We start from the raw sequence: 72,089 nt of genomic DNA, 5'->3' as shown, positions 1-72,089 counted from the left end.
GCGTGCCCGGACGCTCTGGGCGAGCCCTGGAAAGGCGATAGCGGGCATGCCTGGACGCTCTGGGCGAGCCCTGGAAAGGCGATAGCGGGCATGCCCGGACGCTCTGGGCGAGCCCTGGAAAGGCGAGAGCGGGCATGCCCGGGAAAGACGAGACCGGGCGTGCCCGGGAGGTTCGGGCGTGCCCGGGAACAGTGAGTCCGGGCATGCCCGGGAGAGGCGCGTCTGGCCATGTTCTGGCTGGTGCAAGGCGATTGTGTGCATCCAGCGGTAACCGCTACACACGCCCCTCCAGAATCGACCTGCACCGGCAGGGTCAATTTAAGGGGGGTCCGGATGACCCGGCCGAAGCGACCCCTGGAGGGTCGTGGGGAGGGGTCCGACGTGGTGGTGGGTGGTCGAGCGGGGGGAACTGTGGACGGGGGGCGGCCTCGCCGCGGAGGAAGGGCCAACCGTGGTGGTCGGTCGACGTCCATGTGCGCCGGTTTGAGGCGGTCCACAGAGATCCGGTCCGACCGGCCGCCAACGTCGACGACAAAGGACTTGTCGCCCCGTCGCAGGACCCGGAAGGGCCCGTCGTACGGCGGCCGGAGTGGCCCCCGGTGCGCGTCATGACACACAAAGACGTACTCCGCTGTGCGAAGCGTCGGGGGGACGTAGGACTGGGGGCCACCGTGGCGGGACGTTGGCACGGGGGCAAATCGGCGGGCGGCCTCCTGGAGGTCCGAGCGCTGGCGTGCGGCGGACCAGGGACTGGTAGCGTCGGGCACGAACTCGCCCGGGACGCGGAGCGGCTGGCCATAGACGAGCTCGGCAGCGGACGCCCGGAGGTCCTCCTTGGGGGCCGTGCGGAGGCCCAAAAGGACCCACGGCAGCCGGTCGGTCCAACCGTCGTCCTGAAGGCCGGCCATGAGTGCGGCCTTCATGGAGCGGTGAAACCGCTCGCACAACCCGTTGGCTTGGGGGTGGTAGGCCGTGGTGCGGTGCAGCGTGACCCCCAACGAGCGGGCGACCGCGCCCCAAAGTTCGGACGTGAACTGTGGGCCGCGGTCGGACGAGATGTCCGCCGGTGCGCCGAAGCGCGCGACCCAGGTGGCGATGAACGCCTGCGCCACGTCGGCGGTGGTGGTGGAGGTGAGGGGCACGGCCTCCGGCCACCTGGTGGTCCTGTCCACCATGGTGAGCAGGTGGGTGAACCCCCGCGATGGGGGCAGGGGACCCACCAGGTCCACGTGGACGTGGTCGAAACGCCGTGCAGGCACGGTGAAAGGTGCCAGCGGGGCCTGGGTGTGGCGGTGGACCTTGGCCCGCTGGCAGGCCGTGCAGGCGTTGGCCCAGTCGCGGACGTTCCGTCGAAGGCCGTGCCAGACGAAACGCGCCGACACCAGCTTCTGAGAAGCTTTCCGGCCCGGGTGAGAAAGGCCGTGGATGGAGGCGAAGATGCGGCGCTGCCAGGAAACGGGCACGATGGGGCGAGGCTGGCCCTGGGAGACGTCGCAGAGCAGGACGGTGCCCGCGAAGGGGATGTCGGCCAGGCGGAGGCCCGTGTCTGCCGCCCGGAGGGCCTGCACCGAGGTGTCGGTGGTCTGGTCGGCCGCCATGAGCGCAAAGTCCACGCCGAGGTGGACCGCGTTCGCGCTGGCCCGAGAAAGACAGTCGGCCACAGCGTTGTCTTTGCCGGCGACGTGCCGGATGTCCGTGGTGAATTCCGACACGGCGGAGAGGTGGCGCTGCTGGCGGGCCGACCACGGCTCCGTGACTTTGGCCATTGCGTAGACCAACGGCTTGTGGTCGACGAAAGCCGTGAACGGGCGGCCCTCCAGGAGGTGTCGGAAATGGCGAACGGCCAGGAATAGACCGAGCAGCTCGCGGTCGAACGTGCTGTATTTTAACTCGTTCGGCCGGAGCTGCCGGCTGAAAAAAGCGAGTGGCTGCCAAACCCCGTCCACCCATTGTTCATGGACGGCGCCCACCGCATAGTTGGAGGCGTCCGTAGTGAGGGCGATGGGCGCGTTGAGCACCGGGTGAGCCAGCAGCGTTGCGTCGGCGAGGGCCCGTTTTGCGCTCGCGAAGGCCGCGTCCATGGCCGCGGACCAAACGATGTCATGCTTGGCCGGCTTGCCCCGGAGGGCCTCGTAAAGGGGCCGCATGAGCTGAGCAGCGCGGGGCACGAATCGGTGATAAAAATTCACCATGCCGAGGAACTCTTGTAGGGCCTTGATGGAACGGGGACGCGGGAACGTGGTGATGGTCTCGACCTTGGTCGGCAGCGGCACGGCCCCGGTCTTGGTGATGCGGTGGCCCAAAATGTCAACGGTCGTCATGCCGAAGTGGCATTTGGCCGGGTTGACAATTAAGCCGTGCTCGCTGAGGCGACCGAACAGTGTTCGGAGGTGGAGGAGGTGCTCGGCGCGGGACGTGCTGGCGACGAGGATGTCGTCCAGATAGACGAAAAGAAATGGCAGGTCGCGCAGCACGCCTTCCATTAAGCGCTGGAACGCCTGGGCCGCGTTCTTGAGGCCAAACGGCATCCTCAAAAATTCGAACAGGCCGAACGGCGTGATGACGGCCGTCATCGGGACGTCGGCCGCCCGGACAGGTACCTGGTGGTATCCCCGTATCAGGTCAATTTTGGAAAATATGACCCAAAATATGACCCACAGCCAAATGTGCGGAAAAGTCCTGGATGTGCGGGATCGGGTACCTGTCGGGGGTGGTAGCGTCGTTGAGGCGGCGGTAGTCGCCACACGGGCGCCATCCGCCCCCCGGCTTTGGCACGATGTGCAGTGGTGAGGCCCACGCGCTATTGGAGCGCCGCACGATGCCGAGGTGCTCCAACGCGTCGAACTCGGCCTTTGCCACGGCGAGCTTGGCCGGGTCGAGGCGGCGGGCCCTGGCGTAGACCGGCGGGCCCGTAGTGGGTATGTGGTGCTCGATCCCATGCCGCACTGCGACCGCCGAAAACGTCGGCCGTGTGAGGGCCGGGAATTCCGCGAGCAGGCGAGCGAACTCGTTCGCCGTCGGGAGGGCGCACGCCAGTTCGGTCGGCGCGGAGCTGCTCATCGTGCACGCCAGGGAGCTGAAGGTCTCGGCGTTGACAAGGCGACGACGTTTGACGTCGACCAGCAGCCCGTGCGCGCAGAGGAAGTCGGCGCCCAGCAAAGCCATGGGGACGCAGGCGGTCACAAAGGTCCACTGAAAGCGCTGGCTGCCGAAGCAGAGGGTGACGTTGCGCGGGCCGAAAGTGCGTATGGCCGAGCCATTAGCAGCGACCAAAGAGGGGCCGCAAACGGCGTCCCGCCTGTCCTGCTCGGAGGCGGGTATGACGCTCAGTTGGGTGCCGGTGTCACAAAGGAAACGCCTCCAGGACGCTTTGTCCCGAATAAAAAGCAAGTTGCCCGAGTGGCCGGCGCTCATGGCTGGGAATGAACGCCGGCCCGGCCGTTTCCCGACTTGCCGAAAGTGCACGGGGGTCGGCACGTCCGAGCCTTGTGTCCGAACCTGGCGTGGTAATAACACCACGCCTGGTCAGGTGGAGGCCCCGGCCGTCGTGTCGGAAGCGGTCGGTGCGGCCGCCAGTTTCACCGGCAGTTCGGCCTCCAACCGCGCAGGGCGCTTGGGCGTCGTGGGCATCGCCTCGGACGGCGGCAGGCTCCAGATAGCCGCGCCGATGTGTTGGCCCGCCGAGGAGATCTTATCGGCTTCCCTGGCGAGGGCGCGGGGATCGGTGATCGACGTGCCAGCCAGGGCGAGGCGTACCGGGTGAGGCAGCTGGCGAAGGAACAACTCTCGGAACAGAAAATCCGGAGAGTGCTCACCGAGCAACGAGAGCATATAGTCCATGCGCTCGGACGGGCGCGTGTCGCCGAGCTCGGGCAGGTCGAGCAGGCGCCGTGCGCGTGCCGCCGGTGAGAGGGCGAAAGCGTCGAGGAGGAGCGTCTTCAGCGCGTCATACTTGTCGGCAGCCGGCGGGTGCTCGAGGAGGCTCAGGGCGCGGGCCGCGGTGGCGGAACCGAGCGCTGCCACGACGTGGTGGAAGCGGGTGTCGTCCGCGGTGATGCCTCGCAGGGTGAACTGGGAGTCCGCCTGGGCGAACCAAACAGCCGCGTGAGCCTCCCAGAAGGTAGGCAGTTTAAGAGTCACTGCCGTGTCCATGTCGGTAGGTCACCAGTGAAGGAGCTGCGCTCCAACGCGTGTCGAAAGAAGTGACGCGACCAAAGACGGAATTCGTCCGAGTTGCTTTATTGAAACAAAACAGCTCAGGTATTCTGACAAAAGCCCGTTTATCGGGCAGCAATATATATACACATTTATGTCGGGAAGTTTGCCCGGCAAAAGCTATACCGGGCATGCCCGGGTGTCAAGGGCGAGCCTTGGAAAGGCGAGTCTGGACCTGCCCGGGCGTGTTTGGCTGCGGCCTGGCAAGTCGAGGCTGGGCGTGCCCGGACGCTCTGGGCGAGCCCTGGAAAGGCGATAGCGGGCATGCCTGGACGCTCTGGGCGAGCCCTGGAAAGGCGATAGCGGGCATGCCCGGACGCTCTGGGCGAGCCCTGGAAAGGCGAGAGCGGGCATGCCCGGGAAAGACGAGACCGGGCGTGCCCGGGAGGTTCGGGCGTGCCCGGGAACAGTGAGTCCGGGCATGCCCGGGAGAGGCGCGTCTGGCCGTGTTCTGGCCGGTGCAAGGCGATTGTGTGCATCCAGCGGTAACCGCTACAGTGGATGAGTTAGTTATGTGATGAAAATAAGCCAATTCGATTTTATTTCAGATCCGGATCCGGCTTATCGGTGGGATGTATACAAAACGTAAACTGTTCAGCCTGGCAGAGATGTTCCCTCTACCAAGTGCTGTTCTAGTTTAGTTTGTTGTCACATTTCAATTACTAAATTTCCGACGGGACTCGTACTTTTACACCCCACTGTATATTAATGCAAAAATGTCATACTAGCATTGCCATTGGTCATGAAGTCCTAGACTGAAAACATGTGATGGACTGATGTTGATGATTCTGTGCAGCCTTTAAGGTACCGGTGATGAAGGGTGACATGGGCCGAGGCCCGTGTGTAGCCACGCTGAACGCCTGCGTTGGATATTGCAACTCCATTGCCTTCCCCTCCAAATACTCAGTGCTTGTCGCTTCTGACTTCAAGCACAACATCACATCTATGTCGGAGTGTTGTGTCATCAGCGAAGTTGAGAAGGTGTGTGTGGTTTCGTTTGTGGCTGTTCTTGTGCACTAATTGCTTGTACTGACTCTAAAAAAAACCCCCAGAACTGCAACTGCCACGTTCAGGTGCAGTTACGGCCCTCGTAAACTTTGGCACCGTCTTTGTAGGTGGCATGTCCCTCTCATTAGCCATCTGCTTCTGTGGGCATGCCATCTTCTAGGCCATCCCGCCCCATGGGGTGGTCCCAATAAAAAGTCTTCCACCCCTCTCCAAGGCTCCACAGTCGACCTTGCCACCATGGCCTGTTGTGCAGCAGCCAAACAGTCCATGCTGTTTTCCCCAAAGTGCAATGTGCTTTCCATTTGTGCCTTTGTGCACAATTCCTCTTCCTCTTTTACCACAATCTAGCTATGGACCCCCTCCCACACCTCACCACTCCTTCCAAATAATAATATATACATGCAATAAAATGTAAAGCAGCATGCATATCTGGACGTGTGAAGGCAATTTAACTGATGGAGGAGAGAGTAATTTGTTGATAAATGAGTCACTGTCACTGTCTATGTGCAGGAATTGAGAAATGGGGAGTAGCCAGTAGAACAATGCATGTATGACTAGCCAGTAGAACAATAGAAAAAAGTTTTTAATGGTGGAATGCAGGTCAGACCAATCTGCTTACTTAACCTGACAGACACAGTGGCATCCATAAAGACCACCAGGAAAACAGACACTTTCAAAAATACAGGATCTGAGGAGCTAAGTAAAGGAGAGAAAGAACAGGGAATCCTTTTGAAAAGAGTAGATTATTGTGTGCTGGTAATATATTATCTATTGTATTATAAAATGAGCCGTGTCTGTCTATCTGTTTGTTTGTCTGTTTAGTTTGTCATGTTATAACTTGAGAACGGATTAACGGATTTCAATAAATCCAACTATGGTGGATTCGGGTAACTCCCGGGAATGTTTGTGATCCCCCCAAAAAAAATTATATATTTTTAATGGTACAATTTAAAAAAAAACAACTTATGGTACAATAATTTAAAATTTTTATTTTTGACACGCGTGTCAAAACTGCAAATGCCAACACCATGCTGTTTGTTATCCCTGCATGTTGGTTATCCCTGCATGGAGAGCAGGATCTCCCAGGAATCTTTTTTTTTTCCCCCATAGATTAGCCAAGCCTGGTGTTGGCTTAGCGTTTAGGGTGCCGGCTTGGGATCCTAGGATCCTGGGTTAGAATCCCGGTTGATCGCTGAATTAACACCAGGGGGGTTGACTCAGCCTGTCATCCTTCCGAGGTCGGCAAATTGAGTACCAGTTCACTGGTAATTCCCTGTGTGTCGTAAGAGGCGACTCACAGGGTTGGCGGCAGCCAAGGCATCCGGCCATAAAACATTGCTTCAAAAAGGGGACCACGGTGCCCGAAAAAGGCCAACCCCTGCTCTGCGGGGGGGGGGGGGAAATGGCCTCCAAAGGTGGTTCTTTCATAGATTAGCCATCACAGAAAAGATTGGTATTTCTACGGGTCTTATATTCTAGTAATAATAATAACTAGATGGTATTCATAGAATACTTACTTGCGAAACTAATGCAGTCTTGAGAAGGAATTGATGGGAGCGAACTCCTTTGTATATTACGTTTTTTTTTCTTTGATCCAATATGGCTGCCAGATCACGTGACTGATGACTTCACTTTATCAAACTATATTTCCCTTGGCTAGTCAATCAATTAGTTAAAGTTTCGCATTGATCGGTTAAGCGGTTTCAGAGAAGAAGATTTTCAAGAGATTTTTGCTTTGATCCCATAAATGGCCATGTAACGTGGTAAAGTTTCAATTTCCTCTGTTGAACGGTTTTCTATGTATGCTCGATATGCACCATATCAAATGGTCATGTAGCACGTCGTAAAGTTTCAGTTTCCTCCATTGAACGGTTTTCGATGAACGCTCTTAACAAAATGCAGACACGTACCAATATGTGACCAATTGCTTAGCCCTGCTTTTCACTTTGCGTGTGCGGTGTAATAACCATTCCTTTCATGCCATAAGGGGCCTAGGAGTTGTTGAGGCAGTTTAATTGGCTAAGGAGTAAAATCCTGAACAGGTTGCCATTCCAGTGCAGGATACTCGAATGGCTTATTAGTTATTACCCCAGTAAGCTGGTAGTCATTTTGCTGACCTCGGAAGGATGACAGGCTGAGACAACCCACCTGATGTTATTTCAACAGCACGACAGGGGCTCATACTGTGCTGGTGTCCTCCCTAAATCCCTTTACACCAATGTGTCATCAGATATGGCTTGGGCATGATGGGCCAAGTGTCCTTTCTGTTGTTCCCAACAAAACCTGCAATGTAGTCCAATTTGTAGTACACTACAGCATCAATACGTGAGATATTAACTTGTTGTTTTACTCCTGTGGAGTGTAATAATACTGGACTACATTTTACTTTGCAGGTTCCAGTTCGGCTGTCGTGTGGGGTCCACGAGGACGAGGCGGAGGTTTACACGGCGAAGAGATGTCGCTGTGACATGTGTCGTTTCTCCAACAATTAAATCTCAATGTGCTATATATATATATATATATATGAGTGTATTTAGGTAGATGTCACAGACAAAGCAAAGCCATTGTTTAGGTTAAAACCGTTTTGGTAAATGTAGAGATAGCTCCCATAGTTTTGCAATGAGTGTGCATGTCGAGTGCAGAGTTGGGCACAAAGCAAAAGCAATTAATGGGCTTGGCTAATACACGAGTTTCAAATGATGTAATCCGCCCCAGAATTCTTGGCGCGCATTTGCAGAACGCGCCAGGGTTCACCGGGGCAGCTGATTGGATAATGTGCGTGCCAGTTAAGGATTAAGTAAAATGGCTCACAAAACTTCTAAAATAAGCCAAAACTACTTGGAAACGTACCTGCGAGAAAGGAATGTACCTCTGCACAAGAAAATATTTTGAGAACTTTCGGAACTCGCAAAAAAAGCTGAATGCTTGCATCTAGCTCCCCGTGCTTGCAGCTAACTCTCGAGGACGTGGCCTGAAGGACCGAAGGTTCGTTGACGGGTGTGTTCTACCCAAAACTTTGACCATCGCTGCCAATGAGCGGACTTTGAACCTTGTGGGATTACCTCATGTGAACCTGGCAGGCTAGGTGATTTATTTAATTGATGTCTGTGATTGGAAAGCTGATGCCATCATTCCCAACATTCAGGGGGACTTCCCAGAGGGAGATACCATATCTGGTTTGGCTGCTTCTTAACACCAATGGGAAGGTCATATCTGGGGCTTGTCAATGCACAAGATATGTTTTAAATGATGATAATTACTATTAATAATGTTTGGGTAGAGAGTGGTGGGGGAGGAGTGGGATTGGGCGTGGGGGTTATAAGGGTTGTGAGGGCATTATAAATGTATATTTTTTGTTTGGTTCTGGGGCCACAATATATATTGTACTAGATTTTTACATATATTGGTAAAAGGAAGTGTGTGTGTTTGTGTGTTTCTCTCGTTGGTTGTTATCTCCATAATTTGGGTTTTAAAAGGTGGAACGGAGTTTCCCAGGATGTGAAGTATCCAGCCCCGCTTCGGTGAAGGATTGCTATTCATGGGCTACGTTGTAAAGTTTTGTTGTACTCAAAGTTTTGTTTTGAGGGCTCTTTTGATGATCGCTCCTGGGGTTCAGACAGCTAGCAAATACAGTTCCTTAGGTGTAATGTTTCCAGGATGGTTTTTAAGATCTCTGTAAGGTTCTTTTTTTTTTATCATTCCCATTCCTCCAATAATCACAGGTACAATTTCAGCATTCTTCAGCTTCTAGGATTTTTTCACTTCAGTTTTGAGACCATGGTATTTAGTCATTTTCTTGATTTCTACATTGTTTCGGCCAAAATTGCTGAGGACTGACACCTCAATTAGCAATGCCTTTTTTCTTTTTTGTACCTAAGTACGCTTGATGGGATGATTCGGTCATACATGAGCATTACTTCCTTCTTTTCAGTGATTGCTTTTGGTTCATGTTTTCACGAGCTTTCTGGAACGAGGATATTGAGACTTTTTCAGATGTGCCAGTGGATTACTCTACATACCTTGTTGTGCCTTTGGGTGTACAGCTGTTCTGACATGAGTTTTTTTTACATCCTGATAGGAGGTGGCTTGTACTCTCTGTTAGTCCCTTGCTGAATTCTCTCTGCTCGCCAAACTTGTCGAATTGACTCAGTCCTGCCATCTTCTTAAAGCCATTGGGGTAGTGTCCTTGTTCTTGGGCATTTTTAATGATTTGTTCTCTATCCCAGTTGAGCTGACCTCCTCTTAGGCATTCGTGTGTGTGTGTGTGTGTGTGTGTGTGTGTGTGTGTGTGTGTGTGTGTGTGTGTGTGTGTGTGTGTGTTGTTACGGACCAGTGTAACAATTGCGCTTTGGCAAAGGTTATATTGTCTGGTAAATTTCCTGTAAAGTCACAACAACAATGATGACAACAACACCAATAACAGTTTTGAGGCAGTTTTGAGAACGGAAGGAGAAGGAATGAAGGAGACGAGGAGGAGAAGGCAATGACACTTCTGAGCTGTCACACTCATTTTCAAGCGGTGCACATCATTTTAAAACCATCATACCCAGTAAAGGAGGAGTCGAGGGTATTCCGTATGTGAACCTGGGAAGGTTCACTGACTCACCTATTCTATGAGCACGACACGCTGTGCAACTTCAACCTGCTGTGCATTGGTCTGTGGAGATTCAGCTCGCTTCTTTCATCATACCCGGTGAGGTATTATTTGCTGAATTCCCTCTACTCGCCGAATCTACCTGTCCGACATTGCACTGCTGTTGTCTCTGCCACAATTTCAGAGCTTCTGTACCCTCATTGGTGCCATTCCGGGTGATTTGCACACCATTTTCGAGAAGGCACTTGGCTGATTGACTGCTACATATTCACCAAGTTTATTCGTTCCTCCCATCTCTCCACTTTTTCAAGTAACACATTGTCCAAAACAGCTTGGAGTTCCCTTCTTCATCATCTGTGATAGTTTTACCTGTGGACTCAGTTTTTTTTTCCCATGCTTCTGTGATACGAGGATTTCACCTTCTGAGGACTTGTAAGATGTGACTCTCCAGTCGGCTTCATCCTGTGCACACCCCCTGGACGAGATTCTTTCGACCATGGTCACCATCAACATTTCATCCACTTATCACCCGCTGGGGTTTACTGTATGAAGTTGTGGAGGGAAATCAGGGTTTTGTTCCCCAAAGACCACCGGCACAACAGTGCATGATTTCTACCTTGAGTCGGTGAGAAATAAAATAATTTGGTCAGGGTGCCAGCAATAACTCGCCTACTATCTCCGCTGCTCAGAAAACACCGTAGAATAATTATTTGGCATAGAATTCTCCCACAAAGTCCTTGTTTGAGCTAAGCTGCCACATCAAGAGTCATGAGATAGCTTTTAGCAGCATTATTGCCTGTGATGGTTGTACTTATTTAATTTGGGGATTCTTAGGAAAGTCGTTAAGTGTTACATTTAATTAGTATTATTGTGCTTTCGGTTGAGAGTATGGATTAATAAATATTCCTTACAAAGTTACCCTTCTGTCTCGATCCTGTGGCAAGTTGGTTTCACCCGTAAAACAACACGAGGCAACATCAGTGTCTTTATTTATTTTCTTCCATAACATCCTTGAGGTTATCAATGCACTCGCTGCGGTCCCTCGAGGTTGACACGAAACAGTTATATCCACAGCCACCGCTCGATAATTGTATTAACAGGAAAAGGTCGACGCCTCTCAAGTCTCATCCATGGATATTTCTTGTATTTTCGTGAGTCTGATTTGCGTTCAGGAGCAAAACAATTATGCTTAACCATCCTGAAATTGCCACTCTTTCACCATCTAAATGCAGAAAATTATGTTAAAAAGACATTTTGAATTACAAATTTTCCACTAGCAACGGCAGGTTAAAAGTGCCCGGTGAGCAGAACTGAATCAGTGTAAACACACACAGTGGATGCTCGAAAGGCCTTGTTAGCATTAATATGTCATTTCGAATGTCTCGTGTTGATGTCACACTTTTACTTGCTCATTTATACCTGATTCGACCTAAATATTGCTATAGGTGTGATTAAGGCTACAGGGGATAGTTAGCATGGTCCGAATACCATCTTTTACTGATCTTTTAAAACTAACTGCACTTGCTATAATATTAACCACATTTATTTCCACACTGGTCAATAAATGTTCATAAAAAATGTATTTTGTGAAGTAGAGAAAAGTTGGTGTGCCATCGACACAATGAGCGAGCACCTTCAGGAAACGAGGACACAATGTCACCATGAAGTTGCATTGTGGGTTTTTTGAATGATGTCCACAAGAGAAGGCTAACTTATGGAACTGTTGTCGTAACAATGCTCTGAAAAGATGGCGTTTTCTTCGACATACTATTCTGCTGGCAAAGCACCAGGATAATTTGGCATATACCAAACCCCCCCACCCCCCCCCCCCCCCGAAAATTTTGGAAGCAAAGCTGCTGTCAATGAGGTCTTGTCTCTAATAGCCATGCCAGAATTGAGTCAGCCAATGATGTCACCCCACAGCATTGTGCTGCATATGAACGAGGAAGAAGACTGGATGTTAAGCCTCCATTACAGCTTGATAATAATCGAATGTATGCAGTTTATCTGCAGGTGGCATCATCATCGTCATCAATTTTGTGTGGCTACGCTCAACAGTTTGCCCTTGCTTGATGAATGCGATCTGGATTTGAACCTGTAATCATCAGATCACATCCAGTCGACGTTCAGCCAGTTAACCCCGAAGACTGCTTAATAACGATTAAAAAAATAGAAACAATGTGGTCAATGCAGAAAAGGGGCTTGAACTGTTGTTCATGGTGCCCCATGACTCAACTGCTGTGAGGATGACACACAGCGAATGGCACAAAGCGAATGAACCTTTCTCTCTCACTGTGCAGCCAATCCGTTACAGCACAGAGCAAATGATGCTGTTGCAGCTCTCCCCTCTCTCGCTCCCTCCCTCCCTCCCTCCCTCTCTCTCTCTCTCTCTCTCTCTCTCTGTGTGTCTCGCTGTGTGTCTGTGTGTGTCTCTCTCTCTCTGTCTCTCTCTCTCTCTCTGGCGCCATCTGCTGGCTGTCAGTGCGTTGGGTGCGGTGTCATGGCGTCTGCTCGCTTCGTGTCGTGAGTGATCTGTGTTGGCTGTTTCCTATTTCCCTTATTCACTCCATTGTGTCCCTGTTTCTGATTGTAAAGTTTTCCCCTTGTTTCCTGTGTGTGTTGAGACTTGAGAGAGAGCGGGAGAGTGCACGGTAAGTGTTTTCGCAGGTTGTTGTTGAAACCTTCGGTTTCTGGGCCTGCGTTTCATTTGCCTTGTTTTTCTGGTCGAACTGCTCGTCGGTGGTTTCGATTCCTCATTTATATATTGTTTTTCCTTATCTTTTTCCTTTACCTTCACTTGCTGGTTGCTTGTGACAGGTTTCTTTTTGTTTAAACTTAAACTTCCCTTATTTGTTTTTTCAGCTATGGCAAACGGACGTTTGTCCAATAGTGTGTACGAGTCGCTCACTCGTAAGGAGGGAGTGATAATTACTCCACCTGATGGAGTTAGTGTTGAGAATGTGGTGATTGGTTTAGGAGACCTTGTTGGAATCGAGAATGTTCTTGCAGCTTCAAAAATGAATCATCGCATCGTGGTTTTCCTGTCGGACGAGCGGCACGTGGCCCAGGCGGTTGAAATCGGTTTAACCGTCCCGCCGGATATTTTTGTTAACGTCAATCCTTTGGACACAATGGCCGTTCGGTTAACTCTGTCCAATATTCCTCCTTTTTTCACTTGTGAAGAGATAGTCTCTGCACTTAGTGTCTTTGGCACAGTTGTGTCGCGGGTCTTGATGGTTCCGCTTCGTCTTCGCACTGACGCCTCGGTTCGGCATGTTATGTCGTTCCGACGTCATTGTTATATCATTTTAAAAGACTAGGGCATGCCCGTACTATATATATATCTAAAATTATATCCCCCCCCTCTATTTACATGAAATGGTTTGGTCCAAAGCGAACGGCTTGCGAGTGGTGACAATCCCCCCCCTCTATTTACATGAAATGGTTCGGTCCAAAGCGAACGGCTTCCGGAGTTTGGTAAAGAAATCGCCATCGCGTACACAAACGCGCAGGAAAGCGAATGAATCGCAAATTCGTTTTTATTAGTTGTAAAACATAGTTTAACGCCAACATAGTTTGCAAACGTGAAATAAATGAATACGCTCTCAAATGTGCCATCCGAGGCAGAGTGTGCCCGCCACGTTCGGCACACGCGATCGTTCGCTGCTCTCTGATTGGTTGAATCGTTTTTTGGACATAGCTCGGTAAGTAATTGTCCGATTAATATGAAACCTTGAAAAGGCACATCCTCGGGTCCCCAGCAATATACCTGGCAAGTTTCAAGTATATCGGACCCGTGGTTGTCGAGAAACAGCGGTCACAGACAAACAAACAAACGTACAGACGTACAGACAGACAGACAGAGATTACTGGAATTATAGATAGATAACGCTCAATCACTCAATGCAGTTATGACGTTAAAATATAAAAACCGCAATTATCAAATCTATATTGCAACGGAAACTATAACTTGCTTTAATTGTGGTGAATCGGGGCATTTGAAAAACGTTTGCCCCAAGAATACCGCCGGTGATGCATCGATACCGGTGAAGACCATTAACACAAAAAGTGGTCCATCTAGAGTCGGGGACCCTCGTGATGCCTCAAACACGAGTAATTTACCTGAGCCGTCGGCGGCGGGGGTGGCTCAACCCCAGGCAGATGGTGAGGGTTTTACCGTTGTTCCTTATAAAAGGAAACATAAATTAAAACATTTAACCGATAACAGTCAGGATGTGGCAGCGAGCTGTCCAAAAAAGATGGCACCGGCTGACGAACATGACGAGTCCCGTTTGGAAGCAGCAATATCTGAGGTTTTTAAAACCAAAAATCGGTTCGACGTTCTTGCTCTGGAGGATGATAATGCTTCTGCTTGTGGAGTTGGTGAACTCGAACAGGAAGTTGGTGTGGTGCAGCAGGAAGCGCATGTGACCACTCCCGTGGTCACAGGCACCGTGTATGTGAACGCCGAGTCCACTCTTGTCCCTCTTCCTGCTGGGGGTGAGGTGTGTGACGTTCCTGAGTTGCAGACAACCTCGAGCCCAGGTGAATCAGAGTGTAAGGCATCAGCTGATGACGTGCCGGGTTTGCCCCCAGCAGAATGTGAAACTTCTCCTGATAGTACATCTCTTCCTCTCCCTCTTCCTCCTCCCACTCCTCCTCCTCTTCCCACCCCCCCCTCCTCCTCCCACTCTCCTTCCTCCTCCCACTCCTCTTCCTCCTCCCATCCCCCTTCTTTCTCCTCCCGCCCCCCCCTCCTCATCCTCCCGCCCCCCCCTCCTCCTCCTCCCCCACATACTCCTCTTCCTTCTGCTTTGGGTGTGGAATGTGACGTTTCCCTTGTGAAGCCACCAGCTCCATATCAGGAGCATGAAATTGATGTCATGGACATGGACCGACACTCGGAATGTGATTCGGACGGGACCTCGTCGCTCGCCTCTGCCGGGAGTGTCGAAGCCTGGAATGACCCGGGTTTTCCCCAAGATTTGGAGGGTGAGACCAGTGTTCCACCCTCCGAGATCATAAAATTTCTCCAGGACACTTTTCGGAAGAAACGGGTAAAAATTAAAGATTTTTTCCCTGACCTAATCGGCTTTGTGGTCTCTGCGAAGCGACTGCTTGTTAAAGCCGGACAGCATGGCGTGACCGAATCACAGGTCTATCGTCTCCGGAAATGTATCCTGAAAGCGAAGAAGGAGCTGCAGATGTAGCCCAGCCAAGCTGTTTGACACGTTTATATACACCCTTATATCATGGCTTTCTCCTTCGCCAGTTTGAATATTAATGGGGGACGTTCTTCCCTAAGGAAAATTGAAGTTAAACAGTTTGTTAAGGAAAATCGCATCGATATTCTACTTCTACAAGAGACAAGATGTAGTTCCTCTTGTATGGGGGAGTGGCAAAGGATAATGAAAGGAAAATGGTTTTTTAGTAGTCTGGAACACCCAAGGGCTGGGGTAGCTGTCTATTACAGCCTTCCTTCTGTAGCTCTCATATAGTTTTTAATGATATAATCAAAGGGTATTTAATTTCAGTCACTTTTACACACAATGGTTTTAAACACACGGTACTGAACATTTACTCACCTAGTGATAGCACAGAAAGACTTGCCTTTTATACTAAGTTGGAAACATCTCTCATGCACATTGATTTTAATGGACTTGTCTGTTTGGGTGGAGATTTTAACTGTACCGTGGACCCTGCCCTTGATCGTAATGGAGAGGAGCCTCACCCAGCAAGCGCAGTGCCTCTGTTAAGGTCCTTGTCCAAGTTCTCCCTTGTTGACGTGTGGAGAATCCGCAATCTTTCTGTCCGCCAATATACATGGTGTCGGTGCTCAAAGAGTCGCCTCTCGCTCGCAAGATTGGACCGGTTCTATATTAACAGTATTTTTCTGAATATCGTGAGTGGCGCGGACATTGTCCCGAGTGGCTTCTCAGATCATCACATGGTTACGCTTTGTGCTTGCCTACCAGTTCGGAATCGTGGTGCTGCCTACTGGACCTTTAATGTGAGCCTTTTGGAAGAAAAAATGTTTGTTGATGCATTTCATGCATTCTGGAGGGCCTTGCTCCAACGTAAACCATCCTTCCCCCGCCTTGGGCAGTGGTGGGACAATGCCAAAGTACAGATGAGATTGTTTTGCCAACAATATGGAGCTTATCGTACTCAACACAACTCTGCCCTTCAATCCCTGATTGCCAAGGAAATATTATCCTTGCAATCCAACCTCTTGGCTTCTAGTACTGAGAGAACGAACTCTCTGCTGGCGAAGAAAAAAGCTCTTCTTGCTGATCTATGTGCAAAGCAAGCTAGAGGAGCGCTGATTCGTCTCCGAATGGAGAACCTGTGTCATTTGGATACCTCCTCCAAGTTCTTTTTTGCACTGGAAGTCCGAACTAAGAGAGGTCAGCAGATAACTTCAGTAAGGACGAAGGAAGGAAGAATAACGCACGATCAAAAAGACATCAGGTATTCCCTCAAGAACTACTTCTCTGACCTGTATCGCGCTAAGGGAATCGATAACGAGATCATAGGATCCTTGACTTCCTCCTTACCCACCTTGTCGGAGTCTGCGTGCCTGCAACTGAACAAGGAGCTAACCATGGAAGAACTCCATGCTGCTTTACAAACCTTACCTTCAGGTAAGGCCTCTGGGTTGGATGGGATACCTGCAGAATTTTACAAAGCTTTCTGGGACCTCCTGGGACCAGAGTTACTCGAAGTTTTGGTTGACAGCCTACGATTAGGCTTACTGCCGCTAAGCTGTCGTAGGGCGGTACTCGCCCTGGTCCCAAAGAAAGGAGACCTCCAGCAACCGCAAAATTGGCGTCCCATCTCACTGCTTTGTACGGATTACAAAGTTTTCTCCAAGGCTCTTACCAACCGGCTCAGGCCCATGATTGGCGACATCATACACCCCGATCAATGCTACTGTGTTCCGGAAAGGACAATACATGACAGTATTTTTATCGTGCGTGATTTAATTGATATCTGTGATCTTAAACAAAGAAATGTTGGTTTGGTTTTTTTAGACCAAGAAAAGGCCTTTGACACCATTGATCACTTTTATCTTTTTTCGGTTTTACGTGGGTTTGGGTTTCCAGAAAATTTTATCTCTCACGTACAGTTACTGTATAATAATATCTTTAGTCTACTCAAGGTTAACAATATTTTATGTCCACCTTTCCCGGCCAGTAGAGGCATTCGCCAAGGATGTCCTTTGTCTGGCCTCCTGTACTCACTCGCACTTGAACCTTTGCTTGTTCGCTTGCGTGCACGTCTTCTCGGTTTCCTTCCGCAACCAACGGCGCACCCAGTTAAGGTGATCGCTTATGCGGACGATCTTTGCGTAATCGTTCATTCGGATGAAGATGTCTCCGCCTTGGTCCAATGTGTCCATGAATTTAGTTTGGCAAGCTCTGCAAAGGTCAATTGGAAGAAGAGCAGTGCTCTTTACCTTGGTCCACAAAATGGAGCCATTCCTCCAACTCTGCCCGAACAACTTGAATGGACAAGGGATGGAATCCTTTATCTCGGTGTTTTTCTTGGCCCTGGAAACTTCATTTAAAAAAACTGGGAGTCTCTTATAATCAAAACTGAGAGACAGTTGCTGAAATGGAGGGGTTACTTTGTCAACTTTCTTATCGAGGCCGAACCCTTGTTATAAATAATCTTGCGGCATCAATGCTTTGGCATGTTTTAATGGCACTGCAGCCCCCAGATTTCATTCTCAAAAAGCTACAAGCTACTTTTATCGACTTTTTTTGGGGAGGTAAGCACTGGCTTCGACCTGGTGTGCTCAGCCTGCCTGCTGCTCAAGGAGGACATGGACTGATTGCTGTTTCTAGCAAAGTGATGGCTTTTCGCCTCCTTTCACTTCGTAGGCTGCTGTACACCGACGTCTCGTGGAAAGCGTCGGCTCACTGCCTGCTTCAGCAAGCAGGGAAACTCAACTACGACCAAGAACTGTTCCTTATAGACACCACAAAAGTTGATGTAACACCAGTTCCTCTATTCTATAGGAGTATGCTGGAGGCATGGCAAGCGGTTCCTGTTCGCCGTGACAACAGGAACTATTCTCTTGAGCTGTTTTTAAACGAGCCCATCTTTCTAAACCCCATATTTGAAGGGGTCTGCAGTAACCGTGCTTTTATGCAAAAGTTTATCGACGTCGGATGCATCAAGGTTAAACATCTCAGAACCCCTTTTCCTTACAAGTGGAAGCCAGCTGCTGACATTGTTGTAGCCACCGGAGTTCGATCCATTCGAGTCATAGGAAGGATCTTTTCTGTGATCCTGCGTTTTTTCAAGGGAACCGGGCTAAAATGGGCCCCACAGGCGGACTAGCCCTTCTTTATCCGAATTTCTCTTTCCTAGACTTCTACTTCATTTTCAGGGCTTCACCCCTTTTCATTTGATGGAGAAATCTTGTGTTTATGCTTTGTGTGTTTTAACCCTTGTTCACGATAGACCCGCAGAACCGCAAGCGCACTGGGGGAGAATGTTCCGGACCACTCCTTCCACCACCATCAATTGGCTTACTATGTACAAGGCCCCCATCGCCAAGCGCTCCGGAGACTTACAATGGCGGCTGGCGCACTACATTTTACCATCACATGTTTTATTGCATCGCATATCTTCCGATAACACGGAATTATGTCCGTTTTGCGGTGCGACGGAAACCATTTCTCACATTTTTGTTGATTGTCCTCGTTTGGCACCCCTTTTTACAGTTTTATCGCGTGTGGTCCCGGGGACTTGGCCTAATTTTTACGCATTGTGTTTTTATCTTCGGTTTCACCACTTCCCGCCTGTGTAAAGATGAGTGCCTTTTAGCCAACTATTTGTCTTCTGAAGCAAAACTTGCCATATACTTGTCGAGAAAACACAGGATGCAAAATGCCTGTAATTCTGTTGATGATGCTGTTCACCTCTTTAAAGCCTTCATCACATCGCATGTAAATCTTGAGTTTCAATCGAATGATTGCACAGTGTTCTCACAACGGTGGTGTGTCAAGGCATCCTTATGTCAACTGGCTGATGGTTCTCTTACAATGAATTTATGATTTATCTTGTCTCCCATTTTAAACTTGTACAGCCATCGCCTTGAATTGTTTTTTGGGTTTTCACTGTGAACAATGTTTTCCTGGCAACAAACGGGGACAAATGTCGAATGTTTCTCTCTCCCTCTCTCTCCCCCTCTCTCTCTCTCTCTCTCTCTCTCTCTCCAAATTTGTGGGGGGGGGGGGGGGGGGGGGGGGGGGTTACAGCTCGACCCGGGGGTAAATGAGTGAACGTATCACCGCTGTAGCCCCAGAAAGCATGCAACTCCAAAGCGTCATACAGATGGAGCATCTGTAAGATGGAGAACCTACAAGATGGGGCACCTGCAAGATGGATGACCTGCAAGATGGATAACCTGCAACATTGCGTGCCTGCAAGATGGCGTACCTCCAAGATGGAGCACCTCCAAGATGGAGCACCTGCCCATTACGATCGGCCTTTTTCCAACACCTCTGGAGTGGCTCACAAGTCCCCAAGTTCATCAAGGAAAACATATCGGAAAAGTGTTATGATGTAATGCGTTCACAAACATTCCTCCAGCAGTGAACATGGTGACGTGTTACATGGTGCATTCAGAAAGGAACACGGTTGGGAAGGACACAGATGCTCTGTCGCTCCCGGCTACTGGTTGTGCGAGGTTTGTCTCCTGGTCTGTCCATTTGGATCGCATTGGGATCACCAATAAAAAAAAAGAAAAAGAAAAAAAAGAAAAAAGTCTCTCTCTCTCTCTCTCTCTCTCTCCCTCTCTCTCTCTCTCTCCCCCTCCCTCTCTCCCCCTCTCTCTCTCCCCTTCTCTCTCTCCCCCCCCCCTCTCTTTCCCTTTCTCAATTTTTCACTTAATTTAATCAAACGCTTAATTTGCTCTTGATGTGTTCATAGCTCTTGCGTGAGCATTTCCTTTAAAATTGTTTGTGGTTTCTGTTTGTGTCCTCACCTTTGGTTGGTAAAATTTTTATACTTGCTGATTTCTTTTGAATATCCTTTGTTCTTTTTTGGTGTGTTTATGATCCTTATACAATGTTTCTTTGAACTCGTTGCTTGGTTTAACACTGCTTTGTGGAATGGTTTTATACTTTTATAATAAAAGGATACAAAAGTCAAAAAAAAAAAAAAAAAAAAGTCTCTCTCTCTCTCGCCCCCTGCTGGCTGTCGGTGTGTTTGGGCGCGGCAAGATGGTGGCTGTGCATGTGTGGTGAGGTACGAGCTGCTCTGCTGTTCTACTCTGTTGTCCCTTTCCACGTCTATTTCACCTTCTCCTTCCCCCTGTTCATTTATCTTCACATCCTTACTCTGCATTTGTGCCCCAACCCCTCCCCTTTGATCAGACCCAACACTTCGGGGCTTCGGCCTCCCCACCCTCCCCCACCCCCCTCTGCCTCCCTTTTCCCTCCTCGATTCCCTTTTTCTTATCTCGTTTGTATTTATATTCACTCTGTGTCCTTTGTTTCCTTTCCTTTTCTGAGAGAGAGAAAGAGAGCCCGCAGCTGTTTGTGGATAACTTTTGCATTAATCGGCCGCCCATCCCGTCCTCCGGCTGATCGTTTTTTTCTCCACCAGCTGTGTTTGTTTTCGCCTTTGAAAATCTGTCTCGGCTCGTAATTAATTAATCACTGTTCGAGAGCGATATTCACCCTCCTCCCACCCCTCCCTCGTCCCTTCTCCCCTCGTCCCCCTTCCCCCGTCCCTCGTCCCCCGTCCATCGTCCCCCGTCCCCCGTCCCTCGTCCCCCGTCCCTCGTCCCCCGTCCCTCGTCCCCCGTCCCTCGTTCCCCATCCCACCCCCACCCTCGTCCCCTGTCCCACCCCCCCCCCCTCGTCCCCTGTCCCACCCCCCCCCCCCTCGTCCCCTGTAAATTATGACTTCGTTTTCACGTTACGCGGCATACGAAGCGTTAACTCGTAGACATGGCGTCGTTTGTGTCCCGCCGAACGAGGTCAGCGTCGAGGACCTCGTTATTGCTGTGGGCAACATAATCGGTATTGATAAAGTTCGTGCGGCCTCGCGAATGAACAAACGTGTCGTTATTTTCGTATCCGAGGCTGAACTGGTTCACGAGATTGTATGTACAGGATTATCGACAGATGATGGACATTTCGTACTCGTGTCCCTCCCGACACCCCGGCCGTTAAGGTCATCATCTCGAACTGTCCTCCATTCCTGAAGAACGAGAGACTGGTCTCCGAACTATCTCGTTATGGTACTGTGGTTTCGCATGTCACTAGGTTACCTTTACGTTGCCAGGACGACCGGGCTAAACATGTGATGTCTTTCAGGAGAACAAGCTTATCTTGTACTTTCTCCTTATAACGTCGAAAGAACGCTGAACATTGTTTTAAAATTCAAAATTGATAATCATGATTACCAATTATACGTAACCACTGACACCTTGAAATGTTTTGAATGTGGTAAATTCGGACACCTGAAACGCTCTTGCCCAAAAACGGCTTCATCGAACGATGGGACAAACCACGTAAACAACAAGGATTCTTCTTCTTCATCCTTTGCTTCGGCTGTGAAGGGAACATCTTCCATGTCCGGCAATGACGCTCAGCCTTCCCATCCCGATGATCCAAACAGCACAACGAACGTCGGGGATGGTTTCACCATTGTTCCGTCAAGGAAGAGAAAGACCTTTCCCGAGGGTCATTTAACTCAGAAAAAGGTAGCATTTAACAATAAGCAACCTGTCAGTAACACCCCCCCCCAGTCGTGACCGATGCCACTCTACAAGGCTTACCTGGGACAAACCCTGTACCTACAGCTAACAAGTTCGGCCCCCTTTCATGTGAGGACATAGACGTTCCACATGCAGGGACTGGTTTACCTGTTAACAAATCAAATGGAATTGTCTCACCCGTTACGGACTCGGCTATTGGAAAGTCCTCTGATGATTTTGCTGAGACCACTGGTGATGAACCTGCTGAGACCACTGGTGATGAACCTGCCGAGACCATTGGTGATGAACCTGCCGAGACCACTGGTGATGAACCTGCCGAGACCACTGGTGATGAACCTGCCGAGGCCACTGGTGATGAACCTGCTGTCACTTTGGAAAATGTTAATCCTGAGCATGATGATGCTGAATTCCCGTCAGCAGAAAATAGCGAAACTGGCCCAGTTACTGCTCTCACTTCATCACCGGGTGAAGCTGGAATCGCAGGAATCAATATTTTGCAAGAGACTCCTATTCTGCTAGATACTGCCACACCATCGGAGGTTGTTGCAGTCGGGGGAAGCAACATCGCTGCATCTGCTGATGCTGTTTCTGTTTCACCAAATCCACAGATTATTGCTGTTATTCCTCAAAGCAATGTTCCCACGGTGGGAGAGCACACAGATGTTACAACTAGTGCAGGTCCGTGTGCCAATATTGATGACAGTAGTGACATGCAGGATTATACAAGCTTGTGTGATTCGGAAATTAAAACTGACTCTGACGAATCTGACCTGGAGGAAGCAAACAGCCAGGTGGAAGCAATGGAGAAGCTTACCAGTCTAGGTCCTACTTCCCCTGAACAAATACGACTTTTCTTGCAAAATACGTACAGGAAACGCAGTATAAACCTAACAGAATACTTTCCCGATTTACCGTCCTTCCTTGAGTGTGCTCAGGCTATTATACGCAGGCCTGACTCATTCAACTTTCGTCAGACACATTGTCACCGTTTAAGAAAATTGATCGCCAAGACGAAAAAGACTCTAAGTTAATTAATGGTGAGTTTCAAGATTGGAACAGTAAATGTCAATGATGGTGGAAGTTCACTCCGCCAGATCCAGATCAAGCAGCTGATAAACGCAAACGGTCTCGACATAGCTTTGTTGCAGGAGACCCATGCCGTCAGATCTGTTCAGGCCCAGTGGCGACTCATTATGGATAAGGAGTGTTTCTTTAGTAACAGCTCCTCGTCTAAGGCAGGAATCATGTTTGTCTTAGGGAAACATTTCCAACCATCCTCGCTTCAATTTGCGAATATCATTGATGGCCATCTTGCCTCTGTGACCTTCTATCTCAATCAGGTCAAGTTTACAATCCTTAATGTGTATGCTCCAAGCAAAAATGGTGAGCGGATCTCCTTCTTTGCTGAACTGAGAAGGTTCCTCCAAACACTGGATCTGCAGACTTGTCTAATTATTGGTGGCGACTTTAACTGTACTGTTAATGCCTCATGCGACCGAAACGGGCCGGAACCTCAACCATGTACCGCAAAACTTTTTGCAAATATCATCGCAAAATATAATCTCCATGATGTCTGGCGCTTGCAACACCATAACGAAAAATCCTACACATGGTGTCGTTGTTCCAACAACCACATCTCACTTGCGAGGCTTGATCGCATTTATGTAAATTCTCACCTGTTACATGGAGTTTGCAAATCTGACATCGTGCCTTCTGGTTTCTCCGATCACTCCCTAGCTCGAGCATTCGTTCAACTCTCGAAACCATGTCCAGGGAGTTCTCACTGGAAATTCAACAATAGTTTAATAGAAGACTTCAATTTTATTCAGGCTTTTGAATCTTTCTGGACAGATCTCTTGGAACGGAAGTTAAGCTGTTCTGTTAACCCACTGGTGTGGTGGGATCTAGTAAAAACCCAAATCAAAGGTTTCTGCCAACAATACCAGAGCTTCTCAAAAAGGGCTGATTATGAAGCAAGGAAATTATTGCAATCAGAGGTTTTACATCTTCAGAGGGTCACAGGACAAAATAATAATGTGCAAAGAGCCTTAACCGAAAAACAGTCTTTATTGAAAGAAATAACTGAGAGGAATGCACGTGGTGCCCTAGTTCGGATGAGGGTGCAGCACCTTAATGAGACAGACATACCAACTAAGTATTTTTTTTCCTTAGAGAAACGCCTCCCGAACAAACAGCTCTCTCAACTGCGTTTGGCAGACTCATCCATCACTTTCAACCAATCAGTTATCAAACTTTTCACAAAGGAATATTTCTCTAAAATATACTCGATGGAGCAAATAAATCCTGTCAGTGTCGCCTCTATCTCCGTAGGGCTGCCAGTGTTGTGTGAGGGTGGACGTTCCTACCTGGAGGGGCCCATTACCTTGGACGAACTTGGTGCCGCTCTGCACAGCCTTGCTGTTGGGAAAGCGCCTGGATTGGACGGACTTACAACTGAATTTTATAAGAAATTCTGGCATCTACTGGGTCCCGAACTCCTCAACACCTTGAACGCAAGCTGCCAGCTTGGAGAGCTCTCTCAGAGTTGCCGACGGGCTATTCTCACCCTCATTCCAAAGAAAGGAGACTTGCTCTATATTAAAAACTGGCGCCCAATCTCTTTGCTATGCACAGACTATAAAGTATTCTCAAAAGCCCTAGCATCGCGACTTACTCCTCATCTCTCCTCATTGTTGAAAGAAGACCAATGCTATTGTGTACCCAAGTGCTCCATCTATGACAACATCTCCCTCGTAAGAGACATGATTGAACTGTGCAAAGAAAACCCCACAGATTTGGGACTTCTTCTCCTTGATCAGGAGAAGGCCTTTGACCGCGTCGATCATCGGTACCTCTTCAAAGTGCTTGAACGGTTTGGACTTGGTCCGACCTTCATTTCTTCCATTAAGATACTGTATAACAATATCTCTAGTGTGCTTAAGATAAACAATGGACTTGTTACACCCTTGCCTGTCAACAGGGGAATTCGACAAGGTTGCCCCCTCTCTGGCTTGCTCTATGCTCTCTCCATCGAACCCTTACTGGGTTATTTGCGTGCTAGACTAACCGGGGTTGGGTTTTCTCATCTTGAACGGCCCATTGAGGTGCTGGCATATGCTGATGATGTGTGTGTCTTTGTGCGGAACCTCAATGACATTAACGTTGTCCGTTATTGTCTATCCGTGTTTGAAAAGGCTTCTTCAGCCAAAGTGAATTGGGAGAAAACGAGCGCCATTTGGCTTGGTCCGTCATGTCACTTGGCACCCAAACTTCCTGCTCCTCTTGCTTGGGCCACTGATGGCGTGAAATACCTTGGAGTGTTCTTGGGTAATGACGCCACAGTAGCAAAGAATTGGGCTGGTCTGTTGGATCTTGTTGAAGGAAAACTGCAAAAATGGAGAAATCTGATAACACAACTGTCTTATCGTGGAAGGGTCTTGGTGATCAACAGTTTGGTGGCCTCTACCCTATGGCACAGGTTCTTTGTGCTGCACCCTCCGGTAGTGTTGCTTCAACAGCTCCAGAAGTGCTTTGTGTCTTTCTTCTGGGATGGAAAGCACTGGTTGCGACCCGAGGTCCTCAGCTTGCCACTGACCGATGGAGGCCAAGGCCTGGTTGACATAAAGAGCCGGTTAATGGCCTTTCGACTTTCGGTTGGTCTACGCATGCTGTACATGCACCCCTCTCCACCTTGGGTCGACGTCGCTCGTCGCCTTTTGCAGCAGGCGGGGAGACTAGGCTATGACCACGCTATATTCTTGATGGATCTCTCGCATCTTGATATGTCTCCCCTCTCCAGATTTTATCAGAGTGTACTAAACGCATGGCGAATTCTAACGACAACAAGAGCTACGCATTCGTACACAAAGCAAATGTTCTTGATGGAACCTTTGTTTTACAATTCAATTTTCCATGATATGCCTGCTGATAGGTGTCTCGTTCAATGCTTTGTCGCGAAGAACATAAAATCGGTCGCCGATCTTTTAAGCCCAAATGGCAGTTGGATTGGAGCTGATGCATTGGCAAGCCTGGTTGGCGTGCGATCCTCCAGAGTTGTGGCACGTATGCTACGCTGTGTGCTTCATACCTATGTACAGCTTGCACCTAACTGGGAGCAAGTCCAAGCAGACAATGAACAAGGTGCTTCTCCTGCTACCTTTCCTGAACTTATTTGCAAGTTTTCTCTTGCCAACTCTCCTCCGTGTACCCCCTTTAGCATAGGATTCAATGGGTTTCCTAAACAAAAAGACCTCTATTTGGGTTGCGTAAGTTTTCTTTTGCAAGGGCAAATGACACAGCGGAGGGTTCGATGGAGAGACCTCTTACCTTGTTCCCCCCCATATTTTCCTAATTGGAAAGGATTCTATCATCCTCCTGTGCCGCCACGATATGGTGACCTCCAATGGAGACTTGCACACTGGATCCTCCCCTCTAACCACTTGCTGCACCGCTTCTCAAGTCTCCTAGCAGATGAATGTCCCTTTTGTAAAAGGCCTGAAAACCTCTTTCATATTTATGTTGAATGTCAACGGTTGGCTCCTTTATTTATCTTTCTTAAGAATTGTTTTGGCAGGATTGGTTTGGTTTTCAACACTTGTGTTTTCATTTATGGCTTAGACATCTCACACAAGAATTTGAATGATGTGTTAGGTAATTTCCTGCTTGCACAGGCAAAAATGGCAGTGTATAAATCAAGAAAAAGAAAAGTTGATGATCTTGGAGCTAATGAGGAAAATGCCTTGTTCTTGTTTTAAAATCTTGTGATGAGCCGTGTAAAGTTAGACTTTGCCTTTTTTTCCATAACAGGAAGGCTGCCACAGTTTGAGACCAAATGGTGCGTGAAAGAAGTCATTTGTAAAATCCTGGAGAAACGTTTATTGTTTTGTGAAATGTTTTGTGCATAATTTTACTGTATTAATATTTTTTTTGTTTGTTTCTCTCCTTGAAATGAGAATGTGACCCCTATTTGGGGGTTTTCTTTTCTATTTTTATAATAAAAAGATACAAAAGTCTCTCTCTCTCTCTCTCTCTCTCTCTCTCTCTCTCTCTCTCTTTCTCACTCTCTCTCTTTCTCTCTCTTTCTCACTCTCTCACTCTCTCACTCTCTCTCACTCTCTCTCACTCTCTCACTCACTATCTGTCTCTATGTCTCTGTGTGTCCCTGTCTCTGTCTCTGTCTCTCTCTCTCTCTGTCTCTGCCTCTCTCTCTCTCTCTCTGTGTGTGTCTCTGTGTGTGTCTCTTTGTGTCTCTGTCTCTGTCTCTCGCTCTCTCGCTCTCTCTCTCTCTCTCTCTCTCTCTCTCTCTCGCCCCTGCTGGTCGTGTGTGGGTGTGGCATCATGGTGGCTATGCATGTTGAGCTGTGAGTTCTTTGTGGTCTTGGTTGTTTTTCCCATCCCCCATTTCGCTCCCTTGTGTCCTTGCTTATGCTCGTAAAGTTTCCCCTGTGGGTCCTTTCATTGTTGAGACAAGAGAGAGGGAGAGAGCGCACACGGTAGGTGGTGTTCGGTTGCCTTTTTCGAACCTCTGAGTTTGAGGCCTGGCCTCCATTTTGCCATGTTTTCCTAGTCCAGACAGCAGTGTTTCGCTGCTCTAAACGGTTCTTGGACCTAGTCCATTAGTTTTGGTTTTACCTCCACTTGCCGGTGGTGCTTGTGGTTGGTATCGTTTTGTTGATTTCTCACCTTTTATTTATTTAATTTACGTTCGCTATGGCAAACGATTGTTTGAGGAATAGCATGTACGAGTCGCTCACTCGCAAGCATGGGCTGGTGTGCGACCCTCCGAGTGAGGTAAGGATGGAGCAAGTGCTTCTAGCAATCGGAAAAAGCGTCGGCTCGCATAATATCCGTGCAGCCTCTCGAATGAACAAGAAGGTGGTTGTGTTTGTATCGGAGGTGCACACGGTGAACTCCGTTGTGGAGCAAGGCCTTCTCATAGAACCCGACCTGTTTCTAGTGGGTTCCCCATTGGATACACCTGCGGTGAGGGTCAATGTGTCTAATGTCCCTCCCTTTGTTAAAGGTGAGGACTTGTGTGCTCAATTGAGCAAGTTCGGTACGATCGTATCAAAAGTGACAATGGTGCCGATACACTCGGCAAGGGGTGAATTTCGACACGTGATGACTTTTAAAAGGGTCGTTTACATGATATTGCCCGAAAATGTGAAAAGGCTAAATGTAGTTTTGCATGCAAAGATTAATGGCCATACTTATAGAATGTATGCCTCCACGGACGTCATGACATGCTATGGGTGTGGAGCTTATGGACACGTAAAGAGTTCCTGTCCCGGTTTGGTGAGATCATTAGAAATCGAGACCAGGTGATTGCAGATTCTCCTCCCTCCCCACCTAATGGGGCGGATGATATTGTAGACTCCTCCCCACGACCTAATGGTGATCGGGAAACAGTTGACTCCTCCTCCCCACCTACTGAGATACGTGGAATGGTAGACCCCTCCCCACAACCAATGGGTGAACAGGAAACAGTAGACCACTCCTCCCTACCTGCTGGTGTGACAAAAGTGGTTGATCCCTCTCCTACTGTACAGGACTGTACGGATGACAATATGGAAGGGTTTGTAACAGTGGCTTGTAAAAAAGGACATAAACGTTCATGTCCCATCATGAAGGATGCAAGCACAGTACAAAGTAAGGTACTGGTTGTGTCAAATGTGTCGCCGAGCTTGCAAGATGGAGCTTGTGTCGAGAATCCCTGTGTGGGATTGCAAACTGAACTGGAGCCGGTTTTAAATCTGAGCAATTCGTTTGCACCACTTGCCGAACTGTTTGAGGGTTCTGAGTGTGATATAGACATCGAGAATCCTCGCGCATCTCAGGAGGACACAAGTGGGGATATTGATAACCCTGATGTCTTACATGACATTAATGTAATGGTCACAGAGGTGGGCGCAGGGATGACCAGGTGTAATGATAAAACAGATAAGGCAGACAGCCCCTCAGAAGAAACCTGTAAGCCGACACGTTTCGTACAAAATAAAAGGGATCATAAGAAGGAAGCTGCATGTGACGATGAGCAGCTAAACAGGAATGAAAACGATATCCATGTTTCTGATCCTGGGGAGTTTTGTGCCTCAGAAATAAGTTTGCATCAGGAAGAGAATGACAAAGATGATGCGTTTGATTTTGATGAACCCTACTCTACCCCATCAGGTAGTCGGTTTTGTGCCCAAGAGGATGAGGATGGGGACACTGTAGTTACAGAAGATGAAGTTTAAAAATTCCTCAATGAATCCTTCAGGAAAAGGAATGTCAGAATTCAGGATTATTTCCCAAACCTACATGCTTTTCTAAAAACAACTAGAAATACGATTTGTGAACCCCAGCAAGTTGGGATCTCAGAACCTCAATTTCAGCGGTTGAGGAAGTGTGCCACTAAGGCAGAAAAAGAACCCCAAGAGGAGGAAAATTAATAAAGAATAAATGAAGGTAACGTCTCAATATAAGCGGAGGCCGCAGCTGTATGTGGCGTCTGGAGGTGTTACAACTATTTGAGAAAGAAAAGATTGATATTTTCATGTTACAAGAGACACACATCAACCAATCTTGTGAAGACGAGTGGCGCAGAATGTTTAAAGGGTGCCATGTTTTCTCCAATGCGGTTGAAGAAGCTATAGCGGGGGTGGCAATAATCTTGCATCCTCGCCTTCAACCATCTGAGATTCACTATGGAGAGATTTGTAAGGGTTTCTTGATGGTGGTGGATTTTATTAGCAGCAATCCAAAGGTTAGCATTATTAATGTGTATTGCCCCAGTGACAGCACTGAAAGGGCTCAATTTCTTCCAAAATTAGCGGATTGTTTAAGCACTGTTGATTTGACTTGTTTAATTTGTATGGGGGGAGACTATAATTGCACACTCAACCCTCGACTGGACAGGAACACTCCTGAGCCACATCCACCCAGTGCAAAGTCCTTGGCACAACTTGTGAAAAAATACAAACTTAGAGATGTATGGCGATTACAAAATCCAAACACCCGTCAATATACATGGGTGTGCTGTGCAAAAAACCAGTTAACCATGGGTCGACTGGACAGATTGTACGTGAACCAAGGAATGGTGAATCTGGTTAAGAGAACATGTATAACTCCATCTGGCTTTTCTGATCACCATATGATTGTAATGGAATGTATGTTACCCTATCATTGCTGCAAGAGTGTACACTGGAATTTCTATGTGAAATTGTTACAAGATGAACATTTTTAAAATGCCTTCAGACTGGTATGGGAAGGATTAGAAAAGAAAAAGTGTTCCTATGTCAATATGCGACAGTGGTGGGACTGTACCAAGTCACAAATTCGGATTTTCTGCTAACAATATTGCTCGTATGCCACAAGTAATACGTCTGGGTTGATAAGTACTCTAAAAGCAGATGTACTTAAATATGAACAAGAAGCTGGAACATCTTGGGGAAGTGACCAATATCAGCAGCTGATAGAAAAAAAGACTCTGCTGGCCGAACTGGTCAAAGAGCGTGCGGCGGGAGCAATGATTCACCTGCGGATGAGCATAATACACCTCGAGACTCCAAACAAAGATTTCTTCAAAATGCAGAAGGCTGCCAACACTTCTCGGCAGATTCAGAGTCTATGCTCTTCCGACGGTGTTCTGACTTTCCAGAGTGACATTAAACATTCACTGCAAGAGTTTTACTCAAACTTGTTTACTCCAAGAACGGTGGATAAAACGACGGCAAATGAGATGATTGAACTTCTCCCATCTTTCTGAAGAGCAGCAGCTCCAACTGGAATGTGGCATTTCTCTGGAGGAGCTCACAACAGCAGTGAAACAACTCGAAGACAGCAAGGCCCCCGGAATTGACGGACTTCCTGCTGAATTTTACAAAGTGTTTTGGAATGTTCTGGGTCCTGCTTTAATTGAGATTTTTCATGAGAGCCTAAATCAGGGGGAATTGCCCCTGAGCTGCAGAAGAGCTGTCTTATGTCTTCTTCCCAAGAAAGTGGATTTGCAGCAGATTACAAACTGGCGGCCTGTGTCATTGTTAAATACTGACTATAAGAATTTGTCAAAAATGCTTGCAATGCGTCTTTAAAAGGTCATCTCGTCTTTAGTTGGGAATGATCAAACGTATTGCATACCTGAACGATCCATGTATGACAGTATTTTCTTGGTTCGAGACTTGATTACTATCGGTCAAGCTGCGTCGCACGCTTTTGGGTTATTACTCCTTGATCAGGAGAAAGCTTTTGACAGTGTGGATCACTCATTTTTGTTTGCAGTTCTTACTAAAGCAGGATTTGGAGAAAAATTCATTTCTTGCATAAAACTTTTATACAACAATGTATCATGCCTGCTAAAAGTAAATAACAGTCTGTGTCGTCCTTTCCCCTTTCAGCGTGGCATCCGTCAGGGCTGTTCACTGTCAGGCATGTTGTACACACTGTCCATCGAACCCTTACTGGCTCTTCTTCATACCACCTTATCTGGTTTGTCCTTGTCAAACAATTCCAAAATTGTTACATCAGCATATGCAGACGACCTGTGTGTTGTGGTTAAAAACCAGGAAGATGTTTTTGAGCTATCCCGGTGTTTTGCCAAATTTGAACTTGCTTCATCAGCAAGAGTAAATTGGAACAAAAGTGTAGCTCTTTCTCTGTACCCAGTTACCCTATCTGGGTCACAGGCTTCACATATGGTTCCCCCAACTCTTCCAGGAGGAATGTTATGGAAAACGGATGGGTTTAAATACTTAGGCATCCATTTGGGAACTACAAGCTATATGAAGAAAAACTGGGATGGTTTCCTAGATAACATTAAGCAGAAACTATCAAAATGGAAAGGGATGCTCCATATCTTGTCACTTAAGGCACGGGTAACGATAATAAACAACCTGGTGCTTCCAATCGTATGGCATAAGATCATAGCACTCCAGCCTCCTCAAGCTCTGATCACCAACATTCAGAGGGGTCGAGTTGACTTCTTCTGGGGAGGCCACCACTGGCTTAAGCCAGATGTGTTGTGCAGACCACGTAATTCAGGTGGTCAAAACCTAGTGCATATCCATAGTCGAATAATAGCTTTTCGGCTAATGACAATAAAACGTCTGCTGTACACTGTACAGCGAGGTTGTGCCCTGGCGTCCTCTCACGAATACCTTGCTCAGGCAAGTAAGTGGAATGGACTAAGACCGGGAACTTTTCCTTATGGACTTGAAACAGGTCGACAGAGCTCGGCTCCCTGCATTTCATCGGTCTCTCCTGAATGCCTGGCAAGCTCTAGGAGTGTAGCGGTTGGAGATCTCTTATGATCCCAGGAGGTTTGTGCATGAGCCATTGTTCCAAAACTCACTATTCGCTGAAGTATCTACCAGCCGAGCTTTTATGGAACATTTTACGAACAATGGGATTAATAAAGTGCGAGATCTTATGGAGCTATCCTTGAAGCGATGGTTGTCTGCCAGCGCTGTTTCTGGAAAAATTGGCTTGCGTTCAATTAGAATAGTGAGCGGGGTCATAAAGATTGTATCCCAGACTTTTTTAGATTTAAATATTGGGTGGAATGGGGTAAATGAAGAAGTAGATTTCCGTTTAACCTTCCCTGAACTCTCAGTCACTGCCCAGGAACAACATGGTGTGTTTTCCTCTAACAGCGAAGAATCCGGTGTGTTCCACATCATGGGGAAAAAGGCAATGTATATAATTTGTCTAGAGGTGTGCTTACCGGGCTGTGCAGCACCCTTAAGGAACAAGTGGAAAGAGTCTTTACCTGCAGGAGCATTTCTCACTCCAAATTGGGATGAAATGTACAGGTGTCCTACTGTCGGACGTACAGGAGACCTAAATTGGAGACAGGTCCATCACGCCCTGGCCACACAGGTGTTAGTTCAGAAGTTTAACCCTGCTGTGTCTAATTTATGTCCTTTTTGTGGTAATGTTGAACATTTGTATCATGCGTTTATTGAGTGCAAGAGATTGTCATCTCTGTTTCTGTATCTGAGCCGAATCTTTTGTAAATTCAAAATTGTTTTTTCTGTAACAATCTTTGTTTACGGACTTGCATGTAACACTAGGAAAAACTCTGTGATTTTGCTTTTGAATTTTTTGCTTGGAATTGCTAAGCTTGCAATTTATAAAACCAGAAAAGCCAGATTAGGTAGTGGAAAAAATGAAAATGCACTTTTTTGTTTCATCGGGATGGTGTCTGCACGTATAAAGCTCGAACATGCTTATCATGTAAACATGGGGAACCTTCTTGTGTTTGAAGAGTTATGGGGCATGGGGGGTGTTTTGTGCAAATGCATTGGAAATGAGGTTGTGATTTGTATGTAAAGTGGAGTTGGAATACTTTGGTTTTATAGTCTCTCTCTATAGTCAAAAAGTCAAAAGTCTCTCTCTCTCTCTCTCTCTCTCTCTGTCTCTCTCTATCTGTCTCTATGTCTCTATGTCTCTGTGTGTGTCTGTCTGTCTGCCTCTCTCTCTCTCTCTCTCTCTCTCTCTCTGTCTCTCTGTCTCTATGTCTCTGTCTCTCTCTGTCTCTGTCTGTGTCTCTTTCTCTGTCTCTCTCTCTCTCTCTCTCACTCTCCCCCCCCCCCCTCTCTCGTCCCAACCAATTGTTCTCTTCCACCTGCTCCAATCCATTCGGGCCACACACGTGCGAACCAACCAATTAGCACACAATAGTCTGAGTGACATTATGCAAACCGCTTCATGCACAACAAGTCGATCAATGGATTTACAGACAAACCTCAAAGTTAAAATCCAATTGACCAAAATGCTCCACTGGCCACGTGACGTCCCATACATATCCACAGTGTCAGGCGGAACAAGTCCGGTCAACCACAACTCTGCACTGGCGTGATGCCTTAAAGGGGAGTAATTAAAGGGAAAGATAGCACTTTATTCGTGAAACATCACAGAGGGATGAAAGGATGATCTGTTGCTATCTAAGGACTCCGTCTCTGGCAAATGATAATTATGGTAATTGACGGGATAGCTAAATCTAAACCCATACACTAGGAAATAACTATAACTAGTCTAATTAAATTATTCCTTCTCTTAGGTCAAGGCTCGAGGAGCAAGATCTCCGATTCTTAGTGACCGCAAAAAATGTCACATGTACACTGCGCTTGGTGAAAGAGCATAAGTTGAAGGAAACCAGGAATAAACTCCTGCTACGGAAGCTTTCCACAAATTATGGCCTTTGAAAACTCCAAGAACATATATAATGGAGTTGAAAACACAATTGTGATGACCAAGAATGACGTCATGGCGAACAACACGTCAGGGAAATTTAGTTCCTCGTTTAGGAAACTTTAGCGTTGTTCCAGAAAAGGTGGTTAATCTGTGGACACAGAACGTACCTGCTCGTGGGAAGTAAACCTGAGACATCTTGTCAGTCCAAAACCACAAGGAAGTATGAAGATTGTACAATTTGCAAGTTTTCATAAATGGGGCAAATGTAATTGAAGATCATTTTTGGCTGTCCAGGAAACAAGTATGGCAAAGCTTTTAATCCCTCCATCCCTCCTCCATTCGCCATTGCTTATTTGCTTCCCTCCCAAGCTATGCCATAACCGCACGTACATTTTTGGGTCGGCCTCAAAAAATGTTAGGTTGGCCAATTGGATAGTTTCAAAGGCTTAAAAAGCAAGGAATGTGCAAAATATGTTTCTGAATAAATATCTCATTACGTTAAGCATATAATTAGACTAGATATAGATTTTATTGGAAACGCAAAGCACAAAGCAAATATATTCATTTGTCGGCTCTTAAATTTCAGGTAGGCCTCCGAAAATGCCTGGCCTACAGAGAGTTATGGCTTCACTCCCAAAGCTGTTTGCCTTCTTTCTTTCATTCCTTCGTCAATATTCCTCTACCCTAATTTCTCAACCTATAATCCTATCGATTTTTATTCTCTCAATTTAGCCCCACAGCATGTATAAAATGAAAACATGCCCCTTTGACCATTTTCCCAGCACCCTCTGGAGTGTGATTGAGTTCAGGTCAGACAAGTTGAAAAATTAAAGGGAAAAATGAAGCAAGGGAAGATAAAAATTACGTCGTGATGATTCCGTCACGACGATGTCATGACTGCAACTCCAGAAGGGCCTCCAGAAGTGCACAGATGTCAAGGTCAAATACTGTCACCAAGCAGATGAAAAGCGAGGCTACCGACAAGTTTCGCCCTTATTGGGGCTCGTCAGGGCAACACATCGCTGTTCCATCCACTTAGTGACTTTTAAGCCTTTCGGCTTGTATACTGGTTAATAATACACTTCTAACTGTGATTGATGAGGAGGCCACATCGTATCTGGAACCAACAAGTGCCACTGCCACCTGGTCACATTGTCTTTTGCCCCACCAATCACAACCAGGAGGCATCACTGTTGTTTTCAGCAGTCGGGAGTTCTACGAATACAATTATTTTTTGGTTTCAAATTAAAACAGAACAGGTTTGGGCAGAAAGAAATATACTGTACTATTGTTGCAGTATATACTGCTCGGCCATGGCAGATGTACAGCACGAGATTTGATTCCACATTCTATCATCTTCCATGGCCTTACTGAATATCGTCACATTTCATATATCAGTGTGATAAAATTTTGCCAAATGCTTTGAAATTCCAGATTAACCTTTTGTATGCAAACAATGTTTAAATGACTTCTGTTATATTCGATTTGAGATGCAATAAGAAAACAGAAAACAGTTTTAAGGAAACATTGTTATAAAAGGTGTTTATTTCCTTGTCAAAGTTTTTTTTATTACAATAAAAACACAACTGCAGCTCTCCCTCTAACGCTATAAAACAACGAATATGAATGATTAATTTATATTGCAGAACATGCTTGGATGCCAGAAAAGAAAATCTATAAAAAGTACAACAAAACAAAACAAAAAAAACAAGAAATATGTCATGCATAGCACGATACTTGCGAAATCCCTAAAATAAGTTGTTGGCCTATGATGACCTCAAAAATAATTGGTGGTTGAATTAATGACCAGATATGCAAATCCTCTTTAACTTCAAGTCAATCGGATGAAAATTGAGGATTTTAGAAACTTGGCCTATTTTGACCTTTTGGCCTATGTTGACCTAAAATATAATTAGTGGTTGAATTCAGTGACCAGATATGTAAATCGTCTTCAAATTTCAAGTCAATCGGATGAAAATTGAGGATTTTAGAAACTTGGCCTATTTTGACCTTTTGGCCTATGTTGACCTAAAATATAATTAGTGGTTGAATTCAGTGACCAGATATGCAAATCGTCTTCAAATTTCAAGTCAATCGGATGAAAATTGAGGATTTTAGAAATTTGACAAAGTTGGTGACCTTTGGCCTATGTTGACCTTTTGATCCCCAAAACAATAGGCTTCTTGATTATGACCAACTCTACCATTTGGTGAAGGTTCGTGAAGATCGGTTGAAAATTGTGACCTGCAGGCGACTGACATACAGATACAGACAGACAGACAGACAGACAGACAGAATAACGCACTAGACCAACAATATACTTGAAAAATCTTCAGTTTTCGCAATACAAGTAGTAAATGGCAACATTGACACAATGGTAAAATATCCAGTAATATACAAGCACAATGTTAAAGTTTCTCAATAAATTGTCGAGTGGAAAAGTCGATTTTTGTTTTCTCCTTTCGGGGAAATTACCCTGTGTCCGTTAAAGTACATTGTTCGTTTGTTTGTCGTGTAAACCCACATTGTTCTTCACATGTATTTGAAAGTAGGCGATACAGTACAAAACTTGGAATACAAGAAAGTATACAATAACATACAAACCAGGAACCCCCCCCCCAAAAAAATTCAAACATCATGATGAACTCGATGTACAACTTTTGTACCATGTGGTCTGCACTCAGCACGACCTCACTTCCAACACCAGGCAAAGTGAAAATAAAACCTACATTCACTTGAGAATTTGATAACTCCACCTCAAGGCAGTGGAGTTCCATTACCCATTGTTTATAAACACAATTTTACCTGATGCTAGGTCCAAATAAAAGCACAGCTTGTTGTGGTGACGACTCATTGTGAGTTGTGATGCATTTCCTAGATGATACCTCAAAGTTGAAACATGACAACTTGTTCACTCTTGATTTAGTCAATGGTTTACCCAAACAGAGACCCTGTACTCCAGCTAATGTTTTTTTGCCAAAAAAGTTCATAGAGATTGTTAAACAAAACTTTAATACAACTCAGGTTTTGATAAACTAGCAACGGTACCTGCCCTACGGGCGGGGCTTCAATTGGGAGGCCCACATGAAAAGGCAAAATATCAGAAATTGAAGGTTTTTTTTAAATTTTAAACGATTTATATAAACATCCGTTGAATCATATCACACGCAAATCATCAAAATCTAAACAGTATCTTTAGAATTTCAATAAAAGCCACATCACTTCATATCGGTAAATATTATTCCATCATGTTTCAAATCGTGATATCAACCGTACGCTTTTCTTTAGGGAGTTAAAAAAAAAAAGATTTTGTACCTCTTCTTCACCTTAGAACTTCAGGACAGACGACATTGCTGATAAAAGTTCCTTTTGACCTAAAGTTTTGACATATCATTCCATTTTATTTCCTAAAGAAACGCGATCGGTTCAGTAGTTTTTGCGGTACCTTCGAACGGACAGACATACAGACGGACGGACATTTGGCGAATTATAGTAAGATAGCGAATTTGCTCTCCTTCCGGCCTCTCATGATGTTTTCGAGCTTGATGTGGCGGTCCAACAAAGCAAAAAACGAAGCCTTTGTTGCGCTGGATTTTCCTTCCTGGATCAAAAACCCAACCAAGCTGAACCAAGTATGGATCTTTACTAAATATGGATTATTTGAAACAATTCAAAGCGTTCAGAATCATTGGAATCTCCTGTGATGAAGCTAACTCCGAGGGCTTTTCACTTACTCACCACAGGCAGGTTGGTGGTCTTTCCGTCTTCTACCGACTCCTCTCCGGCCTTGCCCCCCCCCCCCCCCCAGCTCTCTCTGGGCTCTGTCCCCCAAATATTCCTACAGGTCGCACAAGATCTGCCTGCAACCCTCTTATGGTTAAACTGCCAAAATCAAGACTCTCTGCTCACCTTCACTCCTTCATTCCTCTTTTCTCCCGCCTCTGGAACAAACTCCCTCACTCTCTTCAATCTCACTCCTCCCTCCAGGTCTTTAAACAGCTGTTCACCACCATCTCTTATCTTCCCCCAACCAAAACCTTGATCTTTTCTACCCCCGCTAATTTCACCCCAGATCCACTTTTTTGAAATTCCGACTTCTTTCCTGGAAGTTCTAGCTGTGTCCATGTGTTTTTTTTTCTACCTCTCCCACCCCTTCCCCCCTTCCCATACCTACACCCCCCAAGCCCTCTCCCTCCCACAGATCTCCAGATGTCCCTGCTCTGCATCTTGTCTCCCGCTCCCTTTATCATATGTTTTATGTGTCAGTTTGTCTTTTTGTGATCAATGTTAGCTCTTACACGAGCCTCGATCTTGTATACAAAAAAAAAATTCAAATTAATCTTAAAAAGCGATCCAAAACAAACGTGTAGTAGCTCTGCCTGATATAGACATTGGAGTGTCAGTGGAAGTCATCCAATAAACATGGCACAAGTTTAAGATTTCTTGAATGTCTTACAAACAAAAACATATGAACAATTCAGTGTAACATGATCTTAGCAGAAGATGACCTCACATCAGAAGTCAAGAAATTCTGTCCAACAAGGCCCATTATGTGCACCTTCGTGCGAAACTGCTCATTTGAAGATTTGCGGGATTGAAACTGTTGGGCTAGAGATGTAAATCTCCTTCCGTTTCAGAAGGTCTCACATGCCATGTAGTCCAGGGAACACAGGCTACAGTCGCAGCTCAAGGCCACAGGAAACGAGTAGTTTGGGTTCACTCCGGGCCTGCAGTTTGGGAGTTGGATGGTCTCGTAGCGGGTCTCGTAGTACGTGCAAACCGTTTGGCTGGCCAGCATATATGGAAGTTCTTCTATTGGTTTCTGCCAAGAGACAAACATTTCATTGTGTTACTATCTGGTAAACGACAGAAAGAATTTTCTGAGCAGGAAAAATATTTCGAAATACCTGCTCATATCATGAGACATTTCACAGGTAACAAGGAAACGGAACTTGGAGGAGTTGTTCATTTACAATAGATCAAATATCAAGCAATCTGCTTTTCATTGAGTTCGTTCTTTTGTTTAGCTCATTTGTTGATCAGGTGGTATCCTCATCAAGCTGAGTAGGTTATGATCTACAGCTTAACATAATGAAGGGTATAGACAAAATAAGTGCGGAAGAGTTCTTCAGCACAATAGACAGTGATAGGACCAGGAGTTGTAGGCCGAGAGTCACTCAGGGAGTAGTTAATGCATGGAATGGTCTCCCTGGAAAGGTAGGAGCAGCAGAAACAGCAGAAAAGTTCAAATTGGAATTAGATAGTTACCTAGATACATTGGAGATAGAGGTTACAGGGATTTTGGCAGGACTTGTAGGTAGCTCGAGTATGGATGGGTAATAGTGTACATCCTTGTGGCGTGTCATGTATGTGGGGGTCTCGGCAAGGGCTATGTGATCGGGATTGTATATTTCTCATCCAAGAACCGTCTTCTCCCATTCCCTTTCTCCCACAACTAAAAATAAAAAAGAATATAATTAAAATAATTAAAATAAATATATTTCCCCATTTTTATTTTTGCACCAATGGGACATCCTTGAGCGTGCCACAATCCACATTGTCTCATCCCGACTCTATTTGGTCCTCCTCCTGCATCATTTAGTCCTCCTCCTGCATCATTTGGTCCTCCTCCTGCATCATTTGGTCCTCCTCCTGCATCATTTGGTCCTCCTCTTGCATCATTTGGTCCTCCTCTTGCATCATTTGGTCCTCCTCCTGCATCATTTGGTCCTCCTCCTGCATCATTTGGTCCTCCTCCTGCATCATTTGGTCCTCCTCCTGCATGATGGACCAAATGACCTCCTCCTGCATCTAGCTTCCTTGTGTTCCAACAACCTCTTCTCAGATCACAAATTGGTTTCAGATCAGGTCACTCCACCTTGGACATGCTGCTTCTACTCTCCCAATAATGGATGGAGGCCCTCAATCTCAGACATGAGATCAGGGCCGTCTCTCTGGACATATCTCGTGCTTTTGATATGGTCTATCATCCTGCCTTGCTCTCCACAAACTCTGTGCCTATGGAATCCAAGGGAAATTCCACACACGGCTTGCTGACTACTCTCGTAGCCAACATGTGGCTCTTAACGGAATCCTTTCACCTCCTCTCCTTGTTAAGGTTGGTGGGACCCAAGGCAGTGTTCTGGACCCAGTCCTATTACTGATCTTCATCAATGATCCTTTGATCCTGTGGAAAATCCCCTTTATCTACTCTTTAGGGATTTTTGGTATTAAAAATAATCATTAAATTGTTGTTGGTGAAATTTTTTTTTTCCTCATTTTCTAGCTGTACAAACATGCAAAACACTTTATACTGTATGTGTTTTCATTCCCCATTGAAATGGGAGTCAACATGGAAAAGGAAAAAACCCTCTTGAAGGAGACCATCATGGAAACAAAAATTCAGAAATCAGTGAATGGGGAAAAGATTGGCACATCTCAATAAAGAATGAAACACAAGTCAAGAATGAAACACAAGCAAAGCAGAGCAATGGATGGAATGAACATGACGTCGATGAAGGTATGCCAACCACCGTGGGAAACAAGGAGAAGCTGACGTTTTGGGCGGTAACCCTTTGTTGGAGCAAAAGAGAGGGAATTGTCACTTAGTGTTGACACGTTGTTCCGACAAAGAGTTGTAACGCCTGAAGAGTCAGCTTCTCCTTGCTTCCCACGACAGGATACCCCGATCAACATTCGGTTAGTTCATTCCATGATACATGTCAATGTTGAACGGCTCGTGTTGACCTCTCATGTTCTGGTGAAGATCAAGCTGTGCACATGTACACACACTTAATGTGCTGGTGGGAGTGGCCAGGGACTTTTCTTGATATCTTGTATAAACATAGGTCGAGGCTCATGGAAGAGCGAAGTGACAGAGGAGTCATGAAACCAAGTCGGTACAGGTCACCATTGAAATGAACCCTTTCTTTGTACAACTATCCGGGACGCCTCTTCGTGGTGGTTGTTCCCCACAATGCAAGTCGGTGGCAAAATCTTCCCCATTCTTCCTTGCTGCCCGGATTTGTCAGCGGTCAGTCAGAGTGCCGATAGGTCCCCATGGGCCGGCCCTTTCCCTCTTGTCTGTGTGCGTCTCTGTCTGTCTCTGTCTGTCTCTGTCTCTGTCTGTCTCTGTCTGTCTCTGTCTCTATCTCTGTCTCTCTGTCTCTCTGTCTCTCTCTGTCTCTCTCTGTCTCTCTCTGTCTCTCTCTCTCTCTCTCTCTCTCTCTCTCTCTCGGTCTCTCGCTCTCTCTCTCTCTCTCTCTCTCTCTCTCTCTCTCTCTCTCTCTCTCTCTCTCTCTCTCTAACTGTCATTGCCCTGACTTCATGAAGGTGGAGGTACACCATTCTGGATGTGGGGGATCTCTGGGTCGCTCCTGGGAAATCAATCAGCTGTCTCCGTGCCACCGGCTAATTCGAGAGAACTTTCTGGGGCTATACAACAACAATAATAACAACAACAACGACAACCCTTTCTTAGTGGGTCATATATTTTGAAATAAATGAACCAACGGTTGATCAAGTTTAGGTTTGCTTTCAGGTCCTTTCTGATCCTTTCCATATTGCCCATTGTTTCTGAACTTCTCTTGCTTCTTGCAGAGATTTTTTTTGTTGTTGTTCTTTTGTATACAAGATCGAGGCTCATGTAAGAGCGAACATTAATCACAAAAAGACAAACTGACACATAAAACATATGATAAAGGGAGCGGGAGACAATATGGAGAGAGAGAAAGGGAAGCAAACAAGTACAACATTCGAGAGCAGGGGCATCGGGAGATCTGTGGAAGGGAGAGGGCTTGGGGGGAGGAGGCACGGGAAAGGGGGTGGGGTGAGAGAGCTAAAAAAAACCACATTGACATTGCTAGGACTTCCAGGACAGAAGTTGGTATTTCAAAAAAGTGGATCTGGGGTGAATTAGCGGGGGTAGAAAAGATCAAGGTTTTGGATGGGGGAAGATAAGAGATTGTGGTGAACAGCTGTTTTAAAGACCTGGAGGGAGGAGAGGGATTAAAGGTGTCCTTTCTTGAAAAGAAGGAATATGATTCCAGCAATGATCAATAATAATACAATCACCACGATAGGGATTACAATGTTCCAAATGTTGCTTGGCAGTGGTTTGGGAATCACAGACAACTTGATGGTCTTCGTTAAAGGTATCTGTCCCGATACATCGTAATCAAACGTGTATGGTTGATTTACCTTCATCGACCCAATGTCCCATCTGTGCACAGGGTCAATGATTATGGACTCTTAAACTACTTGCCCATATCTGCTCTTGATTTCACTGCCACCAGGAAACCGCACTATTGGTATTTGCTCGAAATTGGTGGATTTTTTTTCCCACACTCGATCGCATGGAAAAACGTTTTATATAAATATATAAATCTGGCTAGAATGTAACTTCAAATTTAGCTGCAGTCTGTGAAAGCCACAGAACCACCCACTGCGATATACAATATCATTCAGCCGACAAATGTTTTCGAAACTTTTTTGGCAAAGGCAGCTCTCCTTGGGAAGGTAATCAATCCATGGATGCATTTCTAGCTCAATGGTTGTCTCGGGTGTAGCACTGAAAAAGCAGAGGGTGCAAGACCAGAATGAAGACGGTAGCAGACAGATAACACCGACCTGTCTGCTATGGTGAAGTGATAGACACATAAACTCAGCTTCATCATGGGAGATTACGATGATCTTGAAGGTCTCGGTTTCCATGGCGTCAAGCTGAGCAAGATGTGAGGCAGGGCAGCCAGCCCAAAGGGGAGAGTAGTACTCCATCAAGCTGAGGATGAAGGCCTTGAGGGTTTGGAGAGTTTGCCAGACGGTTCTTTGAGATAAAAAAAAATAGTGAGTGACATTTGTCAGGATTGAAAGACATATTCTAAATGTTTGCCCAGCTTGTGACTTTTTACCAAGGTATGGAGAGAGGGAAGAGGCTGTGGCCTGTTTGTCTGAAGGATGAGGGATGTCACGGCCAAGGGTGGAGTCATCAACAAAAGTAAAGAGGATTTCCAAAGAGTCAGAGACATAATTGATGAAAATCAGGAATAGGACTGGGCCCAGAACACTGCCTTGGGGCACTCCAGCTTTGACAAGGAAAGGAGATAGAAGGATTCCGTTGCAGCCATACATTGGCTTGGAGAGTAGAGGAAGTCAGTTAGCCATGTGTGGAGTTGGCTTTGAACGCCATAGGCAGAGAGCTTGGAGAGTAGAGGAAGTCAGTTAGCCATGTGTGGAGTTGGCTTTGAACGCCATAGGCAGAGAGCTTGGAGAGTAGAGGAAGTCAGTTAGCCATGTGTGGAGTTGGCTTTGAACGCCATAGGCAGAGAGCTTGGAGAGTAGAGGAAGTCAGTTAGCCATGTGTGGAGTTGGCTTTGAACGCCATAGGCAGAGAGCTTGGAGAGTAGAGGAAGTCAGTTAGCCATGTGTGGAGTTGGCTTTGAACGCCATAGGCAGAGAGCTTGGAGAGTAGAGGAAGTCAGTTAGCCATGTGTGGAGTTGGCTTTGAACGCCATAGGCAGAGAGCTTGGAGAGTAGAGGAAGTCAGTTAGCCATGTGTGGAGTTGGCTTTGAATGCCATAGGCAGAGAGCTTGGAGAGTAGAGGAAGTCAGTTAGCCATGTGTGGAGTTGGCTTTGAACGCCATAGGCAGAGAGCTTGGAGAGTAGAGGAAGTCAGTTAGCCATGTGTGGAGTTGGCTTTGAACGCCATAGGCAGAGAGCTTGGAGAGTAGAGGAAGTCAGTTAGCCATGTGTGGAGTTGGCTTTGAACGCCATAGGCAGAGAGCTTGGAGAGTAGAGGAAGTCAGTTAGCCATGTGTGGAGTTGGCTTTGAACGCCATAGGCAGAGAGCTTGGAGAGTAGAGGAAGTCAGTTAGCCATGTGTGGAGTTGGCTTTGAACGCCATAGGCAGAGAGCTTGGAGAGTAGAGGAAGTCAGTTAGCCATGTGTGGAGTTGGCTTTGAACGCCATAGGCAGAGAGCTTGGAGAGTAAGGCAGGATGCGAGACTATATCAAAAGCTCAAGATATGTCCAGAGAGATGGTCCTGACTTCATGTCTGACATTGAGGACCTCCATACATTTTTGGGTGAGTGGAAGCAGCATGTTCAAGTTGGAGTGACCTGGTATGAAACAAAATTGATGATCTGAGATGAGGTTGTTGAAGAAAAGAAAGGATTTCATATCAACTGCGATGATTGATTCCATGACCTTGCTGATGCACACGAACATACTGTGCATTTCTCTCCCTTTTACTGGGTGGTTGCTGGCGGTGCCTGTTCCTTCTGCTGCTCAGTGATTTGTGTTATTTCTCCGGTCTGGTCACATCCTTAGATTTGTCCTGGATCCTTCATTGTGGAGCTGGTGTGCAGAGAACATGGCTGGTACCGGCACGCATGGCACAGGGTGGACAAGTCCCACGCCGGTCTGCTGAACCCGAACCAAGACTGACACACGTGCACGAGCATCGAACATGGAGCAGGTTCTCTCACTCTCTCTCTCTAGGGATTTATGTTATTATCCAGATTTATGTTATTATCCTTATTGAAATGTGTAAATTCAAAATATGAGTACCTCTCCCAAATGCTTCTTGCTATGCAATTCAAAACACCTCAATGCACTGTACAATGTGGGGACAGGAATACTGTACTGTTTAGGGTGGGGCCCTCTCCCACCTGAAGGTGGCGCTACACGATACACGTTTACATAGAGAATTTGCATCCCTCCCCTCTGCCTCCCTCTGCCCCCCCCTACACCTCCACCACCCTCCCCCCCTCCCCTCCCCTCACCCGATAAAACCACCAGCAAAGATATAAACATCCTTATGCACCAATTGGGATCATGCTGATCATATGTAGCATGGCTGGATGTAATCAACCCAGAACTGAAGGAGGAGTAGTGTGACAAATAAACACACAAACACACACACTGGTGCGTGAATTATAGTAAGGATTCCAGTTTTGATGAAGCCATGTGTGGTTGTCGGAAGAGGACTCCATAGCGTTTAGCAGAATTGGCATATTAATCCATTAGACGGGCAGATTAGGGTCGCGCCAAAGCACAAGGGCTGATTGATGACAGGTCAGGTTCGCTCAGTCAATCTTGTCTGCATATTCGTCTTGGTCATCCAGAATCTTTTCTTTTTAAATTTATTGAAATAGAATTACAGAAATATCTAATTTACATAAGTATTCAACCCCGAGTCAGTACTTCATAGAAGCTCCTTTGGCAGCAATTACAGCTTTGAGTCTTTTTGGGTTTGTCTGTATCAGCTTTGCACCTCTGGATTTGGGGAGTTTCTCCCATTCTTCCTTGCAGATTTGCTCAAGCTCTGTCAAGTTGGATGAGGAGCGTCGGTGAACAGCAATCTTCAAGTCTTCCCACAGATTCTCAATGGGATTCAAGTCTGGGCTTTGGCTGGGCCACTCAAGGACTTTCACGTTTTTGTACTGAAGCCATTTCAGTGTTTCATTGGTTGTATGCCTGAGGTCATGTCCTTTTGGAACATAAATCTTCTCCGCAATCTAAGGTCTTTTGCACTGTTAAGCAGGTTCTCCTCAAGGATTTGCCTGTATTTGCCTCCATTCATTTTTCCCTCTATCCTTACAAGTCTTACAGTCCCTGCTGCTGAAAAGCATCCCCATAGCATGATGCTGTCACCACCATGCTTCTTGATTCTTGATTATAGTAGACATGGTGTTAGATGGGTAATGAGCTGTGCTCGGTTTCCACCAGACGTAGCACTTTGCAATCAGGCCAGAAAGTTTGATTTTCATCTCATCAGACCACATAATCTTCTGCCTCATGCTCTGAGTCTTTCACATGCTTTTTTGCAAACTCCAGGCGTGCTGTCTTGTACATTTTCTCAGGAGTGGCTTCCGTCTGGCCACTCTCCCATAAAGCCTAGATTTGTGAACGGCTGCAAAGACTGTTGTCCTTCCGGCAGGTTCTCCCATCTCAGCCAAGGAACTCTGTAGTTCTGTCAGAGTTGTCATTGGGTTCCTGGTCACCTCCCTGACCAAGGTCCTTCTTGCCCGGTTACTCAGTTTGGTCGGACGGGCAGCTCTAGGAAGAGTCTGGTTAGTTCCATATTCTTTCCATTTCCTCATGATAGAGCTCATTGTGCTCTTGGGAACTTTCAACACTCTAGAAATTGTTTTATACTCTTTGCCAAATCAATGCCTCCTCACAATTCTATCTCGGAGTTCTTTGGACAGTTCCTTGAACTTCATGGTAGAGTTGCTGCTCTGACATGAACTGTCAACTGTATGACCTTATATATAAAGGTGTGTTTCTTTCTACATCATGTCCAATCAATTGAATTAGCCACAGGTGGACTCCAATCAAGTTATTGAGACATCTCAAGGAGGATCAAAGGAAATTGGATCCACTTGAGCTCAATTTAGACTGTCATAACATAGGAGTTGAATACTTACTAAGGCAAGACATTTAAAAAAAAATTAATTTTAAATTATTTTGTAAAAGTTTCTAAAAAAAACAATTCCACTTTGACATTATTGGGTATTATGTGTAGATCAGTGCCAAAAATCTCAATTTAACCCATTTTAAATTCAGGCTGTAACACAACAAAATGTGAAAAAAGCCAAGGGGTGTGAATACTTTCTGAAGGTGCTGTACATACTACATACATACAAGTACATACATACGTCATACATACATACACACACAAGCCAAAGATATAAGGAGACACTAGTGCACTATTGCACATAATACCAGGACCTTTAATTGATCATGAACGAATCAACATTGATCTTGGTATCCTCACATCATGAACTATGCTTGGATGGGAACAACAAATGGACTTGCAGATCAAATGAATATTATTTTGCTCCAAGAATAATAATCACCATCATGATCAACATCACAGTCGCACCTCCCAAGTCTCACATCGACCCCAGCAGGCGTCTGTTGTGACTTTGAAATCCCTACACCCATGCTTTTGCACGGAGAAGGTGAACTCGCGCACAGCACAACCCACAAATGTTCTGAGGTCCAAGGCCTGGCTTGGTGCAGGTGTACCCAAGCACAACAAAAGGCCAAGCAGCATCGAGCGGGGAACCGCCATGCCAGATCTCACAGCCTCGTCCCTGTAAGAAACAACATGACCATCAGCAACACCATTCCTGTTCCCTCTCTCCTCCTCTTCTTGTCTCCCGCTCCCTTTATTATATGTTCTACGTGTTAGCTCTTATATGAGCCTCGACCAAGTATACAAAAAAGTGTATGTCACATAGGTACGAGTTAGTTACAATGCCAGAAGGAGTTTCATATTACTATTTTGTAAATGTTATTTTGCACAAAAGCAACCGAACAAAGAGCAATAAAGGCTTCCAAGTAAGAATGTTTGTGAAAGAAGGAGTTTGTGAGACCGAGGCTAAAGCTTTCCCCCATGAAATTAAAATCATTCCGAAGTTATCCGAGATTTCCATTGTGAATACGAAACGCAACCTGAAACCCCGCATTGGTGAAATAGTCCAAGCCATTTCGCATTTGACGGGGAAAAAACTGCAACACTACCGATCTCATTAGTATTGATTACCCTCAAGGTACCTTTATAACATACTAAAAGTATAAAGGTCTAAAAATATGGGGTGACTCTCAAATAATGCAATCAAGTTTTCTCCATTTAGCCCCATGTTAAAAGACGTACATATGCCGCATGCTATGATTATTGTCGCTCTCTGAACTTCTATTGCTTATTTTATACACTGGACCTATTATCACTAGCACGATATAATAAATAAAGGATATCATACTGTACAATATTGTATATATAAGTGAAGTTTTTACTGTTTTAGTGTCTTATTTAACCACACCCCGTTTTACAAAGACTGCTCACTCCACAGCAAGCGACGGTACATCATTATTTGTTTGTGAACCATATATATCTTAGTTTTTAATCCCATCAATGACATGTATTTAGTATGTTTAGGTCTATTGGCAATAACATACAGTAATAGTATATTCAACTTTTCTATATTTGCAGGTAATCCAACCCTGAAGAATGGCGGCCAATTCGTGTGTGTTCTGCAATGAATCCACCAACAACGATAATCCAGTAGTGACACTTCGTGAAAAGGGAAGTCGGACTATTAATGTTGTTAGTGACCAGCGCAGTGACCCAACACAGACTGTTCCAGGTCAAGTTGTTCATCAAGAATGCCGACGTGTATACTGCAATCCAATAAAGGTAGCACAGAGTATCAGAGATACACACAGACCAGGCCCAAGTGTATCGCTCCGATCAGCAGAGGAAGCCTTCAACTTCAAAGCAGATTGCCTCTTCTGTGGTACAAAGGTGAACTTTGATAACAGGAAACAACAAGGAGATGTCCACTCTATCACATTTACAGAATGTAAAGATAGTCTTCTGCAAAAGTGCTCAACAAGGAACGATGCATGGGCCGATACTGTTCGGGCTCGACTGCTCATTGTGTGTGACCTTCCAGCGGCAGATGCCGTGTATCACCAGGTATGCAGTTCAAATTTCCGGACAGGGAAACTGATCCCTCTGAATTTTGTACATAATGAAACAGTACAGAAGAAACAGAAATTGGGTAGACGATACAAATCACCACACGAAGGCGGTCGTCCTGCTCTGGATGACAGATGTCAGGCATTTATAAAGGTGACTGAATTCCTTGAGGAAAATGACGACGAACAAAACACAATCTCTGATCTGGTGGACAAAATGGCCGAGTATCTTGCTGACTCAAATGCCGAGTCCTATTCTCAAAGATATATGAAAGACAGACTGATTTAACACTTTGGCGACAGAGTCATTGTCACAACAGTTAATGGCAAATCGAATGTTGCAACGATGAGGCAAACAGCTGACAGTGTACTTTTGGAGTTTCATGCAAACCAGTCTAAGGATCCTATGATTCAGAAGAAACTAATCCTGGAAGCTGCCGCTAAATTCATACTGGATGACATAAAGCAAGTGGAAACAGGGAATGAAACATACCCAACATCGGAAGACTTTGAGTTCAAAGACGCCAGCCTCAACTTTCTTCCTGATACTCTGAAGATTTTTCTTGGAAAGATCTTGAAGGCAAAAGATGTAGAGCTGAAGATAGCTTCAATTGGTCAGGCTATAATGCAAGCTGCACGACCACGTGTCCTGATTGCTCCACTGCAAATTGCACTAGGGGTGCAGCTGCAGCACCATTTCGCCTCTCGTTTCCTTATTGATTCACTGCATGCACATGGGTACTGCAGCTCATACAAGGAAGTCACACGTTTCAACCAAAATGCAGCTGTATACCAGGGTACGGACATACCCAACCACAAGGGAGAATTTGTTCAATATGCAGCTGACAACGTCGACCACAACATTAGAACCTTAGACGGACACAACACCTTCCATGGCATGGGGATAATAGCCATGATTACCCCTGGAACAACACAAGGACATCCGATTCCTAGAGCTCAGGTCACTGCCAGCGACATAGAAACAACTGGAAGAATCCAGATACAGTACCATAGAGCTGATGACCAGGCACTTGCAACCTTGACTTATGGGAGCGTGCCTATCATGAGAGCCCATGATCCCACAGCCAACCTTGATGTACTGTGGAAGACGTCACTGCTGTTCAAGATACCAAGACCTGCATGGTCCGGGATGATGCAACTCTTACATCGTGGTGTCCAGCATTCAAAATCGTCTGTCCTGTTTCTCCCAATGATTGATTTGAGCTCGAGCGACACTACATGCATCTACTCCACTCTCAACTACATTGCGCAACATGCTAAACAACATGATGTACCTACCATCATCACCTTTGATCAGCCACTATGGTGGAAGGCATTGTCGATCATTCTCTCGGAGCCAGATGGAAGCCCCATGCGACGTATTGTGGTAAGGCTAGGTGCCTTTCATATGGAAATGAGCTTCCTTGGCAGCATAGGGCACCTCATGGGTGGTTCTGGGTTGAAGGAGCTGCTAGAACACATATACGCACCAAATGCAGTGGATCACATCCTAACAGGAAAAGCAATTTCCAGGGCTGTACAGGCACACATCCTCCTGGATGCTGTCCTGAATGCACTCCTCCTGTCTGATCCTCTTGGAGGAACACAATACAGAACTGCAGAAGACTTGCCAGTTCGGGATGAAGATGCAATGAGTGGCTTGGCCGATGATGATGCGATTCATCCAGATGTGAGTACAGCAAGGACCCTGTATGATGCGTTGATGAAAGGCACACGATCTTCCAACGATGTAGCAAGTGATCCAATCCTTGACAAGATCAGCAAAGTCTTTCAAACACAGACAGAATCATTGACCAAAGACCGAACAGCGAAACTGTGGTTACAGTATATGGTTGGTGAAGATCTTAAGAAAATTCATCAAAGCCGAGCGTATGGGAAACTGGTCCCTGCACCTCGAAGCTGTATCTGATATGTTACCATATGTAGCAGCCTCAGGTCATTCACTCTATGCTAAGTCTGCCAGGATTTACCTGCAAATAATGCACAGCTTAGAACAGGACTATCCAGATGTGCACCGTAAGTTTACTCAGGGCTTCCATGTCGCCCGAAGAAGTAGTAGAGCTTGGGCTGGAATTTCCTCAGACCTGATGATTGAGCAAGTACTCATGAGAAGTATAAAGACCAGCGGGGGGTTAACAAGAGGAAGAGGAATGACAGAGCAACAACGGTTAACGTGGCTTTTGTCCATGCCGGCTTGTTCAGAGACGAACAGATCGATGCAAGAGCTCACTGGAGTGAAGTACAGCACAGGTGAACAGAACAAAGAGATGGGCAAAACCAGGCAGCATTGCGACATGCAAGATACAAGTACACTACAGGTTGCTCTAGTTGACAGATATCCTTTCAAGTGTCATCCATCCCTCAGGAACATAATGACTGGTGTCAACGCTGGCAGTAAGGTTGATGTCGACAATGCCAAGCTCATTGGAGACAAGATCATGCACTCCATGACAAATCAGTCAGTTGTCCACTACACGTTCAAGCGCAAAGACCAAGCCACCACATTTCTGAAGGCCAGATCATCTGTGCGAGTTGGTAAAGACCAGGTACAGATAGACCCAGAACTGCTATTCCAGCGTCTCATCATCATCTCAAAATCTGCTGAAGATAAGGAAGAGATGTTTCGCTTTGAGTTATGCCCTCATCCACCTGCGCTGTTTGATGAAAAGCTGATGCTACGTGAAGCCCAGAAGTCCGTACTCGGAGATGCTATCTGGTCTAAACTTGAACCAGGTACCATAGAGTCAATCAGCGAAATCCAGTATGTCTTGGATGGTGGAAGTCTGCTGCACCGTATACCATGGCCACGTGGTTCACCAACATATCGAGAGATCTGCATGCTCCACTGTGACTATGTTACAAGAAAGTACGGAAAGGCCATCGTAATATTTGATGGATATCTTGGTCAATCAACCAAGCACATGACCCACCAGAGGCGAGTAGCAGGTAGAGGTGGACCAGAAGTGACTTTCACTGATGACATGAAGTTGACCATGAAGAAAGACATCTTCCTGGGAAACCTCAACAACAAACAGAACTTCATCAACATGTTGAGCAGATACCTCCGGCTTTCTGGATGCCAGACCCATCATTCCCAGGAAGATGCTGACCTGCTAATCATCCAGACCGCAGTCAGTTCGGCGAACATGAGGAACACAGCCCTTATAGGAGAAGACACAGATCTGATCGTCCTACTCTGCTTCTACGCAAACCTAGAAGCACACGACTTGTTTATGTATAGTCAGGCAAAATCCACTACAAAACCAAACCACATCTGGAATGTGAAGTCCATGAAACGTCAGCTAGGTGCAGCTGTGTGTGAAAGCATCCTATTCATACACGCAGTATTGGGATGTGACACGACGTCTCGACTGTACGGCCTTGGCAAAGGAGCGTCACTTTAAATAAATTCATGATGAGCACACTCTTCCAAACTCAATCCCAACAGTTCTTGGCTGAGGATGCATCACCAGATGTGGTCGAGGCTGCAGGAGAGATAGCACTCGTGTGTCTCTACAAGGGTAAACCTGATGAAAGTTTGGATTCCCTCAGGTACAAGCGGTTTTGTGAACAGGTCGCAGTCAAGACTTCGAAGATACTCCCACAGACCTTACCGCCCACATCTGCTGCAGCGAGATATCACAGCAGACGGGTGTATCTGCAAATACAGCAGTGGAAAGGAAACAACAGCCTACAACCAGTGGATTGGGGCTGGAGAATGAGCGACGGCAATCTTGTTCCTGTTATGACCGACCTCCCTCCAGCACCTCAGGATTTGTTGAATGTTATCCGGTGCAACTGTTCGACCGATTGGGGTTCCGCACGGTGTACATGCCGCAAGACAAACTTGGAGTGTTCTCCTGCTTGTGGTCAGTGCCGTGGATCTGGCTGCACCAACTCCGTCCTGGACAGTTTCAGCGACGACGATGATGAGGAAAATGATGATTAGGTAGTGGACTGTTGTTATAGATTGTACATGCAGCTGAATTAGTTAATTATGGACATTTTTTTACTTTTAAGCGAATCCTTGACTTCCGACAGTATTTTATGAGTCAGTATTATTAGTTTCTCTATATGTGATTTTATTTTGAGTTTGTGATTTTAATCAACAAAATGTGCCATAATTCTGAAAGTCATGACAAGTGATTCATGTATTTGCATATCAGTGATCAGTATTTAGCTATTGGGAATTTTGTTTACGTGCTTATTTTTTTGTTCCGTACGGGCCGTACTGGGGCTGTAACATGCTGTAATTCCTGATATTAAAAGTACTAGGGCGTGCCCGCACGTACGTGCTTGGCCGTACGTGCTTGCCCGTACGTGCGTGCAAAAAAACATGCGTGCAAACAACAACAACAACAAAAAACTTTGAAACCACGTGGCAGTAACGACCACAGAACCCCCCCCCCCTCTATTTACATGAAATGGTTTGGTCCATTCGCAAAGCCAAAGCGAACGGCTTGCGAGTACGGTGACCATACCTTGGGAACCACTTGTCCGATTAATTTCAAACCTTGAAAAGGCACATCCTCGGGTCCCCAGCAATATACCTGGCAAGTTTCAAGTATATCGGACCGGTAGTTGTCGAGAAACAGCGGTCGCATACAGACAGACACACACACACACACAGATTGCTGGAATTATATAGAGATAATTATATACCATGTGCTCGGAATGTATCGCAAAATGTGAACAAATCGTACCGCAAAAGGATGAAAAGGGGGGTCCATGTACCAGTGATTTTGACAGACACCCCATATTTTTAGAGCTTTAGACTTTTGATATGTTATCTGGTATATATTACTGCATACAATTTCGCACTGATATGTAGTGTTGCAGTTTTTTCCTATCTGGCCCCATATTTGGGCTAAATGGCTTGGACTAAAAGATGACGTCACAAGGTGATTGTACAACGAAAAACAGGAAAGAGCAATCAGAGATTACAGACCCTCGCCAGGACATGTTTGTGTGGTGTATTTTATGTGGTGTATTTTGTGTGGTGTTTGTTAGCTGCTGTGTTTGTGCAGTTTATTGACGACATAGATTTATGTTCAATCCAATATGGCTGCCGAACCACGTGACCAATGATGTCATCAATTTAATTTTTCCATACAATTTTTGTGTAGATCATGCTCAAGAATGATGAGTGGTCAGGTTGATCTGTGAATCAAGAATTATTTATTGATTGTTATTAATTGATTATCAAGAATTAATAATCAAGAATTAATATTTTTTGAATCAAAAGTAAATAAAGGCCTCGCACAAGTATCTAACGACATGAGTTTAACCTTTGCTTGAGAGAATGCCACATAGTTATTTGGACGGTGCGTAAGTTAACAGACCGCTGTTTCAATCGCTGAGGCCGATCTTCAGAAGGCCCGTGACAGTGATCGGCTCAAAATCCTTTTAACTGTAACTTTTGCAGTTTTTTAAAACTTTCACCATAAGATTTTTCATCAGGATCCTACCTCCGCTCTTAACTCTGAGAAAGTATAAAGGATGCCTTCTACAGGGTGTCATACGTGCCAGGACGCGGGGTTAGCTGCTTATACAAGATTTGTTGACATTGTGGAGCTATGCTCACATGATAAAGCCGGACAAAATGAACGACACCAGGAACGAAGTTTCACTGAGCTATTTATTTTATCTCAAACCGAAAGAACTCAAAAGCACTGAATAGCCCGTTAACACGGGCAATTTATAACGAAAGTTCACCACACAAAAGCCACGCCTCTCAGGCGGGGCGTGGTATGCAAATAAGTCAGCCACGCCTCTCAACGGGGCGTGGTATGCAAATCGAGAGTCCGCCCGGGCGAGACAAGTCCGGACATGTCCGGGCGAGTCCGGGCAAGTAACCGCCCGCAGGTTACGTCATCGGCCCGTGCAAGGTGATTGTGCCATGCTTCGGGTAACCACTACATGCACCCCCCCAGAATTAACTTGCACCGGGAGAGTCAGTTTGAGGGGGGTCGTGATGACCCGGCCGAAACGACCCCTGGCGATTCGTGTGGGGGTGGTAGGTGGCGTGGCGATGGATGGTCGGGCGGGGGGCTTGGTTGACGGGGGACGGCCCCGTCGTGGAGGAAGGGCCAACCGTGGAGGTTGGTCGAGGTCCAAATGGGCCGGCTTGAGGCTGTCCACGGAGATGCGGTCCGGTTTGCCGCCGATGTCAATGATGAACGACTTGTCATCCCTCTTCAGGACCCGGAAAGGTCCATAGTACGGTGGCCGGAGCGGTCCCCGGTGTGCGTCGTTCCGGGTAAAAACGTACTCCACAGCGCGAAGTGCGGGGGGGGGGGGGACGTGGGGTTGGGGGCCGCCGTGGTGGGACGTGGGCAAATCTCCTGGCGGCCTCCTGGAGAACCGAGCGTTGGCGAGCCGCGGACCAGGGGCCGGTGGCATCAGGGATGAACTCACCGGGCACGCGCAGTGGCTGGCCGTAGACCAGCTCGGCGGTGGAAGCCTGGAGGTCCTCTTTAGGGGCCGTTCGGAGGCCCAATAGGATCCACGGGAGCCTGTCGGCCCAACCGTCATCCTGGAGGCTGGCCCTGAGAGCGGCCTTCATCGAGCGGTGGAACCGCTCGCACAAGCCGTTGGCTTGGGGGTGGTCAGCCGTGGTGCGGTGTAGCTTGACCCCCAAGGCCTGGGCGACCGCGCCCCAAAGCTCGGAGGTGAATTGCGGGCCTCTGTCGGAGGAGATGTCCGAGGGGGCGCCAAAACGGGCAATCCAGGTGTCAATGAAGGCCTGCGCCACGTCGGCGGATGTTGTTGATGCCAGCGGGACGGCCTCCGGCCACCTGGTGGTCCTATCCACCATCGTGAGGAGGTGGGTGAAGCCCCGCGAGGAGGGAAGGGGTCCCACCAGGTCCACATTGACGTGGTCGAAGCGCCGCGCGGTCACGTCGAATGGTGCCAACGGGGCCTGGGTGTGCCGGTGGACCTTCGCGCGCTGGCAGGCGACACAGGCGTTGGCCCAGTCGCGGACGTCCTTACGGAGCCCGTGCCAGACGAACTTTGCTGCCACGAGCTTCTGTGACGCTTTCCGGCCCGGGTGGGAAAGGCCGTGGAGGGCATCAAAAATGTGCCGCTGCCATCCGGTGGGCACGATGGGGCGAGGTTGGCCCAGGGAAACGTCGCACAGGAGAACTGTGCCTGTGTCCTCGAAGGGGATGTCGGCCAACCGCAGGCCTGTGTCCACTGTCCGGAGGGCTTGCACCGTGGAGTCAGCGGTCTGGTCGGCCGCCATGCGGGCGAAGTCCACACCGAGGTGGACGGCGTCCGTGCCGGACCGGGAGAGGCAATCGGCCACAGCGTTGTCCTTGCCCGCGACGTGCCGGATGTCCGTCGTAAATTCGGACACGGCGGAGAGGTGGCGCTGCTGGCGGGCCGACCACGGCTCTGCAACCTTGGCCATGGCGAAGACCAGGGGTTTGTGGTCCACAAACACCGTGAACAGGCGGCCCTCTAAAAGATGGTGGAAGTGGCGAACGGCCAGGTAAAGGCCGAGGAGCTCGCGGTCGAAAGCGCTATACTTGCGCTCGTTAGGGCGAAGCTGCCGGCTGAAGAAGGCCAGCGGTTGCCAAGCCCCGTTCACCCACTGTTCATGCACGGCGCCCACCGTGTAGTCGGAAGCGTCCGTGGTGAGGGCGATGGGTGCGTCGAGCACCGGGTGCGCCAGCATGGTCGCGTTGGCGAGGGGCAGCTTGGCGCCCGTGAACGCCTCGTCCATCTCTTTGGTCCAGGCGACGTCGTGCTTGGCCGGCTTGCCCCGGAGGGCTTCGTACAGGGGGCACATGAGTTGGGCGGCGCGAGGCACGAACCGGTGGTAGAAATTTACCATCCCCAAAAATTCCTGTAGGGCCTTGATGGAGCGGGGGCATGGGAAACTTGTGACTGCCTCCACCTTGGTAGGCAGCGGGACGGCCCCGCGCTTCGTGATGCGGTGCCCCAGGAAGTCGACGGCCGTTACGCCAAACTGGCATTTCGCCGGGTTGATGATGAGGCCGTGCTGGCCGAGGCGCTCAAAAAGCGTGCGCAGGTGGATGAGGTGCTCCGCCCGGGAAGTGCTGGCGACGGGAATGTCGTCCAAGTAGACGAAAAGGAAGGTGAGGTCGCGCAGCACGCTGTGCATCAGCCCCTGGCAGGCCTGGGCCACGTTCTTAAGGCCGAACGGCATGCGAAGGAACTCGAAGAGGCCAAAAGGTGTAATTACCGCCATCTTCGGTACGTCGGCCGGCCGGACGGGTACCTGGTGGTAGCCCCGAATGAGGTCGACCTTGGAAAAGATCACCCGCCACACCAAACGGGCGGAAAAGTCCTGTATGTGTGGTATCGGGTACCGTTCGGGGGTGGTGGCGTCGTTGAGGCGGCGGTAATCGCCGCATGGTCGCCATCCGCCACCCAGTTTGGGCACGATGTGCAGGGGCGAGGCCCACGCGCTATTCGAGCACCGCACAATGCCCAATCGCTCCAGCGCGTCAAATTCCGCCTTCACCACGGTGAGCTTGGCCGGGTCGAGGCGACGAACCCTGGCGTAGACCGGTGGACCTGTGGTCGGGATGTGGTGTTCGACGCCGTGTTTGATGGTGACGGCCGAAAACGTCGGCTGCGTGAGGGCGGGAAACTCGGTGAGCAGGCGGGTGAAATCGTCCGCGGCCGGGAGCGCGCAGGCTAGCTTGGTTGGTGCGGAGCCGCTCAATGAGCAAGCGAGCGAGCTGAAGGTCTCCGCGTTGATGAGCCGACGCCGTTTGACGTCGACCAAAAGCCCATGCGCACAAAGAAAATCTGCACCCAGCAAGGCCATGGGCACGTTCGCCGTGATGAAGTCCCATCTGAAGCGCTAGCCCCCGAAGCAGAGTGCGACGCTGCGCACACCGAAGGTGCGGATGGAGGAGCCGTTTGCGGCGACCAAAGCGGGGCCGCAAAGCGCGGCCTGTTTGTCCTGCACCGAGGCGGGTATCATGCTCAGCTGAGCGCCGGTGTCGCACGAAAAACGCCGCCCGGACGCTGTGTCCTGATAAACAGAAGGCTGCCTGAATGGCCGACGCTCATGGCAGGCAGCGAGCGCCGGCCTGGTCATTTCCAGACCTGCCGAAAGTGCATGGTGGGCGGCACGTTCTGGCCTTCTGCCTGAACCTGGCGTGGTAGTAGCACATGGTCCGCTCTGGTGGAGGCTCCGGCAGTCGCGTCGGGTTCGGTCGATGGGGCGTCGCGGCGGCCGCTGCCGCCAGTGGTGCTGACTCAGCTGGTGGCGGCGCCGGTCGTGGCGCAGGCATTGCCTCGGTCGGCCCAGGGTTCCAGGCGGCCGCTCCGACGTGTCACCTGGCCGAGAAAAATTTATCGGCCTCCTTGGCCAGGGCGCGAGGGTCCGTGATGGGCGAGTTAGCCAAAGCTAACCGTACCTGCCCGGGTAGCTGCCGGAGGAACAGCTCACGGAAGAGGAAATCCGGGCTGTGGTCGCCGAGTAGAGTCAGCTTGTGGTCCATGCGCTCAGATGGACGGGCCTCACCCAGGTCCGGGAGGTCGAGCAGCTGTGGCGCGCGTTCGGTCTCCGTGAGTCCAAACGCACCGAGGAGTAGGCCTTTGAGCGCGCCGTATTTGTCGGCGTTCGGCGGGTTCTGTAGGAAGCTCAGGACCCGGGCAGCAGTGGAGGTGTTGAGCGCGGAGACCACATGGTGGTAGCGCGTTGTGTCCTCTGTAATGTTCCGCAGGGCGAATTGAGAATCCGCTTGGGCGAACCAGACGGCCGCGTGCGATTCCCAAAAGCCAGGGAGCTTCAAAGCTACAGATGACTCCATCGCCGTGCTCTTGAAAAGGGGTCAACAATTGTGGAGCTATGCTCACACGATAAAGCCGGACCAAATGGACGACACCAGGAACGAAGTTTCACTGAGCTATTTATTTTATCTCAAACCGAAAGAACTCAAAAGCATTGAATAGCCCGTTAACACGTGCGGCGGCAATTTATAACGAAAGTTCACCACACAAAAGCCACGCCTCTCAGGCGGGGCGTGGTATGCAAATAAGTCAGCCACGCCTCTCAACGGGGCGTGGTATGTAAATCGAGAGTCCGCCCGGGCGAGGCAAGTCCGGACATGTCCGGGCGAGTCCGGGCAAGTTACCGCCCGCCGGTTACGTCATCGGCCCGTGCAAGGTGATTGTGCCATGCTTCCGGTAACCGCTACAACATCATGTATTTATGTTATTCGCCATCGGTAGATTTGCGCTATCGACCGATCGCGCTGCGTTATCAATGGATCCATCGTTCGTGCAAGCATCGGAAGATGGCGCAGGCATCGTTTTGCGCCATCAATGGATGCGTATCATCGGTAGATAACGCAGCGCCGTCGATTGATTTGCGTCAGGAGGGGAGGGAGAAATGGTAAGGATTGTTTGTAGGAAATATTCTGAAATATTTAGAAAACCTCCTTTTTTACGGTGTAGCACATAGACCAAAGCCGTCTGGAACAGTGTTTGTCCGTCTGTATGTATGTCCCCTCAAACGTATACCAATCAGATCTGAGAATCCGGTCACATGGCAGGGTGATGTGATTACGTCTGATGTCATTACGGCGGTGCTGCGGCTGACTCTCCACACAACGCCATTTTGATTCCTATGCCGTTCAGGCCAAAAATATAATCGAACCAGTCATATATCACAATCGCCATGCTCTACCTTATGTTTTTCATTCAGTGTGAAACACAAACAAACCGATTGTTAAAATGACCATCAAATATCGAAAGCATCGGCATTACGTCTCTTCCAACAAAACGGTACATACCCACCCCTTGTGGGGTATATAGATTATAGTAGATCTTCCCTCAGTTCTGTCAGTAACACTTACCTCACGGATGTCGGGATTCCTCCAAATTTCTTTGTTTAATGTTATAAGCAGCATTAGCGACTGTTTGAAAAGCTAATCATATGTGTTTGTGGTTTATAATATTTTACAAGCCCGGCTACGCCGCTGTTCGACTTTCGGTCTTGTTACACTCGCCTGAGGAGAGGGTATTGCGTTTGTTTGTCTGTTTGTTTGTTTGTCTGCACAGAATAAATATGATTTTCTCTGCAACCGTTGGTCCGATTGACAGGAAATTTTCACCATAGATGCAACTCCACCTGTAGAATTAAAAATTTTAAATTATGTCATAGGTCACGTGGTATGGTCGCCATCTTGGAAAAACCGAAAAATTTTGCACCTCTATATCTCCGAAAGCGCTGCATAGAAATATGAAAGTGCAAAAAGACATGGCTGCAAGCGCTGCAAAAAAGGACATGGCTCATTGTAAAGAACTCTCCATGGGGAATAAAATATGTTGATGATGTCATAGGTGACTCAATTATGACGTCATAATTCGACAAGTACAAAACGTCGTCCGATCAAGATGAAATTTCTTGAGCATCATCTGGGGATAAATTGGTGGAGAAAAACAATAATGATGACGTCATCGGTCACGTGGTTCGGCCGCCATATTTGTTTTAACACAAAAGCCTTAAAAACCACTGAAAATAAGTCCTGGCGAGGTTTTGCAATCTCTGATTGCTCTTTCTTGTTAGATTATTGTATACTAGTAGTTCACCTATTATTTTTGCTTTCCACCATCACCAACCATTCATTTCAGACTAAGTTCATGAGTAAGGAAAAGGATAGGATTGAAAGTACATAAAGAATGAGTGGTGATTAATCATGTTGGTGGTCAATATATTCATGGGGGGGGGGGGGGGGTGGGTTGGCAGGGACAGGGAAGGTGCATGCTGGTATGATAGAGTCCCAAGTCTCTATAAAAGGGGAGGGCATCCCATCCATATTCATTCAGACAAGACTGATCATGATTGAGTAGAGCACGATTGATCGTTGCCTGCATAAACGATGGATCCATTGATAGCGCAGCGCGATCGATCGATAGCGCAAATCTACAGATAGCGCATAACATTTATACTTTGTACAACACCGGCTTGTATTCCCAGTTTGGGAAGGGTAAATTGAAGCGATTAAAACCTGGATGGCGATTGAAATGATTGAGGCTCATGCGATCAGCTCGAAGAGAGATGGGTCATTTCCAGAAGATTGGAGGACAGGGTTATGTGTGCGGATATGGAAAGGGTCTGTTCAAGATCAGAAGTACAGAGGCATTACACTCCTTAGTCCACGTCATGAGCATTACATTCCTGAGTCCATGTCATGAGCATGCTGGAGAGGGTTCTGGATGGGAGGATAAGGAAGAATGTGGAGAAGGAGATCGGAGAAGAACAGCAGAGGTTTATAAAGGGTAGGGGGACGACGGATGGGATGTTTGTGCTGAGACAGCTTGTGGAGAAGAGGTTGGAGGTGCAAGGTGAAATGCCATTGGGATTTGTGGACCTGAAGAAGGCCTACGACAGTACGACACTGTCCTGAGAGAGATGGTGTTGGTGACACTTAGATGGATGGGAGTGCCGGAAGCAGAAGTTAGGTTGGTGGAAAGGATGTACAAGGCGAAAAAAGAGCAGAGTTTTGGTTGGTCCTGGGATGTCGGAGGAGTTCAATGTGAACATCGGTTTGATGCAAGAAAGCACTCTCAGCGCACTCCTGGTTATCATGGTAATGGAGCTGGTAAGCAAGAAGGTAAACATGAAAGGTATTCTGGGGAGGATATGCGGATGATCTGGTTGTTGTGGTGGAGAGTGGGTGGAAGATGCAGAAAGTACTGAGGGAGTGGAAGGAGGTACTTGAGAAGCATGGGCTGAAAATGAGCATGGAGAAGACGGAAGTGATGTGGGTCGGGCAGCAGAGAAAATAAATGAATATCAGCTTCGAGTGGAAGGAGATCAGACAAGGAAATTGGTTTTGAGTATCTGGTGGGTGGAGGGGGGGACGGGGACGGGGGACAATGACCAGGGATGATAGGTCAGAGGTAGAGGTGCGGAGGAGGATTCAGGTGGGTACGAATTTGTGGAGGATGGTGGAGGGTGTAATGGCAGACAGAACGATTTCAAGGAGATTGTAAGGAAAGGTTCTGATGTCTTGTGTAATGCCGGTCTACCTTTATGGTCTGGAGATGGTGGCACTGACAGGGAGACAACAACAAAGGCTACAGGTTTGTGAGAACAACTGGGTCAGGAGGATTGCAGGAGTGAAGAAGGTGGATAAAAGGAGGATGGATGATATGAGAGAGGTGATTGGTGTGCAGATGAGCTTGATGGGGAGATTGGTGAAATGCCAACTGAGATGGGCTGGACACTTGGTGTGGATGGGGGAAGAGAGAATGGTAAAGAGAGCGGATAGGTTGAGGGAACAAGGTAGGAGGAAAAGAGGTAGACCGTGATTGAAATGGGAGGATTTTTTGAAGAGGGCTGGGGGTGATTAGAGTGGAGAGAGTTAGAATGGACCTCACCCCTTATAAAGGGAAGAGGAGGAGAACAACTAACTAATCAAATGCAAAATACGAAAATAGACAGAGCGGCTGCAGAAAAGGGGCCATTCAAAAGCATGGGGGGTTGGGGGGGAAAGGGGAAGTGAAGATTAGTGAGGGTGTTTGTCCAAGCGTTATGGAGTGTTACTGGGAGTGGGGGTATATGTCCAAGCATTATAGAGAGTTACAGGGTGGATGGGTGCATGTCCATGTGTTACAGGGGGGAGGGGGAGCATGTCCATGTGTTACAGGGGGGAGGAGAGCATGTCCAAGAGTTACGGAGTGTTACGGTGGGGAGAGGGAATGAATGTCAAAGCATTATATACGGAGTGTCCCTGAGGGGTGGCTGTATGTCCAAGCATTACGGAGTCTTACAAAGGAGGGGGGGGGGGAGTGGTTGGCAGGGGGGGGTGTATGTCCATTCCGAGCGTTATAGAGTGTTACAGAGGGGTCTGGGTGTATGTCCAAGCATTAAGGAGTGTTACAAAGAGGGGGGGGGGAAGAGTGGGTTGGTTGGCACAGGAGGAGGGGGGGGGGTGAAGTCCAAGCATTATGGAGTGTTACAAAGGGGGATGGGGGGAGATTGGGTTGGTTGGCAGGAGGGGTGTAGTCCAAGCATTATGGAGTCATCTGTAGTAAGTTCAGGACTCTCCTTCAACCAAGTGGTTTATTAAAGACGATACCAAGCTCTCATAGAACACACTGCCATCATCATGAGCCGCCAGCAACCACCGAAGCCACGCCCCCAGACGTCACTATACGCAGTACGTAGTACCAATCACAATATCTCACTTTCATTGAAATTATTGTTTGTATGCAACAAAACACTACTAAACGAAATCAAAATAATAAACACAATCAGACACAACTTGAACTACACATAGATAGTGGGGTGGCTTATGGAAATGATCGTGACACGCTGGCCCAAAGCACTAAATTTGGCACAGTTATACTTTAGGACCATACAAAACTTTTGAGAGGGGGCTGCCCGATTTTCGAGGCCCAGGTCAAGGTCAGGTCAAAGGTCAAATTATGTGTTTGTCACGTTTTTGCCATATCCAGCTCATAGCTGTCACAGAAACATTATCTCAGTGTCTAAATAATCATTTTTAAGGACAAGGAATCCATTTGTATTATGGCATCGTTTACATGAAGGCATATTCTACTGTCTGCTTCTTCGTGATCACTCTCTCCCATTGTGATGTTAGCCTGATTCGATTGGACTCGTGGACCAGATGTAATGTAAACCTGTTTGGTAAGCGGATAGTCGTGTTTGACTACGTCCTCCGTCAGCAGTGCGAAAAGCTCCTCCTTGTTGGTAGGACCCTGTAGAAAGCCAGCGAAGTTACTTGGTAACTTCGTATTGCGGGATACCTTTCTACGTAATCCTTTCCCTCGTTTCTCTCGAGTTGTGGCTTTGAGGCTGTCGGGTCGGTAAGTGTTCCAAACGATGTCCATCCTGGAACAGCCTTGAAGTTGCCTTTCTATCCAGGGGATGAAGATATTGTCACTGTATTCGCCGAACGTAGAAGTGTTTTTTTGTGGCAGGGCATGTACAATGGCAGCACCATCAACCACTTTGGCGTCAAAATAAGTGGGTGTTTCTGGCTGGACACTTGCATCAATGCAATGCAATAGCTCTGATTTATTGCTTGGTAGTCGGAGTCTCCCATGCAAAGACAGTGCTGGCGGCCACGGGTGGTTTTCATGTTTAAAGAACACCTCCAGTTTGGTATTACGGACTTGGGCAGCGACGAACAGCTGACTGAACAGATTGCAGTCACTCTTTATTTCCTCGAATTGCTTTTTCGCTTTTGATTTCATGGTAGTGGAATGTGGACGTTTAAATAGAGGAAGTTGGTTTTTCTTGATGGCCACGTAAATTGATTCATGTCTTTCAACCAGCACTGCCTTGACGTACTTGGAATACTGGTCATTACCCAAAGTTTCCATCGTGTGCAGTGCTTGGACAACCATATCATCCACACAATCATGTTTGTCCAGGGTCATGAGTTCCTTTGATGTCTCCATGAATGGATTCCCCATTGTCACTATGGCATCGCACATATCGTTAACCTGTTTCTGGAACGTTTTCTGAATCGAATGTCCCTGGATGTGACTTTGGGAGGGTTGCTCTGACGAGTGATATAATTCGTGAAACTCTGTGAGGATTCTGGCTTGCTCAGGACCTGCCACCATCCATCGTTTCAGGGCAGCTGGATTTTCAGTGAGACCGATGGCTCCACCTGATCCCTTCACTGTTTTGTGAATGAATATGGATTAATTCCACTGATTTTAGCGATTTTAGCCCTCTCGTCGGGGATGTTAGCCCCCCTCCCCCCCCCCCCCCCTCGGTCGGGGACAGCCTGGCGCCGCCACTGCCTATATGGCCGTCACCTGGTGGAACTTCCCATAATAGTAATGGATTCATTGACTAAATATGTTGGTTATGTGACTAAGACCAAGTTTTTTAGGTTATATATAAGCTGGATATTGCAAAAACATGACAGACACATAATTTGACCTTTGACCTTGACCTGACCTTGACCTGGGCCTCTAAAATCGGGCAGCCCCCTCTCAAAAGTTTTGTACGGTCCTAAAGTAGAACTGTGCCAAATTTGGTCCTTTGGGCCAGTGTGTCACGATATCACTTAAATTTGGACTTTAGCCACCCCACTAAGATGGGATCTGGGGTTACTGTTATAACTCTTAACCAAAATGTAATTACTGCCCAGTATGATTAGCTAAAACAGAGAAAACACAGAATCATTCCAATCAACGGATTGTCTCTGCACCAACATTACAAGGGCTGATTTCTGATGGTCGTTATTCACTATCACAATATCTCAATGGTTTTCGAATCACACGGCCTGATCTGGTCGAGTACGGAGAGTTGTCCGGCCTTGTTGTCTCAGCACTCGTCATCCTTGGAGCTGGAGCAGCCGTTAGTTTCCATTGCTGAAGCGTCGTTGTTGAAATGTACGTGTCGAGCAGTTGGTAGACTTTGATGTGTTGGTTGGGTCGGTTCGTCCTTCCAATTGGCGCCACAATCGGGTGGATGAAGTTCACGCAAGTGTGCCCTGGTTCTTGGAAGACGAATCCCGTTAGGCGTCTGTACTATATACGAGCGGGGTTCATTACAGCGAGCCACAACTTTCCCGGGGTACCATTGGTGCGTGACCTTGTTCAGAATCCGAACCCAATGTCCAATAGCCAATTCAGGTAATTCCGGCCCAGACGTTCTGTTGTATTGCTTCGCCATCCGGTCTCCACGTTCCTTCAATCGTTCCTGAATTTCCTGATGCCTTTGCTGTGCAGGAACCAACAGACGGCTTGGTAGGTTCGTGCGTATGGGCCAGTTGAACAGCATTTCGCTTGGACTTGGGAGGTGGGAATCTACAGGTGTGCACCTCAGGTGTTGTAGTGCAAAATCTATGTCACTCCCTGATCTAATACACTTTTTGATCATGTTCTTCACTGTTTGAACTTGTCTCTCAACCAATCCATTACTGCGTGGATACCTCGGCGATGTTGTCATGTGTTTTACATTCCATTTGGTACACATATCACGGTACGGCTTACCCACATATTGAGGTCCATTGTCCGATATGACCTCCAGAGGTGGGCCGAACATACTGAAACATTCAGATGTGACCTTGGCTACTGCACTGCTCGTCGTGCATGCCATTCTCTTCACAACTGGGTACTTGGTGTAATAATCCATCACCAAGAGGTAGGTCTGCCCGTGTAGCTCACACATATCACTGGCTACCTTTGTCCATGGTACCGCTGGTATCTCATGAGCTATCATAGCCTCACACCTTTGTTCTGATTGGTTCTCTTGACATGCCTTACATGTTCTGACAGCTCTCTCAATGTCCAGATATATACTTGGCCAGTAAACACATTCGCGTGCTAGACGTTTTGTCTTTCCGATCCCCATGTGCGCCTCATGGAGCTGGTCGAGGATATCCTTATGTAGCTGCTCTGGAATTAGTACCTGTCGACCTTTGAATAGAACACCGTCATAAATACCAATTTTATCATGGTATTGCCAGTACGGACGTAGGTCCACAGGCAGCTCTGTAATCCTAGTAGGCCACCCTCGATGAACAATCTGCTGCAATGCTTGAAAGGTTCTATCAGCCTTTCCACACTCTCTGAGTTGGTCCTGTTTCCTTGAGCTGAAATCAATGAGGTCAAAGCGATGATGATCATCCACATCATCGGGCCCAATACCATCTACACGTGTGTCCAACTGCAGTTCCTGATTGTTCTCTGGGTTCGGGAGCCTCGACAGTGTGTCCGATAACATCATCTCACGGCCGGCCTTATACTCCAGATCAAAATCGTAGCCTTAGATTTTCACAAGAAGGTGCTGGAGCCGTGGAGGGGCGCTTGTAAGCGGTTTGCTGATGATCATGACCAATGGTTTGTGGTCTGTGTATACCTTGAAGCGTTTCCCAAACACGTAAGTATGGAACTTCTGTATGCCAGCAACAAGGGCCAGGGTTTCTCGTTCAATGTTTGAATATGCAGACTGAGTGGGTGTCAGAGTTCGTGACGCAAAAGCAACAGGCTTGTCATCCTGCAAAAGGCATGCACCCAGTCCCTTCTGTGACGCATCTACTTCCAAAACTGTCTCCTTGTCATGATGATAGTATGTTAGACAGGCGTCTGCATCAACACTCTGTTTCAGTTGCTCAAATGCAAACTGATGGTCTTCCTGCCACAGGAATGGCACTCCATTCTTCAGTAAATCTCGGAGGGGTGCCACTTTATTCGCAAAGTGGGGAATATGTGGTGACAGATAGTTCATCAGTCCAATGAATCGGCTCAAGTCTTCCTTATCCTGCGGTGACGGCATCTTCCGGATGTCACAGATCTTCCCAGGATCAGGTGAGATTCCTTGTTTGCTGTTGATCGAGCCGAAGAAGTTGATACGGTCGGTCTTGATGATACATTTCAAGGAGTTAAAAACTAGACCCTATCTTCATGCTATTTTCATCAGGTTCAGAAGATTACGATCATGCTCCTCTTCAGTTCGTCCTGATACCGCCACATCATCGGAGATACCAATACAGCCTGGTGCTTGCTCGAGTATGTGGTCCATGGCTTGCTGGAACAGATCCTGGCTGACACATAACCCAAAAGGCAATCTCTTGAAGCACCAGCACCCAAAAGGTGTGCGGAATGTGGTCAAATCCTGGCTTTCCTCATCCAGATGCACAGCCCAATAGCCAGCCCGGGCATCTAATTTTGAGAATATTGTGACATCAGCAAATTCTGGGTTCAGCTCATCTAATGTCGGTATTTTATGTGGACACCTCTTCAGCCAAGAGTTCAGGCGTTTCGGATCAAGACATGCTCTTAAGCTCCCATCTTTCTTTACACTATTACAGATGGAAGAGCACCAATCCGTATGATAGTCCACCTTCCTGATGATACCCTGTTTTTCCATTTTCATTAGTTCCTCCTTTAACTTCCCTTTGATGTGAACACTACACTTCCTTGGTGCGTCAATCGATGCCTTTGCATCAGGCTTTAGATTAAGCCTCACTTTTCCTTTAAAATTCCCAATGCAGTCAAACCTGTCCGGGAACAGCCTTTTCAAATCATCCACTGAATTCACCTTGTAGGCCTGTTCCTCGTGGCGCATTGGTTTCGGAATCCTTCATGCTGGAGGTGCGGCTTTCAGCAATGTCCTCCGTTGTCCAGCAATGCTGTTTATGGTGACGATGTTGATCCATTCACACGCTGGTAGTCCAAGTACTGCAGGTCCAGGTACTTCAATCACATGGAACCTGTACTTGAGGCAATCTGAGTCTTTATATCAACACAAGAGCTTGAGGATTCCATGACACTTGATCTCACTGCCATTGTAAGCAGTGAGCTTGGTCCCACCAAGTGGAGTCAGTTTTGACATCCATTTGTTTCCATACATGTCCTTCACAATACGTGTTGGCAAAGTATTCCCTGACGCACCTGTGTCCACTTTCTACTGCAGTTTGTATACACCTTTCATGTCAGGGCATACAATGTTCAACAATGTGTACACTTCATCCCTCGTCTCCTTCATACACATTGCGGATACCCTGATCACGTGAACCGGCTTGGTGTGTTCATATGCGTCAGTGTCACTTTCGTAACTATCTTCATCGCCTTTAGTACAATACCCCGACACTTCATTCACCGAGGTCCCATTATTGTTACTTCCCCGAAGCATACCTCTCAACTTGCTTCTGCTGACTCGGCGGCCTCTTCCACCCATTGCAGGACGGCGGCTCCACTCGTATCCATCAGCATATCTCGTGCTTCGTTTGGGATTTTCACAACAACGGGCCCAGTGTCCCAGTTCACCACAATACTAACAATAATCATTGTGTACTGGGCAGTTCCGTGGTAGATGTGATAGTCCACACTTTTTGCACTTTTGTCGATGTGTCATGGCATTCACAGACGATGAAGGCCCTTCCATCTTCTGGATGGCCTGCTTTCCGATTACCATTGCTTCGTACTTGCGTCCCTCACTTAAAACCAGGTCCATGTCGTACCCGACCTCCTGGTCGAGCAGATGCTTTTGAAAATCATCATGTGGGGTGCTCGCAACAATCAACTCGATAATCCGTTCCGAGAGTTCTGCTTCGGAGAAATTGCACAACCTTCCCTTCCGTCGGCATCGGTTGACGAAATCATCAATGGACTCTCCTTCTTGCTGCCGGAATCTCATCATTTCCAGCCGATGAATCCGAAAGTTTACATGAATGTCCAACTGATCCTCGAATAATTTATCCGGATCCTTTTTATCATCCTCAGAGTCGATGCATTGATCTGCCTCAGTCCTTCGTCTCCCACAGCAATCTGAATCTTGATGGACTGTCTGGCTTTAGTATCGATGCCCTCGTCCGACAGCACCAAGTTCATTCGTTACTTGAATAACTTGAAGGTCTCCGCCAGCTCCGAGCTGGACCAGTCCATTGTCGGGAACTTCGCCATGTTGAAAAAAAACACGGAACGTGCCGCCGTGGTAATCCGCAAAGAAAACAAGACCAAAAGTCAAACTGCTTGTTGATCTTCACGATCCCGCGCTGCCACCATGTAGTAAGTTCAGGACTCTCCTTCAATCAAGCGGTTTATTAAAGACGATACCAAGCTCTCGCAGAACACACGGCCATCATGACCAGCCGCCAGTAACCACCGAAGCCACGCCCCCAGACGTCACCACGCAGTACGTAGTACCAATCACAACATCATCCACCTTGTTTCATCCGAATCCGTCCACATCTTTTTGAAATATCATGTTATATGTCGTTTTTGGTCCTATCTATCAATGGTGAAGAATCACTGAAAAAATTATAGTACCCGGATCCGGATGTTAATCCATAACTGAATCAAAATTTCTTTGTCGCACACCCAACCTGTAAACCAACTTTCGTCCGATTCCATCCATAACGTTTTGAGATATAATGTTAACAGACGGACGGACGGACGGACAGACAGACAGACAGACAGACAGACAGGGGTGAAAACATAACCTCCGCCCACCCACTTCGGTAATAAAACACAATACAGTTGACAAAAATAGACTTTACCTACAATGTTTAAACAAAACAAACTTTTTGAAGTGTTGGAATTTAATCTTTTAAATAATTAGATCGCCCATCAGGAACCTCCCTAGCTATAGATTTCTAATGATTAAATGCTGAAGATAAACGAAGAACTTGGGAAACGTTACACCATCAACAACAGTCAACAGGCAACAACGAACAACGTGGGAAACGTTACACCACCAACAACAGTCAACAGGCACCAACGAACAACATGGGAAACGTTACACCACCAACAACAGTCAACAGGCAACAACGAACAACGTGGGAAACGTTACACCACCAATAACAGTCAACAGGCATCAACGAACAACATGGTAAACGTTACACCACCAACAACAGTCAACAGGCACCAACGAACAACATGGTAAACGTTACACCATCAACAACAGTCAACAGGCAACAACGAACAACGTGGGAAACGTTACACCACCAATAACAGTCAACAGGCACCAACGAACAACATGGTAAACGTTACACCACCAACAACAGTCAACAGGCACCAACGAACAACGTGGGAAACGTTACACCACCAATAACAGTCAACAGGCACCAACGAACAACATGGTAAACGTTACACCACCAACAACAGTCAACAGGCACCAACTAACAACGTGGGAAACGTTACACCACCAACAACAGTCAACAGGCACCAACGAACAACGTGGGAAACGTTACACCACCAATAACAGTCAACAGGCACCAACTAACAACGTGGGAAACGTTACACCACCAACAACAGTCAACAATCACCAGTGTGAACAGGCAATGCATTTCAAGTGGTGTTTAATTATGAGAACCCTTGACCTTTTCCAAAAAGTTGCAAACTATACATTTTGACACAAAAAGTTTAAAGAAAATTGTTGGAGAATCGTCCGGCCAAACTGTAAACCAGTCTTACCCCGCAGTAGTTGAACACATCGTCCTGCACCATCCACACCGGTGCCAACACTGCCCAACCTGAGGGTTGCCTGGCACACGCTGTGACGCTGGCTGCGCAATGAGGACAATCGGGTAGGAACAGGCATGCAGCGAGGGAGAGGGACAGTCTGGGGTGGACAGTCTGGGGACCCGAGGACAAAATTATCCTGGTTAGACGATACTTCTATGAGGAGCAAGATGATCTAAAATGAGTTCCACTTATTCATTCTTTTTTGTTTGCATCACCAGGCTGTGACGTAGCATCATTGTCTGATGGTGTGGCTGTGCTGTGGATGCAGCGCCCTCTGCTGGTTGGGGCAGGTATTTGGGATTGGCCATGGTGCTGGCGATAGCTCGCCTACTCTTCGTGAATGACAGCATGGGATCTTTAATGTCCATCAACGAATGCTGGCAGATGGGACGCCCGTTTAACGTCTATCCGAGGGACGGCACACACATGGATGGATTTGAAACACCAGCATGACAGTTTATCTTAATCATCAGTCATCAGTCAGTATACAGTCATCAGTCAGTATACAGTTATCAGTCAGTATATAGTCATCAGTCAGTATACAGTCATCAGTCAGTATACAGTCATCAGTCAGTATACAGTCATCAGTCAGTATACAGTCATCAGTCAGTATACAGTCATCAGTCAGTATATAGTCATCAGTCAGTATACAGTCATCAGTCAGTATATAGACCTCAGCCAGTATATAGTCATCAGTCAGTATATAGTCATCAGTCAGTATACAGTCATCAGTCAGTATACAGTCATCAGTCAGTAAATAGACCTCAGCCAGTATATAGTCATCAGTCAGTATACAGTCATCAGCCAGTATACAGTCATCAGTCAGTATATAGTCATCAGTCAGTATACAATCATCAGTCAGTATACAGTCATGTGAAAAAGTAAGTACACCCCGTGTAAAATTTTGATTTTTTCAACATATTTCAACATACAGCTATTTGATCTTCATTTCAACCATATTGATAGATAAAGGTGATATAATACAACAAATATCATGAAACATTTACATTTTGTAGTCCATTGTATAATTTAAATAAACATAAATGCAAATTTTGCATGTGGAAAAAGTAAGTACACCCTTACATTTATCACTACTTCAAATACCTAAAATTAGAATCAGGTGCACCAGCTCAGGTGCAAATGATTAGAACATCGTTAGAGAGGATCTTGGAGGAACCTGTCTTATTTAAACCTCAGACTTTTAGTTTGGTTTGCACTTTGTTGTTGAAGTGTGCGGCGTCACCATGCCGAGATCAAAAGAGCTCTCTGAGGCCTTCAGAAAGAAGGTTATAGATGTCTACGAGTCTGGGAAGGGATTTAAAAAGATCTCCAAACAATTTGAAATAAATCATTCGACTGTCTGGAAGATCATCTACAAGTGAGGAAGATTCCAAACAACCGCCAACTTGTTCAGGCCAGGCCGCCACAGCAAGTTCGGCCCGAGAGCAGACCGCAAGATGCTGAAAGAAGTCTCTAAGAACCCCAGAATGTCATCACGGGACCTACAGGTAGCTCTTGCCACTGTTGATGTTAAAGTGCACAAGTCTACCATAAGAAAGAGGCTGCACAAATTTGATCTACATGGGAGGTGTGCCAGGAGGAAACCGTTGCTGTTCAGAAGGAACATCAGGGCAAGACTAAAGTTTGCCAATAAACACCTAGGCAAAGACCAGCACTTCTGGAACAATGTGCTCTGGACAGATGAGTCAAAGGTAGAGCTATTTGGCCACAGTACCAGAACACATGTTTGGTGAAAACCAAAGACAGCATTTGACCACAAGAACCTGATACCAACTGTAAAGCATGGTGGTGGAAATATTATGGTTTGGGGCAGCTTTGCTGCATCAGGGCCTGGGCAGCTCACCATCATAGAATCCACTATGAATTCTTCATTGTA

The 72,089-nt window shown here is 47.2% G+C and overlaps 2 protein-coding genes across 3 annotated transcripts in view; one reads left to right on the top strand and one right to left on the bottom strand.

Annotated features, from left to right (window-relative positions):
* The window catches only part of GPHA2 (glycoprotein hormone subunit alpha 2), a 16,430-nt gene extending 5,648 nt beyond the window's left edge, over nucleotides 1-10,782 (top strand). Inside the window, exons 3-4 of the mRNA XM_068131116.2 lie at nucleotides 5,012-5,196; nucleotides 7,617-10,782. Coding sequence (XP_067987217.1) covers nucleotides 5,012-5,196; nucleotides 7,617-7,715 — 284 coding nt within the window. The 3' untranslated portion in view covers nucleotides 7,716-10,782. The remainder of the gene's footprint in view (nucleotides 1-5,011; nucleotides 5,197-7,616) is intronic.
* A 27,146-nt stretch (nucleotides 10,783-37,928) lies between these two features.
* Nucleotides 37,929-70,914, bottom strand: GPHB5 (glycoprotein hormone subunit beta 5). 2 transcript variants are annotated; one of them, XM_068131117.2, is made up of 4 exons: nucleotides 70,408-70,914; nucleotides 70,142-70,303; nucleotides 46,620-46,833; nucleotides 37,929-38,553 (listed from the first exon to the last, which is right to left on the bottom strand). In XM_068131117.2, exons 2-4 carry the CDS (start codon nucleotides 70,159-70,161, stop codon nucleotides 38,365-38,367), a joined length of 423 nt encoding a protein of 140 aa, XP_067987218.2. In that variant the 5' UTR covers nucleotides 70,162-70,303; nucleotides 70,408-70,914; the 3' UTR covers nucleotides 37,929-38,364. The 2 variants fall into 2 exon arrangements, 1 of the variants encoding a protein (XP_067987218.2); XR_010986386.2 differs by lacking the exons at nucleotides 70,142-70,303; nucleotides 70,408-70,914 and having other exon boundaries at nucleotides 38,454-38,553; nucleotides 46,594-46,757.
* Between the last annotated feature and the right edge of the window lie 1,175 nt (nucleotides 70,915-72,089).

Source organism: Myxine glutinosa, chromosome 11 (genome assembly GCF_964187855.1).
Source record: "Myxine glutinosa chromosome 11, kmMyxGlut1.1, whole genome shotgun sequence".
NCBI classification, from domain to species: Eukaryota; Metazoa; Chordata; class Myxini; order Myxiniformes; family Myxinidae; genus Myxine; species Myxine glutinosa.
The sequence above is the reverse complement of the archived record's forward strand: the minus strand, read 5'-3'. Positions and strand labels throughout refer to the sequence as shown.

Excerpts from the sequence above, each read along its gene's own strand:
- GPHB5 (XM_068131117.2), bottom strand. The coding sequence starts at position 70,161 with ATGTGTTCAACTACTGCGGG. Across the intron at positions 46,834-70,141 it reads ATGTGTTCAACTACTGCGGG|GGACGAGGCTGTGAGATCTG; the intron begins GTAAGACTGGTT and ends TGTTTCTTACAG. Across the intron at positions 38,554-46,619 it reads GTCGATGTGAGACTTGGGAG|AAACCAATAGAAGAACTTCC; the intron begins GTGCGACTGTGA and ends GTCTCTTGGCAG.